The 72,089-nt window shown below is 39.8% G+C and overlaps 1 protein-coding gene and 1 long non-coding RNA gene across 5 annotated transcripts; one reads left to right on the top strand and one right to left on the bottom strand.

The window, feature by feature from the left end:
- Window positions 1–2,165: 2,165 nt before the first annotated feature.
- Window positions 2,166–25,532, top strand: LOC121296892. The gene is made up of 4 exons (XR_005947111.1): window positions 2,166–2,181; window positions 15,344–15,350; window positions 24,366–24,369; window positions 25,461–25,532. It is a non-coding gene; the product is annotated as an uncharacterized LOC121296892 (long non-coding RNA).
- A 9,883-nt stretch (window positions 25,533–35,415) lies between these two features.
- On the bottom strand, window positions 35,416–67,533 carry ube2d2 (ubiquitin-conjugating enzyme E2D 2 (UBC4/5 homolog, yeast)). Of its 4 annotated transcripts, none has more exons than XM_041223180.1 (7): window positions 67,248–67,533; window positions 57,748–57,811; window positions 49,446–49,477; window positions 49,278–49,355; window positions 49,065–49,170; window positions 38,248–38,341; window positions 35,416–36,392 (listed from the first exon to the last, which is right to left on the bottom strand). In XM_041223180.1, the coding sequence occupies exons 1-7, from the start codon at window positions 67,269–67,271 to the stop codon at window positions 36,347–36,349; spliced, it is 444 nt and encodes a 147-aa protein (XP_041079114.1). In that variant the 5' UTR covers window positions 67,272–67,533; the 3' UTR covers window positions 35,416–36,346. The 4 variants fall into 4 exon arrangements, with proteins under 4 accessions (XP_041079114.1, XP_041079115.1, XP_041079113.1 ...); XM_041223181.1 differs by lacking the exon at window positions 67,248–67,533 and adding an exon at window positions 67,176–67,233; XM_041223179.1 differs by lacking the exon at window positions 67,248–67,533 and adding an exon at window positions 58,891–58,965.
- Between the last annotated feature and the right edge of the window lie 4,556 nt (window positions 67,534–72,089).

Raw genomic sequence — 72,089 nt, 5'->3', positions numbered from 1 at the left:
CCTTTCTGTAATCATGTAAACTTTCCACGGACCTCCTGAAGGGAGCCAGCGGACCACAGATTGAGAACCACTGATTTAGAATGTAAAGGACAGGGACTTCACATGAACAATCTGCTGTGCATAGGTAGGGTCCTGTGAAATTCAAAGGAGAATTAGAATGACATGTCTAATCTGAAATTCAGTCCAAAACCTCCAGATGTCTGTGTAACCAATCCAGCTAAACTGATCAAAAGAATAATTACATAACCAACCCACTTAATTCTGGCTAATTAGAAAACATCCACTAATTATGGGGGATAATTATTGCCATTCTAGAAATGTATGCTTTTAAAGAAAAGCTTATCTTGAAAAATAGATACACCAACAAACTCAAAAAATAATTTCCTTGAGAGATCGCATGCAGCACTATCCACCTGGTGTGCTGCACCCTGATGGGTAGAACTTATTTTGAAAACTGTAATGTTAGTATTCTTCAAATGTATAATAAAGTTGCAGACTTAATAAAAACTTATCGAGCACTGGCACAACAGTGTGTTGTTAAAACTTTCCCTGAAGTTTTTGAAAAACTGACAAGTTACTACAGCCCTGATTAATGCAGAATAAAACCACGTTGTATTTAACCAGGTCACAGTTTTCTGAAGGCAGTAACGATTTTAGACCCACAACGTGTTTATAGTTTGGATAAAGATCACCTCCTGTTAGATTGTATTCCAGGGTTTGATATTTACTATAAATCAGAACTGGAGGGATATCAGCTATATGCAAAAGAAAACAGTAAGGCTAAAATATATTTGTCAGTTGTTACCAATTCAGTGGATGCTGAAAAAAGTGTTTCTTCATATGGACGCATTTTCACAGAGCAACGTGAATCCATAAAATAAGATATAAGTAACACTTATGGGCTTCTTATGAACATCCTTTTTTTTACATTATATTCAAAGAACAAACAAAGAAAAATTAATAAGCACAGCTTACATATGTTACTGAATCTATCAAATGCCCAGATTACAATAAATGGTTATAATCGGGTTCACATGACTTGTATCATTAGTTTCTCACGGGGGTACCAGTAGAAATGGTTTGGTACTCACTAAAATTAAGGTTTGCATTGTGTAAGGGGCACTTCATTAGGACAGTGTTGAATAATCTAAAATTTCAAAATGATTTGCACCACTGTCAAGGACCTGGGTTCAGGATCAAAGGTTTTAGTGTCATCTCACACACATGAATATGCATCAGGACAGACTTAGGCTCAAAGGCTGGAATGATATTTGTTTTTTAAAATGTTAACATGTCAAAACCAATGGTCACAAACAGCACTGCTTAATGGCAGTGTCAGAGACAAGAACAATAGTGTCTGAATGTTTAAGTAGTAGTCCAGATTGGTTTAATAATTCTGAATGGACAGCTAAATCAAGATACCTGCTATCATTGGTTGTTTCAAGTGTCCATTAAAAGAAAACGATTGCTGTTATGAACTGTGATTCCACCTATCTCTCTCCATTTCATTTTGTTATAAATCCTTGAAGCCAGCTAGCAGGGATAGACTTTTTAGTGAGTTACAACCCACCAGCCTTAACTGCAATATGGGGACTGGTATTTAATTATTATCATTGATAATACTATTCTGCATACCAGTTATGTGAACTGGTTATAATATCTATAGTGTTCATGGATCAGTGCTAGAAATGGGAAATCAATTAAAAAAACAAGATTTCCATTACATGAGAGTAGATGTTAAAACTTCATGCTGATTTGAACTCGACTCTCGCCAAGATAAGCACCAACTAAGACATACACTACCGATCAAAAGTTTTAGAACACCTCCATTTTTCCAGTTTTTATTGAAATTTACACAGTTTAATGTCTCAATGTACTCTGAAATTAAAGCATAGAACAAATAAAAAAATGGAGATAAAAAAGAAATCATGGAATTGTTTTGTTTAACAAAATTTAATCTAAATTTTTGACTCAAAGTAGCCACCTGTCGTAGATATAACAGCCGAACACACTCGTGGCATTCTTTCTACAATGGAAATCAAATATTGTTCGGAAAGTTCTTCCCAACACTGTTGCAGAAGTTCCCACAAATGTGTTGCACTCGCAGGTTGCTTTGCTTTCACCCTTCTGTCCAGTTCATCCCAAACCAGCTCGATGGGTTTTAAGTCTGGAGATTGTGCTGTCCATTCCATGATTTGAAGCCTACCATTTTGTTCTTTTCTAATAAGGTAGTTCTGACATAGCCTGGAGGTATGTTTTGGGTCATTATCTTGCTGTAGGATGAACCCCTGACCAACTAGACGTATACCAGAGGGTATTGCATGGCGCTGCAAAATGCTGTGGTAGCCGTTTTGGTTCAGGGTGCCACTCACTCTGTGCATGTCGTCGACTCTGGATCCAGCAAAAGAGCCCCAGACCATCACGCTTCCTCCTCCATATTTTACAGTTGGTGTCACACACCGAGGAACGATCCTTTCGCCTACTCGACGGCGTACAAAATCCCTGCATGATGAACCAAAGATTTCAATTTTTGATTCGTTGGTCCATAAGACCATCTTCCAGTCTTTAGTAGTCCACTGGCGGTGCTTCATGGTCCAGGTAAGCCTCTTTTTCTTATTTTACCATCTTAGCAATGGCTTTCTTACTGCCATTCGACCTGTCAAACCTGCAGCTCGAAGTCTTCTCTTCACAGTTGAAACTAAGACTTCCTTACTTCAACCAGTGTTAAGCTGTCCTTGAAGCTGTTGTCCTGTGAGCCGCCTATCACGCAAGCTGTTGACTCTCAGAAACTTGTCTTCTGATTCTGTTGTCGCTTTGGGTCTGCCAGAACTCTTCCTGTCAGAGTTTCCTTCAGTTTCCAAGTGCCTTTTGATGGTGTAGGCAACTATACTCACTGACACCTTGGCTTTCTTTGCAATTTCTCTAAAGGAAAGACCTACACTTTTAAGGGTTATAATGGTCTGTCTGTCTTCCTTTGTTAATTGCCTTTTTCTATCCATTATGATAGCAAAATACTACTTCCTGCAGTACACTACTGTCCAAATAATGCTTAAGAGGGTGTAGTAACACAGTCTGTTCCAGTACTGCTTTTATACAGACAGAGGGTTTGTAAGTAATCAACAAAAGTTGGGACACCTGTAGAAAGTGTTAGCATCACATTTCATGGCTTAATTTACTTCCATTGCTGCAGAACAGCTGTAAGTTGTTAACCCATTACTTGTTCCCTGAAAAATGCCTTTTTGTATAACTCTGAAATGTACATTATTTTTCAGTTTTTGATAACCTAAACTTTTTTTTAACCTCTGGAAGTTTATCGCTTACCTTTGTACCATTTCAGGTTATTCACTGGACTTGAACTGCTTAACTTTCAATAAAAACTAGAAAAATGGGGGTGTTGTAAAACTTTTGACCGGTAGTGTAGCTTTAGAGTAAACTAATGTGATCCATCTGCATCTCCATCCATTCGCATTGTTTTCCATCTGATGATGTAGATATCCTTCTGTCTGGTGTTGATGGTTGAAGTGTAATGCTGGCTCCAGGGATCAGCTTATTTTCCCTCCCCACCACATCAGCACACACAACGGCTCTGATGCTGGTTCCAGGAATCAACCACAGTGCAGTCTGCCCAGCGCATCAGCATGACAACCATCTGGATTAAACTAAGTAGGGTACATCTCTGGGGTCTTCAGGGGGGCATATATTTTCTTTTGTTGATGAAATGTGTGCCCAGAGAGATCCAGATATCAAGAAAATAAATAAATAAATTACAAAATGTACTGGTAAATTAACACCTATAAATAATGTATACACTCATGAGTTCTCTGAAATAATATTGAAGAATTCTGTTAGACGTATTCACAGGGATGTAAGGGTTAAATAAATGTCAGTAGCCATCTAAAGCATTCTGTTTATTAATCTGCTAATAAGTACTTTGTAGCAATGGGATGAGCAATTCAAATGGTTAAAGTAAAGTAATGAAATGATTGCTTAATGATTGCTCATTAGGTGGCTTACTATACTGATGTTACTATAGACATCTTGTGGCTGAAGGACTAAATTACAAGTTGAAAGATAAGTCGTGTAAAACACAAGGTCCCACTCATAGGAGCCCACGGTTGAGCAATTAGAAACAACAGAGAGCCAAACGCCAGGGATTCCAGGCTGCAATAGCAGTGGAAAGTCATGGGTCCAGGGCAGGATCTTTAATGTCAAGCCTGTGGTACCCATAACCATGATATCATCTCCTCAAGAACTTTCATCACAGCTGGATTAGCGTGTCAGAGCTATGACAACACCTCCTCAAGAAATTTCATCACAGCTGGATCAGTGGGTCAGAGCCATGACAAGATCTCCTCAAGAACTTTCATCACAATAGAGTCAGCGGGTCGCATGGGAATATAGAAGCATGGTACAGTGCCTATAGGAAGTATTCACCCCCCTTGGACGTTTTCACAGTTTGTTGTGTTAAAATCTGAAATCTTGATGCATTTAAATTGGATTTTTTCCTTTGATTTACACAACCTACTCAACACTTTCAATGTGTTCAAAATGTAGGGGTGAAAAACAAAAATAATAATTAAAAATAAAAACCTCAAAGGTCTTCATTAGATAAGCATTCACCCCCTTTGCTATGACACTCCCAAATAAGCTCAGGTGCAACCAATTGCCGTCAAAATTCACACAATAAGGTAAATGGAGTCCACCTGTGTGCAATAATAGTTGTTCACATGATTTCATATTAAATACACCTGTATCTGTAAGGTTCCACAGTTGGGTAGTGCATTCAGAGCAAAGATACTACCATGAAGACCAAGGAGCTTTCAAAACAACTCTGGGATAAAGTTGTGGAAAGGCACAGATCAGGGGAGGGGTATAAAAAGATTTCAAAGGCATTGAATATCCCTTGGAGCACAGTCAAGCTGATCATTAAGAAGTGGAAGGTATACGGCACCACCCAGAATCTGCTTAGAGCAGGCCGTCCACCCAAACTGAGCAGCTGGGTAAGAAGGGCATTGATCAGAGAAGCCACCAAGAGGCCAAGGACAACTTTGAATGACCTACAGTGTTACATGGCTGAGATGGGAAAAACTGTCCATGTCTCAACAATAGCTGAGGTACTCCACAAATCTGGCCTGTATGGAAAAGTGACAAGCCATGTCTGAACAAAATCCCATGTAAAATCCTGCTTGGAATTTGCAAAAGGGCATGTGGGAGACTCTGAAAAGATACGGCAAAAGATTCTGTGGTCAGATGAAACAAAAATTGAACTATTTGGCCTAAATGCAAAGTGTTATGTCTGGCACAAACCCAACACAGCACATCACCCAGGTAACACCATCCCTAATGTGAAGCATGGTGGTGGCAGCATCATGCTATGGGGATGCTTTTCATCGGTAGAGTCTGAGAAGCTTGTCAAGGTAGAGGACAAAATGGAATCAGCTAAATACAGGCAAATCCTTGATGAAAACCTGTTTCATTCTGCAAAAGACCTAAGACTGGGACAGAGATTCACCTTTCAGCAGGACAATGACCCCAAGCACACAGCCAAAGCAACACTGGAGTGGCTTAAAAACAAGACAGTGAATATCCTAGAGTGGCCCAGTCAAAGCAAGGACTAGACTTGAAGATTGCTGTCCACCAACGGTCCCCATCCAACTTGACAGAGCTTGAATAATTTTGCTAAGAAGAATGGGCGAATATTGCATGATCCAGATGTGCAAACCCGGTAGATACTTACCTCAAAAGACTCACAGCTGTAATTGATGCCAAGACATTTCAGTTTTTTTTTTTATTTTTCATTAACTGTTGTGTGGCAGGAAATGGCTGAGTGGTGACATCAAGCCAGAAGGCGGAACAAACACAAACAGGCAGGTACTGCAATTCAAAGGCGCAGCGTGCGCCATTTTATTTAGAACAACAAAAATAAATAAAAGGTTTTAACAAAAACAAACTCTTGCTCACAGAGCACAAAAATATAATAATAAACAAAACAAGTCAATAAACACTAAGGTCAGGCTGGCCAATCACCTTCACTGATCCTTTACGCTTCTTTTAAATATCTCCTCCTCGCTCCTCGCTCACTCTCGTACTCTCCTCTGTACACCCACCCGGAGTGCAGAGAGCTGCAGGTATTTATACAGGTGAACATCTCCCGATTAGCAACAAATTAATCACTTAATTAATTCAGGAGAGGGCCACCTTCTGCACAAGTTTTATTAACGTGGATGGGAAAAGCCCATCCACGCTGCAAAAACAAATCATACACAAAATAAGACAGGCGGAGCAGGAAATCTTGTTCTGCAACCCATACATGGCCCCAACGGCCACCTCCCCCCCTTAGTCTCAAAGTCCCGGAAGAGGTGGAGCAAGGTGTCGATGGGGGCAGCCATGGCGGGAAGTCCTTCTCCCCCCACCTCTTCGTGGCTGGCGGCTCCCTCTTCCGGGGCATAAGCTATTGTTTCTCCTACCGCAACAGTGCGGCTGGGGGAGCTGGTCTCCTGACCTCCCCCCTACTTCATGGCCGGCAGCTCCCCTTTGTGGGGCTCTGTGACAAAGTTCCCCACCCCTGTGTGTATTTTGTGTTGTATGTTGTGTGTTAATGTTGGTGTTTAGACATTGGTACACGGGATATAAACGGGCGGTGTAACACAAATGTTTAAAATGTATATTTGTATTTAAGCACGAGGATTGCACAGCACTTCAAGTGCAAGTAAAATTTAATAATATGTGAGCACAGGGAATTGCAATTTATTAATTCATGTGCAGCTGTATCGTGACTCCAATTGAATGATTGATTGGCAATTGAGTCATAATAATAATAGTTAACAGTTAAAATATCAGCTCACCGTGTTTGTCTGTGTAGTCCATTTTGTTTGTCTCTTTAATTTGGCGAAAGTGCCATGTCTTGTGTCTTTGTTTGTTACAACCTTTTTGTTTATTGTTCTGTTCATTCATTAAATGCTGAGTGAAACCAATCGCTCAGCTCCACCCAACTCCACCTCTCTGTTGTTTATTTCCTGGTTCCTGTTTCTGGTCTGACGTCAACCACTACAGCCATCTTTGTGACACGTGGTGTCATCATGGTATTACCAGCGCCTCCTAGACGCAGACCAGAGCAGGAACCATAGTTTCTTGTTTAAAAAAAAAACCCAAAAACTAAAAAAAACAAAAACAAAAAAATGTCAGAAGACGCCATCAGGCTGAGGGACTGGATCCAGGACAATGCTGGGCTGGAGGCTCAGTCCATGCCCATAGCCATTCAGGTCTTGTGGCTGATGGACAGGGAGCGATGGGAGGCGAATGATAGGGAACAGACCCCAAACTCCCTGGAGGAAGGTGTGGAGTTTGTCCTCTGCTACTTGGAGGCAACTTTAAGCAGAACAGCAGCCCAGGTAGCAGGGTTTCCAGCACCCAGGTGGTGGGACGTGAGAGTCCAGCGCCCAGACGGGGGGACCGCAGGAATCCAAACCCCGAGAGGGAGGTGTTCCCACTTCCACAAGGAGAGGAAGAATGCCTGCTGACCCCATCTCCACCAGCAGAGAAAGAATGCCTGCTGTCCCCATCTCCACCAGCAGAGGGTGAGTGCCTGCTGGTATCACCTCCCCGACCTTCACCACCTGGAGGAGAGGAGCAGGTGCTTCCTCTGCCTCCATCACCTTCCCCTGCCAGTGAGGGAGAGCCGCACCAGTCCCCTGCCAGTGAGGGAGAGCTGCACCAGTCCCCTGTAATAAGGGAAGACTACACGTTGCTCCCACCTCCGTCAGGAGACTTCACGCCGCTCCCACCTCCGCCGCCAGGAAACTACATGCCGCTCCCACCTCTGTCACCAGAAGACTACACTCCTCTGCCACCTCCATCGGCAGGAGCAGAGCAGCAGGAACTCTCTCTGCCTCCGCCACCTCCACCGCCAGGAGAGGAGCAGCAGGAGCTGGTATCACTTCCACCACCAGCAGAGGATGAATGCCTGCTGGTATTACTTCCCCCACCATTACGAGGAGCTGGAGCTGCCTCTGCCTCCCTCACCATCAGGGGGAGAGGAGCAGGAGCTGCCTCTCCCTTCACCAGAAGGACCAGGACTAGATGCTGGCAGTCCTCAGCAGCCCGTGAATAGGCTGCTGAGGGAAGCACTGGGAAGAACCACCTGGCTGCAGTGGTCGAGAAGTAGGCTAAAACCCGCACCCCACCTTGTACTGACTTCCCACACATCTTTGCCCAAGGATGCCTGCCTCGCTTCACCCAAGGATGCCTGTCTGGCATCGCCTGGAGTTACCAGTTGCTCCGCATCTTCTGGGGTTGCCAGTTGCTCTGCATTGCCTGGGGTTGCCTGTTGCTTCGCATAGCCTGGGGTTGCCAGCCGATCCTCATTGCCTGGGGTTGCCAGCCGCTCCGCATCTCCTGGGGTAGCTGGAAATGCTTCGCCAGTGGTTGCCGTCAGCTCTGCTTGACCGCAGGGGTCAGTGTGGCTGGAGCCCCACCAGAGGGAGCTGCCAGCGATGAAAAAGGGGGTAGAGGTCAGGAGACCACCTTCCCCCACAGACGTTTCGCTGCCGGACATCTTGGGGGAGGTCTGGAGAGCATCAACCCCAGCAGCTTTTCCGCTGCTGGACTTGCCCCGGCTGAAGGAGTCAGTCTGGGAGCTGTCAGCACATCTGCTGACAGCAGCACCATTGGCAGCATTTCTGCTGCCAGTGGTACAGCGGGAGAAGAGATTTGACCCACTGTCAGTACGTCTGCTGACAGCATAGCCAGTAGCAGCCTGGCTACTGGCAACACTGCCGCCCATCAACCCCTTAAAGTCCCTGTTCTTGGCCCAGAACTTTGAGCGAGACTTTTGGGATTTTAAGGGGGGAGGTGGCCATTGAGGCCATGTGTTCTTTGCACAAAGGGTGGTATATGTGGCAAAGTGCCCGCCTCTCTGGTATTTTGTTTTATATGTTGTATGTTAATGTTGGTGTATAGTCATTGGTACACGGGTGTGGCAGAGCACAGCTCTGCTCTTTAGAAATTGGCAGGGATGGGGTTAAATTCCCCTACCTTCCTGGGTTCATTGTGTTCAGGTGGCTGGGGTTGATTAGATGATTAGTTTAATTAATGATCAATCAGCGCCCAACCACCTGACATAAAAGGAGGCCTCTGCTTCTCATTTGGAGGAGGGAGCTGAGGAAGCAGGTTGGTGTTTTGGTTGTTTGGAAAGTTTGAATCCAGTGAAGGCATTGCCCAGCCTGGAAATTGTTATTTTTGTAAGTTTTGCTTTTTGTCTTTCTTTTTATGTTTAAATTGCTTTGTTTTGGCCCTTGTGCCCTTTCATTTTTGTGTTTATTTATAATAAAATAGTTATTTTTTTGAACTTCAGACTGTCTCTGGGCCTCTATCCACTCACCAGCCTGCCACATTTGGTGTCAGAAGTGGGATAGCGCCACCTAGAGGCTCAGAGCAGTATTTTTTATTTTTATTTTGGAATTTTTTTTGGAATTTTGGGGATCTTTTTTTTTTTTTAACATGGGAAAGAAGAGCAGACAGCGGCAAAGTCAGGACAAGCAGCAGCTGAAGAAATGTAAGCTGCTGCAGCCACCGCTGGAAGACCCGGCCAGCCTCTTCCCCTGGTGTTCCTGGTGTGGGAAGGAGGACCATCGTTGGCAGTCCTGCCCAGATGTGCCACCGGCAAACTGGTGTGGCCGGTGTGAGGAGGATGGCCACAACTGGGCAGACATGGGAGATGCCCCGGTCACTCCAATAAAGAGGGGTGAGCCGTCGCTCCCAGAGCCAGAGAGGGAGGAGAAGCTGCCGTCGTCCTGAGATCCAGAGAGGGAGGAGGAGCTGCCGTCGTCCCCAGAGCCAGAGAGCCAGAGAGGAGGAGGAGCTGCCGTCGTCCCCAGAGCCAGAGAGGGGTGAGGAGCCGCCGTCGTCCCCAGAGCCAGAGAGGGAGGAGGAGCTGCCGTCGCTCCCAGAGCCAGAGAGGGGGAGGAGGAGCTGCCGTCGCTCCCAGAGCCAGAGAGGGAGGAGGAGCTGCCGTCGCCCCCAGAGCCAGAGAGGGAGGAGGAGCTGCCGTCGTCCCCAGAGCCAGAGAGGGAGGAGGAGCTGCCGTCGTCCCCAGAGCCAGAGAGGGAGGATCTGCCGTCGTCCCCAGAGCCCGAGAGAGGAGGAGGAGGAGCTGCCGCTCCCAGAGCCAGAGAGGGGAGCCGCCGTCGTCCAGGAGCTGAGGAGGAGGAGCCGTCCCCAGAGCCAGAGAGGGAGGAGCCGCCACTCCCAGAGCCAGAGGGTGTGGCAGAGCACAGCTCTGCTCTTTAGAAATTGGCAGGGATGGGGTTAAATTCTCCTACCTGCCTGGGTTCATTGTGTTCAGGTGGCTGGGGTTGATTAGATGATTAGTTTAATTAACGATCAATCAGCGCCCAGCCAACTGACATAAAAGGAGGCCTCTGCTTCTCATTGAGGATGAGGGAATTGAGGAAGCAGGTTGTTGTTTTGAGTTTGAAAGCTTGAATCCGTCATTTCTCAGCCAGAAATTGTTATTTTTGTAAGCTTTTTGTCTTTCTTTTTGTGTTTAAATTGCTTTGGGCCCTTGTGCCCTTTCATGTTTGTGTTTAGGAGCTGCTCTGGGCCTCGCCTGCCCAACGCATTGTGCATAACATGCCACAGAGTGAACACAATTAGAGTGTTTAAAATGTATATTTGTATTTTAGGCAGGAGGATTGCACAGCACTTCCCGTGCAGCCAAAATAATAATATGTGAGCACAGGGAATTGCACTTTATTAATTCACGTGCAGTTGTACCGTCGCTCCAATTGAATGATTGATTAGCAATCGAGTAGGTACAGGAGGCAGCTGCCGGGTTGTCCCCCAGTGGAGAATGGGATTGTAGGTGGAGGTTTTAATTAATAGTTAATAGTTAAAATATCCATGAGAGGGAGGAGGAGCCTTTTTATTTTCTGTTCTGTTTCTCATTAAATGCTGAGCGAAACCATCAAGCTCAGCTCCACCAAACTCCACCTCTCTGTTGTTTATTTCCTGGTTCCTGTTTCTGGTCTGACATCACCCACTGCTGGGGAGGTGGTCTCCTGACCTCCCCCCCTTCTTGGTAGCTGGCAGCCCCCTTTTCTGAGGCTCCGGCCCCAGTGCTTCCTGCGGTCCTGCAGGACTAGTAGCCAGAGAGCCAGGAGGTCCACCCAGACGTTAGGTGCTTCCATGCAGGTTTTACGTTTAAAAAAAATAAAAAAAATAAAAAAATAATAAAAAATAAAAATGCAGTGGCCATAGGTGGAGCAAGCCAAGCAGCGGCCCCAGGCGAAGCAGAGAGTGGTGCCGGGGTTGGCCCTCTTTGCAGCCGTCGTTTTTCCCCCAGAGCCAGGAACCTATGCAGGGGCTGCTGAGGAGCAGCATCCGTCCTGGTCCTTCTATGGGTGTAGGGAGAGGCAGCTCCTGCTTCTCTCCCTCTAGTGGGGTTGGAGACAGAGGCAGCTCTTGCTCGTTCTCCAGGTGGCACATACCACACCACTCCGTCGTCAGGCGTCACCGTTCACGACGTCTGGAGAGCGAGGGAAGCCTGGCTCACTTCCACCCCACGATGCCGTGCCTCCCCTTCTAGCAGCCAAGAGCAGGGAGGCGGCGAAGGCATCAGGGGCTCGTCCCTGGCTACAGAGGGGAAACCGGTCCTGTACGGGCGAGAACACACCCACCTCTCGAGACGGATCGCAGTACGCTCCCTGCCACCCGGAGGGGAACAGTTAGCTCCTGCTCCCTTGGTTGCGTCAACAAGAGGGAAAGTCGACCCCCACCCACCCTCAGGATTCAGAGGGCAGTGGTGTCGCCATGCTCCTGGCTCCTCCTCCCCTACTCCGGGGCGAAGACTGGCAGGGGGCTCCTGCCGAGGTCTGGTGCGTGTGAGGAGGAAAAGGGCAGGATACCACTAGCTGGTGGAGTGACTTGCCTCCACCTCCCAGTGTGTCAGGTGGGGGGCTCCACCAGGTGGAACCAGCAGGTATTCTCCCTCTGCTAGTGGAGCCCTGGGCTGTGGACTTTAGACCTTCCCCTCGGGCTGTGGACGCACCGTCTCCCCCCTCTTGGGCTTTGGATGTTCGGGCACCTCCCACTCAGGCGCAGAACGTTCATGCTCCCCCCAATCAGGCCAGGACGTTCGGGCTCCTCCCATTCAGGTGCAGGACGTTCGGGCTCCTCCTTCTTGGGCGGTAGTGGGGGTGGGCACAGCAGGCACTGCTCTGGTGGGAGGGGGCAGTTTGCTGCGAAATGCCCCCACTCCCCACAGATGCAGCAGCAATAATGCACTACCATGCTGCGGAGGAGGGCTTCCCAGCCAACCTCCTACTCTTCCTGAGGTGGAGAGTGGTAGCGGTCAGGCAACACGTGGCTCTTATGCACCGACTGTGGAGCAGTTGAAATTTTGTGATGAGGAGGGGGGAGTTACTCGTACAGTCCGTCTGAACGCCACCGACATACGACCGACGCATGAGGAGGTCGAGGAGGAAAAGGGAGAGAGAAGAAGGACGGTAGGAAGAGAAGGGAGAGTTTTTATATTTAGTTATTTTTTTTGCTTTGACGTCATGGGCACTGCAGTACCCTTCTTCTGGCCTGAGTCAGGAGGTGCTGATGATCCCACACTGTACACCACATGTGGCAGGAAATGGCTGAGCTGTGACATCAGGCCAGAAGGCGGAACAAACACAGACAGGCAGGTACTGCAATTCAAGGGTGTGGCATGTGCCGTTTTATTCAGAACAACAAAAATAAATAAAAGGTTTTAACAAAAACAAACTCTTGCTCACAGAGCACACAAATAAAATAATAAACAAAACAAGTCACAAACACAAATAAACACTAAGGTCAGGCTGGGCACTCACCTTCACTGATCCTTTAGGCAGAAGAAAATTTATAAAGAAGGGAACGAGGAGAGAGGTAGAACATGAGAGCATGCTGGTTAGCCCGATTAGCAATAAATTAATCACTTAATTAATTCGGGAGATGGCCACCTTCTGCACGAGTTTTAAGTAATGTGGATGGGCTTCCCATCCACTTTGCAAAAACAAACCATAAACAAAAAATAAGAGGAGCGGAGCGGGAAACGCTGTTCTAAAATAAACATAAAACTTTAAATAGCAGGGCTTTCCTACCAACCTGCTTCATGTTGTTTCATAATCAAAATTATCTTACATTTTCAAATTGTTGAGTCGGTTGTATAAATCAAGGAGAAAAACATCCCATTTAAATGCATCAAGATTTCAGGTTGTAACACAACAAACTGAAAAAGTCCAAGGGGGTGAATACTTTCTATAGGCATTGTATATGGAAAGCTGTATATGCAGGTGAGCCAACAACTCTCTTGAATAGGAAACCATTAGCTGATACCATGCACTGGGTTCTTTAATAGCACTGAATTCAGTTCAACTTGATATGAACCCTTCAAATTACATTTAAAACATGAGAACATAAACATGGGTTCTTTAATAACACTGAATTCAATTCAACTTGATACTAACCCAGATCATTCAAAATACATCTAAATACACAAGAAATGTTTGTTAAGTCAAGGGGACTAGACTATTTTTAAAGAAAAGGTGTTTCAATGGGGTATGCTTTTTATTGTATTTTTTGTCGAAGATTATTTGTCTCTTTTGCTTGGTGCTGCAGTTGGTGAAGAATGATGTACATCCTCAGAGACTATTTTTTAAAAGTTCCTAAAAACCACAAATTGTGGGTGTTGTCGAGTGATTTAACATGAGACTTTTTTTTTTAAAGTGGTCTTGGGGTGCTCAGGAGTCAAGTATAATCTTGACGAATATGCCATTTTGACGATACTACTGTGGTATTATGCCTTTTTTTTAATGCTCAGGATGTAAATATAACCTATGTGTCAAAATGTGTTAACTGTGTTTGCTGTGAAGTTTTAAAGATATCTAGGGCTTCTGTTTTTAGTTTTTTATTAATTGTATTTTTTGGTGCTTATTTTTAGCTCTTTTCAAGTTTTATGTAAATCGTTTTTTTTTTTTTTTTTTTCGTTTTTGATATACTGTATGAAATTAGTGTTTTCGGTTACTTTCCAAAATGCTTGAGCGTTTGTTTTTTTTTTTCCTGTCAAAATAGGTATAGTAACTCGACAGTACTTGCACACTTAAGTTGTACCTTCTTTCCTTTGCTGACTTCCACAACGAAATCCTTACGGTCACAGGCACATTCTTCTGGGGTTTTTGTGTGGAGGCATTTTTTTACATTTCGACACAATTCTGTTTTAAATCCTCTGTATCTTAACTGTAATACAGCTTTAAATTCCGCTAACAAGCCTCCATCCTGATTGTAATCTTGTTTTAAATCTTGCAAGCGGATTCTCCAATAGAAATGTAGGAATGTGCTGTCACTCAGTAGTGGGGGCGAGTTTAAAGTATTCAGAACGAATCAATGATAGATACAAGTCAGGAAGGCGGGACATTGCCCAGCAACACCGGGAAATGTATTTATTATTAGTTTTGTAATTATATTTTAATGGGAAAAGGGTAAAGTCAACATGAATTGATTAACCATTTCCACAGTTTTTTCCATTCCCAGTGTTTATTGGCTGTACACCAATTTCATTTTTTTTGTATCAGTTAAAACAGAAAATCAGAAGTCCTGAAGATATGAAATAAATACTATTGCTTTTATTGAGAAATCTGTGTGGACATGGACTTGACTTTAACGGGAGATGCTGTCTTTTTTCTCCCTTCGCTGTGGCTCTCCACTGGAGGAGATTGTTGTATGCAGTTGGTCCAAGATGAAGCACCCAGTGCTTGAAAAGTTTTTTCACTCGCTAAGTTTACATGGCAGGAAGTAATCGGATTTCGCTGTAATCAGATTCCATGGATTCAGATTTTGCAATAGGAAAAATATAGAGGAAATTGGATAAGCCAATGTGATAGTTATCTCGGTATACATGGCGTTGATGTAATCAGATTTCCTTACTTATAAATTGCCAAATTTAGAGATATGTCATCTTGTTGTTATATTTGTTTATATACATAAATTTATTTATTTAAAAAAAAAAAATACAATTTAAAAAAATGGTATTTTCTTGATTCATTTTTTTGCCTGATAGGGGTTAAATGCTACCGATGACATTTTGTAGAAATTGCAGGCACAGAGTCACCAGTCAAGCCACCGCAGATAGGCTCCCGAGGCGATAGCTATTCTCCTCTCTATATTACTCAACCACTTTCCAGTCAGGATGCCGATCAATTACACATTTTTCGTAATGTGCATTTCAGCATTGATAATGCTGATTTAGTTAAACATTAATACGAATCTTGGAATGCTCATGCTTCTTTGTTGTCAGAGTTTAGCTCTAGAGCAGGCCAAACAGGGCCATGGTGACGATTGCACCTCAATTTTGTTACGTACAGCTGTTGCTTTCAGTGAGCCCAGTCGTACTGTATGGGTCAAAGAAAGAGTTAGGGATTGGTGGTACATAACTGTACTTATGAAATTTACAGATGCAGATTGGAGAGAGAATTTCCGTATGACACAAGTGTCATTTGAAAAGTTTCCATCTTGTTTTCACTTGGTCGACTGTTCTGTGGTACCCAGCAGGTGCCATTTTTTCCACCACTCTTTTGAAGAGGTTGTTGTTTCGGTGTGTTCTCGTCACTCAGTAGTAAGCTGCTTCCTTCTAATGAGACATCATGCCAAACACACACAACTGCTCATACACAGGACTGCTCTTGGATCCTAGTACACATGCGCACAGCCAAAATAGTATTGTAATCTGATCACCACGTTTACAAGCAGCAAGATCAGTTTTCCACAAATCTGATTACCTGGAATCAGATTACTGAGAGAAATCCGATTCCCAAATCTGATTGCAGAGTTTGAGTTATAATATTTACCATTAATCTCATAATTTTTGTTTTGAATGTTATTTTTGGCTTGAATGTTTTTCTGTTTTATTTGTGTAAATAAATGTGTAAATAAAGCTAATTGTAAATAGAGAGAAGTTGAAATGTGGTTATTGTTGTAGTTTTGTATTATTATTTTGAACAGAATTCCTAATTCCTTATGCCAGGTAAGATATCAGTAACTATGTATCAATTGTTAACTGTGTAACAATATTTTCAAATTGTGTCTGCTGAACTGCAATGTTCAAATGGCTTTAAACAAAAAGTAGAATTCACTTTATCCATTTCTATTAAGTTATATCAAATGAAAGCCTTTATTTGAGACAAAATTATACTGAAAACACAACTTTCATTAGCTGATTTATTCTATGAAGCAATTTTGCTTCAATAAAATTGAGTCCTTGTCCTACAGTTGCTTGCAAAAGTTGCCTGAAACTTGCAGCTTGCACATCACTTTCTACAAAAAAAAAGTATCCCTTTCTACAGTTTTCTATCAACATGCAGATTAGTGTCCCCTCGGCTTAAAGCTTACTAAAAAATACATCTAAAAACATGAGAAAAAAATACCCCATTTGTTTGTACATGACAGAGGTTTATTTTCAAAGAAATCCAGACAAGAAGGTTTTGTACATTGGTGGAAATGCATTTGATCTTCCTATTGTAGAATAGACCAGTTCTGCCCTCTGCTGGCAGCTTTAAGAACAACCCTACAGGGCAGGCTGCAATAGCTATAGCTGCAGCACACCTGGTCATGTAAACATTAAAATGACAGCCAGAGTTTTAGAATAGTGTTTACATGTTTCTGAAGCTTAGCTGGAGTCTGAAGACAATTCTTGTAAAACAATAACAGCATAAAAGCACCTTTAATCCTATAGGGGCCAGTTTATATCCATAACAGTTAAAACACATTTGCTAATGCTATAGGGGCTATGGTGAAGTGGTTATCAGTGTGGAGGTGATCAATAAACAGACAGACAATGATAATCCAGGTGCAATGGTGTTTTATTTTATAATCCAATTGCCCGATGGCTAAACAGCAGTAAATAATAACAATGATAAGCAATACAGAGGCGTGTATCGCTGTACTGTAATCCACGGGTTGGCCCTGACATAATAAACAGTCCCAATCTTTTACACCCATACATAACACAAACACAAGTCCACAGCGCGTGCTCTAGTGCTCGTAGAGCAAATACAGTTCATGGTGCAACAAGGTGAAGTGTTGTCCAGGTTTGTGCTGGCCTTAAGCAATCTTGTTTAGTCGTCTAACAAATCACAAACACGCACGGTATTAGACTCGACAAAACAAACAAACACTCACGGTATCACCATACAATTCTCCTGTCAGTTCTGTCTTTACGGAGGTGAGACTGAACCGATCGACATCCAAGGCTGGGAGCATCGATGCTGACACCAAGGGGAATCTAGAGTGACAGACTGATAGACTGTTAGGATAGATTTGGCCAGGGGTCCCCTCTGGCTCTCGGAGAACCTTCCCGGCTGAGGACGAAGCAACACGGCTGGGCCTAAGGTTGGGAAGTGTCACTTGCTCCCAGAGGGAGACCATTGTACAGGCGGAGCAGCATGGTGGAAGAGGGGAGGATGGAATTGCCCCCAGAGGGAGACTGTTGCAGAGGTTGCGCTGCGTTTTGGAAGAGGAGAGGATGGAAGATCTACCAAGTGATGGTAATACATACTGGATTAGATTAGATCTGAATCACACACAGATATTCTCTTATGCACAGCCTACTAACATAGCGAGGGTTCCTGAATCACACACAGACATTCTCTTATGCACAGCCTACTAACACAGCAAGGATTCCTGAATCACACACAGGAATTCTCTTATGCACAGCAGTACTAACACAGCAAAGAACCCTGAATCACACACAGACGTTCTCTTATGCACAGCCTACTAACACAGCCAGGATTCATGAATCACATACAGGCATTCTCTTATGCACAGCAGTACTAAACAGCCAGGATTCCTGAAACACACACAGACATTCTCTTATGCACAGCATACTAACACAGCAAAGAACCCTGAATCACACACAGACATTCTCTTATGCACAGCCTACTAACACAGCCACAATTCATGAATCACATACAGGCATTCCCTTATGCACAGCAGTACTAAACAGCCAGGATTCCTGAATCACACACAGACATTCTCTTATGCACAGCAGTACTAACACAGCTAGGATTCCTGAATCACACACAGACATTCTCTTCACAACTTTCTCACAAATCTTACCACAGTTTGGGTTTCCACACTTTATATAGGGCTACTGATTTTCCGCGATTGCGGAATGGCAGATGGAACGGCAGAATTAGGCATTTTGCAGTGTTGTCATTTTCACTTGTATCTTCAGTTTTCAATTTCTTTTTTTGCCCTACACCCAGCCAAGATGAGTTCATTCATCATGTGACTTCACTCACATGTCTCTGCTGAAACTCAACATGGCGGCTGCACCAACGGAGAAAGAAAAAAGCCATGTTTCAGCAAAAGACAGCTAAAACAATTTTTGATTGTCTATATGAGGATGGTGGGATACTATTCTGCAAGTTTTGTACAAGTCAATATCATTTAAAGATCATACTGCCAGTTGTAAACACGTAAACAAGAAAGCAATAAAAATGGCAAAGTGCTGCATTCTTCTATGCTGAAAAACCTAGCCCTGCTGTACTGCACTCGAGCGGGGCATTGCTGAAGTAAGATAAATTATTTGCATACTTAATTATTGTTTAGTTGCTTTCTTTCCACTACATGCATTTAATAGAGATATAATTAGCAATGTTAAACTATGACCATTTCTTAATTAAATGATATTATCTGACAATGAAGAAATAAGCTTTGTAGTCTGTGTCGGCGACAGTTTCCTTCAAGCCCATTATCAGAATACAGTACAATCAGTTTACAGTTCAGACGTTCCTCAGACACTTTGCCCTAAGCTGCCAAGACCATTGTTTGGTATGAAGTTTGTTGGCAGCAGGAGCACGTTGATAGTGATTGACAGCAAGGTAGAAGTAGCTGCAGTGTTCCAGTGTGAGCAGCGTTCCCTCTAAGCTTTTTAGACACTGAGTTGTTTTGACTGAGAAAGGGTAAATTATCAGTGAGAAACCTTTGACCACGCATTAACCCTTTTAATATATTTTTGTTGCATTATACAATTTTGAAAAAATATTCCAACAAAAGTATCTCAACAATTTTACAATCAACTTTAAATTTAAACAAGACATTTGTTGTGGTTCTGCCTGATTTTGAATCATCCTCTGATCCTATGCAGCTGTCAGTTGTCATGACAGATATAGACTGCATGCTTAACTGCTGGCCTGCATAAAATTGCTTTACACTACTGCATAAAACACTGGCACCTGCACTGCCTTGTAACCATCTCTAGGTCTATTAATTGTTCCATTCTTGGTGTAGCGTTAGAGGGGGGTCATCACATCATTCTGTGCATGAAAATAACAGGATTGGAATATACAGCGAGGAGTCTTAAACCATTCTCTGTGTCTTCTTGGTTTCTGGTCTCCAACTCCCCCACTGACAAATCTATGACTCTTTTTAAAAAGAGTCATAGATTAAATACCGGACACATGGCTTATCTCTACCTATCACTGAAAGAGGCATTTCAGCGCCAGTAGTATTTTGCTGATTGCAACTTCCAGACAATTCTGAATACCTTGACACTAAGACGATAAACAGTCCTTGTCGTAAATCCAGCCGACAGAGGGCGAAATAGCGTACCAATGGAGAACAAGGGACTGCGTCGGTACGAGAACAACCAATGAAAGACACTTCACATGGACAAATAACCAGACTAGCTAATCAAAGGGCTGAAGAGAGAATCACAAAACCTGCTGACTTTCAAAGTGGAGTGAGCTTCTGCTGCTTCTAGTCGAGCTGCTATGCCCAGACATGTGTGCCGACCGCAAAGGAGGTGTGCACATGCGGTGTCTTCCCGCTAGAGTTGTCTTGAAGTTCGGAGGTACGAAATGGATGCTACACTGCTCTGAACAAAGCTGCAGAGGCATGGGAGCATACATGCTCGAATTCACAGAAGGCAAGGAAGAACCAATGTTCTGAATAATGGCTAGAACCATCTTCTGAGGAAGGGTCCTGCCGTCTGTCCTATGAGACTGGATCAGTGACGGGATTAATCGGAAAGCGGACCTTTGTTTCCACATATCTGCACGAAATGAACTAAAGCCATACAGAAGAATTGCCACAAGAGCACTTTTATAAACTATACAACTTTTCAATTGCAATGCATTAGCTGAACAGTTACGTCTGATCAACTGAACTATTCCTAGTGGAAAACAAAGATAATGTTGCAAGCCTTGGAGATCAACAAGCTGATCTCCATTTGAAAATGAACTATTGGTTATTGCGAGCCTACGCAATACAATGCGTACAGCAAAGTCCTGTCTACATTGGAACTGTGGATCTGGAGACCTGCAGTATTCATCGACACAGACTGACGTCTGTATATGGAAATGTCTAATATTATATACTTTATGACTCAAGAAAGTAACTGAAGCAAATGCAATCAAGGTAAATGGAAACTGTTCTAGAAATAGAATATAACTTCCTGTTTTAGAGTGTGTAAGAAATGTATGTTTGTTTGAAATGTGCAAATCAAAAGTGTTGCCTAGTAAATGCAGAGAATTTCATCATTGCCCCATTTGAGTTAATTTGAATATATAAGCAACTGAAATTGATAACATATTATTAGTTTGATACATCACGTCTAAACTAAATTAACATGGTAAAACTAATTTGCTAAATTAGGTACTGGAATGTTGGATTCCATTTTGAATGGGAAGTTGAATTAATTCTCATGCATATTGACATGATCAATTACAACGAGAAACGGGTATTTAAAATATTAATGCAAAGTAGACACTTTGTGTGATGACATATTCAGTATTAGTATATTAACCATATATGCTAATGATGTTATGGTCATTGTAATTGTTTGACTATGGAATCAATGAACTGCATATTACTATTCATGCATATCTCTAACCAATAGACTTTCCTTTCTGTAATATTAGATTAGTTGTGCACCCCTTTTTCCCTTAAATAAACAATTGTTTTATATTTCTGACAAGTTGTGTGGATGTGTGATGGTGTGGTGGGTGTGGAGATGGAACAGATGTCACAGAGTCACTGGTCCAGGTGCAAATAACCCTAATACCAGCAATGGTAGAGGGTGTGTTTTAATTACAGGAATGCAGTCCAAAGCAGCAGAACAATACAAATCATATGTCCCAATACAGCGAGTCCCTCTCAGCTATATTGTGCACTTGCAAGGTGGTGGACAGTGCAGGTGCTCAGGTGCTGACGTGTCCAGTTCAGTTGTGCGGGGTGTGTGGTGTCCAAGGTGAAAGTGCTGGCAGTAGTGCGGCAGCTCCTTATAGTGACGACTCACTCCGACCCCGGTCCTGACAATAAACAAATCAAAAACACGTAGCAAACAAACAAATGGCTCAGCAACCCAGGTTCCATGTTACCTCCAAAAGCCCTGCACTTGCAAAACGACAGCCCTTATATATCAGGAAACTCCACCCCATGATCAGCGCAACTCAGCACACCTGCCAATTGTCTAATGCAGCACAGCTGATCACACTAATCTTGTCCCCTAATATGGTCATTCCGCCCTGCACCAAGCTGGCCGACTTCCTTTTCCGCCCCTCTCTCCAAGTCGGCCCATCTCAGTACAGGCATGCAAGTACCTCTGCTTAGCACCCTCTTGAGTCATGAGGGAGATTTACAGCTCAGATCCTCTCGCTCTCTGTCACATATCCTTTTCCTCAGAGTGCAGCCGAAGGCACACTCGGCCAACACTACCTTCCCCAATTGGCCCCCCTCCCTAGAAAAAAAATCTGCATTTGAGTGCTCCTGACCCACACGATGTTTCATCTGAAAGTTGAAAGATTGCAACGCCAGATACCACTGAGTTATCCGAGCGTTGTTATCCTTCATAGTGTCTAACCACTTCAACGGAGCGTGATCTGTGACAAGGACGAAACGACGCCCCAGAAGTTAATACCACAGGGAATGCACAGCCCATTTAATGGCCAGACATTAATTCTCGATGATCGAATAGTTACGCTCCCGAGGAAGCATCTTCTACTGATGTACAAGACGGGGTGTTCTACTCCGTCAATCTCCTGGGACAAGACTGCCCCCAGACCTAGGTCAGACACATCAGTCGGGAGGATGAATTCTTTGCTGAAATCAGGAGATATTAGTGCAGGTGCTTGACTCTTTATCACATCAAAAGCCCCCTGACACTCAGCTGACCACTTTACCAACTTTGGAGCCTGTTTCTTAGTGAGAACCATTAACGGGGTAGCGATAGTGGAGAATTCGGGGATGAATCTACAGTAATAACCTGCTAACCCGAGAAGGGATCTCATCTGAGTGTCCATCAAAGCCTGGACTTTAGAGGCCATCAGCTTCACGTGACCATTTTCCATAATATAACCCAAATATTGTGTTTCTAGTTTGGCAAACGCACATTTCCTCAGGGTGGCTGTTAGCGCTGCTTCCCTTAGAGACTGAAGGACGGCTGCAAGTCTAAGAAGATGCTCTTTCCAGGAAGAGCTAAACACTACCACATCGTCAATATACGCGGCCGCATATTTCTGATGTGGAGCTAGCACGTGATCCATCAGTCTCTGAATGGTTGCTGGAGCCCCACGCAGCCCGAACGGCATGGTCATAAAATGGAACAAGCCTTCCGGAGTCGAAAATGCGGTTTTCTTGCAAGAGCTTAGAGTTAAGAAAATTTGCCAGTATTCCTTCGTCAGATCGAGGGTGGAGATAAACCGCGCCCCTCCTATCCGGTCCAAGAGCTCATCCACTCGAGGCATAGGGTATGTGTCGAACTTGGAGACCGCATTCACTTTGTGGAAATCCACACAAAAACGATTGGTGCCAACCAAGACAATCGGGCTGCACCACTCGCTCCGTGAAGGCTCTATGACTCCAACCTCTAACATATCCGCTACCTCTTGGCTCACCGTCCCCTTTCAGGGATGCGGTACGGTCTCTCCCACACCCTCACACCTGGGGAAGTAACAACAACATGTTCGATTATATTCGTTCTACCTGGCAACTCAGAAAAAACATCTCTGAACTTCCCAATTAACCCCTGTATCTCTTGGTGTTGACTGGGAACTAATTCATCGCCCACCACAACCTTCCCTTGCTAGGGGGTTGAACGTCAGGACCAAATTTGTCCTCGACATTATCTCCCGCAATGAACAGGGCCTCCCTTTCCCTCCAGGGTTTCAACAAATTAATGTGGTAAATTTCAGTTTTAGTACGGCGGTTGAGCTGCCAAATCTCACAATTTACTTGTCCCATCGCCTGTACCACCTCATATGGGCCCTGCCATTTAGCAAACAGCTTCGATTCACTTGAGGGCAGGAGCAACATCACCATATCCCCAGGCCGAAAGGTCCGAATCCATGCATTTTTGTTATAATGTCACTCCTGATGATGCTGAGCCTGTTTTAAGTTATCATGCGCTAATTTGCCAATTATTTCTAGGATGTCATTTGTTGTCAAGGGAATCCGAGCTCTACATGATATCACATAACTATTGTGGTATGTCTCAACTACTAACATTTGGCCTTTCTTAAACAGTGCGCCTTGAGACTAATTGATATATAAATAAATTGTATACCGAAGTCACTACATTGGGAATACCAAATTCCGCTTTTCAAACATGGCCAATTCCATTTGTTCCCACTTTTTATCAATGTATTAATAATTAAATGTGGCATTTGAAAAGAAATATAATGTTGCTAGTTAAAATAAGTAAATTTAATAAATATTACCACAACTTTTTTTTTTTTCAATCAGACTTGTTGCTGTAATAGTAAGTAAAGCACCTGAAGACAATTCAAACTTGTCATAATGTTTATACTGTTGTCATTAAAATAAGCAGGAAAACCTAAGAATTATATTACAACAGTTCAGAAAACCAAATGTCCAGCACAGTTGTGAGAATCACATTTACAGTCTTCCACTAACACTGTAGTTTAGTCTACAAATAAAGGTGTTTTGAAAAGACCTGTTTAGCTTATTGCTGGCATTTACAATAACAATAAACAATATGAAACAACTTAGTAACAGTTCAGCAATGTCAAGTGAGAGTAATCCTACCTAAAGTACTCCACTTAAGTTTAATGTAAATGCATAATTAATCCTCAAATTTGTTTCTTTCCTAATTCTGCAGTGTTATTTGCAAGATTTAAAAAGAGGTGTGTTGCTCCAGACAGAATTTCTTAATAAACCAACGGTGTGTAGTGTAGTGACTACATCCTTCACACAGTAAAGTGATCAATTTCCTTTAAGGATTGTACAGTTAGAAAAATAGTTCTGAGCTTATTTCTTTGTCGTCAGAAAATATAATTCAATTAAGAAACCACCATGGTTTAAAATTGCTAATTATAGCTTCATTAAAGGCAGGTAGTGTGGAAAGAAACAAACACTAAACAATAATGAATACGCAATTAATTTAGCTTACTTACTTCGGGAAAGCTCCGCCTTGAGCGCAGTACCTTAGTTCTTAATTTTTCACCATAGAATGCAGTGTTTTGCCATTGTTGTCGTCTTATTTGCTTTCTTATTTTTTACATGTTTATGACTGGCATTATTATATTTAATGGTATTGACATGATCACATGAATTACATCAAAACTTTAAGAATATCTGTGACAGATACTCTTGTGAGCCTTAACTAAATGGCACGAAAATTTATTCCATGGGGTAGGTGGAAGTCGGTCATTTAGGAAGGGAGCTGAGCTACAGAATTGGACAGGGGATGGCATGGCCTCCGAGCAAAAAAAAAAAATAGACATGGTAGGTCGTTTTCAATTACTGTACACTTAAATGTGTATTTCCAACTAATGTGATGATTACATTTTTACCAATTTCAAAACGCTCGCGATGAGTTATGAAATGGTCGTTTTTTAAAAGGATAATAAAACAAAAAATATCAAAGCGTGAGTGTTGTGATTTTTATTTGTTTATATAAGCATTTATACTTCTAAATAATGCAGTTAGATTGTGCTTCACTGATTTTAGTATTCAATTATACGACGAGTTAAAAACTGCAAAGTTCATGAGCAACACTATAGAGGCAAAATCACCAGACGCCTGCTTTGCCCACCCTGTACCAGTAGATTCGGTGGAGCCTGAGCGAGGTCAGCACTAATGTGAAGTGCATTTTACACATGGAAATCAGGGAATGCTGAGTGTGAGGCTTGGGAAGAAAGCTCAGCAGTACCGAGTCTTGTTTTGTACAAGACATTAAAATCAAAAGGTGCTTGTGGCAGGGCTCATGCCTGCCTCTGTAAATAGTGTATAGTGTGGAGGTGGCTTATAAATAAAATGGCTTTAATTTTGTAACATTTAAAAGGATTTCTAAAATCAAAGTGTAACTAGATATGGCAGGGTTGGGAGGTTGATGTAATATATAATAGTTTTGTCATTTAGTAAATTATGTGGATTTTATTATTTAAATGTACCAAACTGCCCCTTCAAGTCACTCCACAAAGGGTCTTGATCTGGTCGTCCTCCATCCACACCTTGATTGACCTGGCTGTGTGGCATGGAGCATTGTCCTGCTGGAAAAAAAACAATCCTTAGAGTTAGGGCACATTGTCAGAGCAGAAGGAAGCAAGTTTTCTTCCAGGACAACCTTGTACTTTGCTTGATTCATGCCAAAGCTGCCCGATTCCAGCCTTGCTGAAGCACCCCCAGATCATCACCGATCCTCCACCACATTTCACAGTGGGTGCGAGACACTGTGGCTTGTAGGCCTCTCCAGGTCTCCGTCTAATCATTAGACGACCAGGCGTTGGGCAAAGCTGAAAATTTGACTCATCTGGGGTTGCTTCAGCAAGGCTGGAATCAGGCAGATTTGTAGTTGTGAAGGACGCATGAATCAAGCCAAGTACAAGGTTGTACACACTCTGCACAGTTTGGTGTGAAGTGTGAACAACAAAGTCTCCTTGGGGAAACGAACCGTACAGAGTCCATCGAAAGAGGTCAGCTTGGCTAACTCAGAGTCTGGTTCACTTGCTAAACCTCAATGTGAACAACAGCTAGACTCTGTCCTTCTGAACATGGGAAACAAACTATACAAGGTAACCTGACTCAGAGGTAGGCAAACAGTATCTCCGGTAACTGCATTAGGGTTACCAGACATCCTGGGAAAATTGAGGTTGTCAGTTTTCAGTCTTTATTTTTTGTCCTGATCGGAAACAGTGTTAATCGTTCCAGCTTGCTGTTGTATTTATTTATTTTTTTAAATACAAAACTGTATCAGCGTGCTCAGATTATTGATTATTTGTTTAATCATTCTGATTATGTGTATAGCATAAAAGTTCAGTTCATAAAATTCAACTGCCTATCCTCCTCCTCCGAAGTAAACTGTTGTGGATGAAAGGACTCCAGTTACACAGATTGATTCATGTGGAATGCTGTAACCACCTTGGGGAGGAAAGCAGGGTTTGCAAGCAGTGACATTCTGCTACCATCATCCAAAATATGCATGCAGGCTCAAATGGGGCCTGCATGAGAGCCTACAGTAGAGCCTCAAGGCTCCATTCGGGGAGAGTAGCCCTCCTAGGAGGGCGCAACTGCCGAGCACCTTGGAGAAACCGGGTAGCCAAAAAATGCGCGCCTGAGGACATTAAGTCCACGGGGGCATGACAAACAGAAAACACAGCTAGGTATACCTTCAGTGTGGAAAGTGATCTAACAGCCTCCAGCAGATCTTGCAGAAACTGCAAGATCACAGGCATGGGACAAGAGATTGGATCATGACCGTTAGTATGGCACCAATCCTGGAAATATTTCCACTTACAGGCATAGAGTGACAAAGTGTCAGCCAACTCTTGGCATTGTTGATGGTGAGGCCCAGCCTCACCAGATGCTCCTTCCTGCGACTGGGAACAGATCAATCAGTCGTCAAGGTAGTTCATCACTCTGATCCCTTGTAGCCGCAAAGGGGTGAGGATAGCATCTATGCATTTTGAGAATGTATGGGGAGCCAGGGAGCAGCCAAACTGCAGCATGGAAAACTTAAACGCTGCCTTGAAAGGCGAAGCGGAGATATTTCCTGTGTTCTGGACGAATGGGGATGTGAAAATATGCATCCCGCAAGTACACAGTGGTAAACCAGTCGTCTGGCCAGACAGACTGGAGTACATAAATACCTCTTATACACAATGAGATATAAGTCGTCAAACTAAGTTGTTCTTCCGTTTACTTTTTTAAGAGTGTGTAGTGACTATTGAAACAGAAAAGCTAAATAACTGGACATCCACCAATCATGTGATTCCACATGTTGGTCAACGTCAAAATAAACCAGGGAACGTAAGCAGTTTGATATCCATACCATTTATATTAAACAATTGAATATTTATCTTTTGTTTTAACAAAAAAAAATAAATTATGTATATATTTAGCATGTTATTAGCAATGTTGTTGAAATTTGTTAATTTTTTTTAAGCTTACATCCATGCCTGACCAGCTTTTGCTGAAAACCTGAAGGTTTGTGCTTGATTCTAGAAATGCTCTATTTCCTGTTTGAAAATATCTTGTTTCCTGTTTGGTAGAATGTAGTTCCTCGTTTAATTAAAAATAAACAAAGGAATAATTTATTTGGTAGAAATTAAACAAATGCATAGAGAAATAAACACATTTAGAAATAAATATTTTTAAATAAATAAATGTAGAAATGAATGCATGTTTTATTATAAATGTATAAATAAATTAATAGCAAGCTAGAAAAATACAAGTCATATTAATTGATTTGGATAATGCGTCCACAGCAATTGACATTAATATACAGTGGCTCTCTAAATTATTCACCCCCCCCTTGGACTTTTCCACATTTTATTGTGTTACAACATGGAATCAAAATGGATTTAATTAGGAGTTTTTGCCAATGACCAATGCAAAAAAGCTCATAAGGTCAAAGTGAATAATAAAATTGACAAATTGTTCTAAATTAATTATAGATACAAAACAGAAAATAATTGATTGCATAAGTATTCACCCCCTTGAGTCAATATTTGGTAGAGGCACCATTTGCAGCAATTACAGCCATGAGTCTATTTGGATAAGTCTCTACCAGCTTTGCACATCAGGACACTGCAATTTTTGCCCAGTCTTCTTTGCAAAATTGCAATCAAGCTCCATCAAGTTGGATGGGGAACTTTGGTGAACAGCAATTTTCAACTCTTTCCACATATTCTCAATTGGATTGAGGTCCGGGCTTTGACTGGGCCTCCCCAGGAAATTGACCTTTCTGTTTTTAAGCCACTCCAGTGTGGCTTTGGCTGTATGTTTGGGGTCATTTTCCTGATGGGTCATGAATCTTCTCCCAAGTCCCAGGTCTCTTGCACACTTCAGCAGGTTTTTCTCCAAGATTTCTCTGTACTTTGCTGCATCCATTTTGCGTTCTATATTCATGAGCTTTCCAGGCCCTGACGCAGAGAAGCATCCCCATAGCATGATGCTGCCACCATCATGCTTCATGGTAGGGATGGTGTTCTCAGGATGATGTGTGGTGTTAGGCTTGTGCCAAACACAGCGCTTAGCACTGAGGCCAAAAAGCTCTATTTTGGTCTCATCAGACGATAGAATCTTCTTCCACTTGGTGTCAGCGTCTCTCACATGCCTGCCGAGATTTGATGTGAGGTTTTTTATCAAAAATCTTTTTGCCACTCTCTCGTACAGGTCAGTGAAGCACCCGGGCTATTGCTGCCGTATGCACAGTGTCTCCCAGCTTAGCCGTGGAAGACGGTAACTCCTTTAGAATTGCCATAGGCCTCTTGGTGGCCTCCCTGACTAGTGCCCTTCTCACCCAGATATTAGGTTTTTGAGGACGGTCTGTTCTAGACAGATTCACAGTTGTGCCACGTTCTCTCCATTTCTTAATAATGGACTTTACTGTGCTCCTGGAGATATTCAATGCCTTGGAAATGTTCTTATATCCTACCCTTTTGGTGCTTTTGAAGAACCTTATTCCGGATTTGCTTTGAATGTTCCTTCGTCTTCATGGTGTAGTTTTTGTTAGGAAATGTACTAACCAACTGTGGGACCTCCCAGAGACAGGTGTATTTAACCTAAAATCATGTGAAACACCTTAATTGGACACAGGTGGACTCCATTCAACTAATTATGTGACTTCTAAAGACAATTGGTTGCACCAGAGCTTATCTAGGTGTGTCATAGCAAAGGATCAATAATTAAAGCAATCAATTATTTTCTGTTTTATATTTGTAATTCGTTTAGAACCATTTGTAAATTTTATTTTTCACTTTGACATTATGAACTTTTTTTGTGTTGATCAGTGGCAAAAATTCCTAATGAAATCCATTTTGATTCCATGTTGTAACACAATAAAACGTGGAAAAGTCCAAGGGAGGTGAATACTTCTGAGAGCCACTGTAGTAGTAATAAAACATTTGCTTACATTCCAGTAGCTGTGACAGGGTCAGTTTCTGCTCACAGTTTCTGCTTGCAGGTATCAGGCTTTCTTTAAAAGTCTGATACCTGCAGAAACTTCCATCTTGTTAGCTGGGCTCCTATCTCCACATTCCCATTCCCATCGTCAGTGGGCAAACACATTTTAACTGAACCTGGGTCCCTCAAAGAACAGCACACCCTTGCAACCAAGGCCTTCCATGCAAAAGGATCTAATGACTTATAGCACTAACGGCATGTGCCAGAACCATCTGTGACAGTGTACACTGCAGTGGTGAATACTGCTCTAGTCTAGAATTCTGTACTTATACCCGGCACTATGTACACTGCACTGGTGCATACTGGTCTAGTCTAGAATCCTGTATTAATAGCCTGCACAGTGTACACTGCACTGGTGCATACTGGTCTAGTCTACACTCCTGTATTAATACCCTGCACAGTGTACACTGCACTGGTGCATACTGGTCTAGTCTAGAATCCTGTATTAATACCCTGCACAGTCTGCACTTGTGGTAAATATAGGTTAACCGGTAAATGTGTCGATTTACCTGCTCAGCAGTCAATCTATAACATAAATTGGTATGGTATGCTGTTTTTAAATTTAATTTATCATATTTTTCCACCATTAAGAAAATAGTATGCAAAAATTTATCATCAAAAGTAGTGTCCATCATCGCTTATGAAGACCCTGAGAATAAACGTGCATTATGTCATTGCAATCACGCAGGTGAAACAATGTCTTGTAATTTGCTCAAACATCAATTATATATATTATATATATATATATATATATATATATATATATATATATATTTTTTTTTTTTTTTTTTTTTTTTTTTTTTCAACTAAACTTTCAGTAAGTATTGTAATGTCTGTCAAGTCATAGAATAACATTTTTTATTCATGTATCTCTAAGCAGAATACATAATAAAAAATACAAACAGAAAGTTTGCATGGTTTCTTGAGTACTATTTAATGTTCCCAGGAGTGTTCTGAAAACAAAGTACACTATAAAACATGGATGGTCCTTGGGGAGCAACCCACGGAAAAATGCTTGGTCCTGAAAGGGTTAAATAAACATGTACCACTTATGCACAACAGCAAAACACTCATTAGAAACTCATTAGTGAATAACCCATCAGATCGCAAGTGATTACACATGTACCAAAATCTGACAAAGTACCACTTTTTGACATTACACAGGTCATATTTTGGTGCATGTACCACTTTCTAACACTACACCAGTATATGTGTAGATTTACCAGCTCTGAGGTTAATGTATAAAATAACTAAGGAGATGGTAGTTAATGTTACAATATGTGAGGTGAATTCAGACAGAAAATAACGTCGGAGCTGAATGGCAAAAAAATAAAAGATTTCTGTAAGATCTGCTGGGTAAATTAATTTATTATTTGTGTTTTTGTACTTCTTTGATTAATATTCTTAAACTTCACTGCATCCCTTCTTGCAATATTCCCTTCTTCTAAATATTCTTAATATTTGATAATATAATAATAATAATAATAATAATAAATAATAATAATAATAATAAAATATTTTAATAATAATAATAAATGTATTTAGCAGAAATAATGTGTTAATATTTTGTCCTATATACAGACATGATTAGAGACAGATTTCTGGTTTTATTTCTTAAGATTTTATCACCCTTTTTTCGCTTTATGTAAAAAACACTTTCCCAATTTTATTTTAAAATTGAGCATTTGATATGGTAACAATGACATCCCTTCAGCAAAACTCATGCCTCTACTATTTAGTGTTATTAAAATAAGCTCATTTAGAAAAAAGGCATAACCTACAGGTTTTTAAATAACTTTAGCATAACCGAGGCAGAAGTGTTAAAGGGACTAGGAGCTCTTAAAATAAACAAATCCCCTTGGCAGGGGATGAGATCCTCCCAATAGTATTCAACGAAATGAAAGAAGTTATTTACAAACCGCCAATCAAGATCATGCAACAGTCTCTTGACACAGGGGTGGTACCAACAGACTGGAAAATTGCAAACATAATACCAATCCACAAAATTGAGACCAATACCGAACCTGCTAACTACAGACCAATAAGCCTGACTTCTATTATATGTAAACTTATGGTAACTAAGATCCAAAATGGAAAACTACCTGTATGGTAACAGTAACCTGGGAGACAGTAAGCATGGTTTTAGGAAAGGGAGATCGTGTCTAACTAACCTGCTTCATTTTTTTGAGGATGTAACATCAACAATGGATAATTGCCAAGCATATGACATGATTTATTTAGATTTCCAGAAAGCTTTTGACAAAGTCCTGTATAAAAGATTAATTCTCAAACTCAACGCAGTAGGGATTCAGAGAAACACATGTACATGGATTAGGGAGTGGTTAACATGTAGAAAACAGAAAGTACCGAGTAGAAACCTCAAAATGGTGTGAGGTAACCAGTGGATTACTACAGTATTAGGTCCTCTGCTATTCCTAATCTACAATAATCATTTAGATTCTGGGATATTAAGCAAACTTGTTAAATTTGCAGACGACACAAAAATAGGAGGAATGGCAAACTAGACAGCATTCAGAACTGGCCAGACACATGGCAAATTACATTTAATACAGAAAAGTGTAAGGTACTGCATGCAGGAAATAAAAATGTGCATTATAAATACCATATGGGAGAGACTGAAATTGAAGAAGGAATCTATGAAACAGATGAAACTGGAGTGTTGACTCAGAAATGTCTTCATATTCTAGGCAATGTGGGGAAGCTCTAAAAAAGGCCAACAAAATGCTCAGCTATATAGTGAAAAGTGTTAAATTTAAATCAAGGGAAGTAATGTTAAAACTTTACAATGCATTGGTAAAACCTCACCTATAATACTGTGTTCAGTTCTGGTCACCTTGCTCCAAAAAGGATATTGCTGCTCTGAAAGAGTGCAAAGAAGAGCGACCAGAATTATTCATGGTTTAAAAGGCATGTCATATGCAGACAGGCTAAAATAACTGAACCTATTCAGTCTTGAACAAAGAATGCTATGCGGCGATCTGATTCAAGCATTCAAAATTCTAAAATGTATTGACAATGTCGACCCAAGGGACTTTTTCGACCTGAAAAAAGAAACAAGGACCAGGGGTCACAAACGGAGATTAGATAAAGGGGCATTCAAAATAGAACATAGGAGGCACTTTTTTTCACAGAGAATCATGGGAATCTGGAACCAACTCCCCTGTAATGTTGTTGAAGCTGACACACTGGGATTCTTCAAGAAGCTGCTTGATGAGATTCTGGGATCAATAAGCTACTAACAACCAAACGAGCAAGATGGGCCAAATGGCCTCCTCTCATTTATAAACTAAGTGAACGCAGGTTTTTTCTTTTCAGTGAGAATCATACGTATTGTGAATTGTTGTTGCCAGACAGTAAAAGTAAGTTTACTACCATCTTCTTAGTTAATTTATACATTGACCACTGAGCTGGTAAATCTACACACATACCAGTTATTTTATACTCTGAAATACTTGCTTTTTAAAATGGATCTGTAATTGAACAGAATAAAATATATGATAAATGCCTGTTAGCAAACAGTTAAATAAGTTGATAATAAAGATGCAATAAACATTGCTTAAAATGCATCCACAGAATAAAATGCCCATTCTTCCTTTAATAGCGAGTTGCTAATTTTCCAAAAAGATATCATGAAAAGTATACGATTTCTTCACTGTAATATGGTGCCAGTAAAGGAATATAGTAAATTTAAATATTATTGAAACATGAAGAACCCATGTTCCTGACCAAATAATTACAACCAGACCCTCTTCACAGACTAAACTACACATCTACTGCTGCACTGAAGAAACGCAACACTCAGGTCTAATGGATTTAATCAAATATTTTCAAGATAGATATCAAGCAAAAATACAGCTCAAACAATCATGGTAAGTTGGCTGATCACTGTAGCCTCCTGTGGGTGACACTGGCAATTTGGTCACACAGATAGTCTATTGGACTCGGGTCAAGATAAAAAGCTGGCTACGGAAAGACCTTGACATTGTTTTCTTGAAGTTGTGCAATTGAAATCCTAGCACTGTGTGGTCTTGCACTGTCCTGCTGGGACAAACAACTGTTTTTTTGTAACAAAAAATAATTTTCTGAAGAAACACATTAGAAAGTAGACATTTGTCTGAAGAAAAAGAAAGCTTCTCCCATGTACCCCATAGTACATGTGTAATTTAGATTGTTTTCTGTTACATTGATGTGTAAAACCAGTTTTTTTTTTTTTTTTTTTTTTTTTTTTTAAAATAGGATTTTATAATATAAAAAGAGAAAATGAAGACATGATTTTGCTATTATAGAAAAAGTGCAAACTTAAGTTTCGCTGTTCCTGGTTTACTCAGTCCCTATACAAACACACACTATTAATAAAACAAAACAAAAAAACTAACAAAAAAAAAAACAGGATTAATGATGGGGTTAACAATCAATTAATTTATATATAGTGCTTTTCACTAAGACATCTCAAAGCGCTTCACATAACAATTAAATAAAAAAATACATCAGTGGTTTAAAAAAAACGAACAAAAAAGTTGTCTGATGACGTACGCTGAGATTTGCCTTACAATTTAAATCCAAACAAATTCAAATAACGAAATCGCACAAGGTAACTAAGAATTTCTAAAACAATACTTACAATATACATATTAAATGCTGAAGGTAAAAACGCATGCACCAATCAGCAGCTACACTGACATCACCTCACGGTCCCTGAAAAAAAAAAAAAATAGAAAAAAAAAATAAATCAAGGACTGGCTCAAAGAGGGGTGATGACTGAGGATATCCTAAATTGTATACTGTAGTGGTGAAACATTAATTTAGACAACAGAACCTCATCCACCAGCACCTGCAGATACACACTGAATACAGTATTTAAGAACGTACTAACAGCAAACATGTGGGTGTCATTTTTTTTTTTTTTAATGCTTAACCTAGAACTATCAATGGGGTCCAAAGAGACACCAATGTAACAAAGCTTAAAATTTCAAGCCTTGGGCAATAGCTTGAAACACACCCAGCCCTCTAGCAAATCAGTTCAGTTTTATGCAACCGATTTTCATTTCTTATCTTTCCAGAGCAGCTTCACGTCCTGGGTAGCAAGTATGAAGACTTCACCTGTGCTTTGCTGCACAGAACACCCCTACCTTCCTGGAGGAATTACACAAATGAAATGCACACACAATTAGGGCATGGACACAGATTCAGAGAACCACTGAAATATGCTTCCAATTCAACCTTTAATAACCGATTCTTATTTAGTATTTTGAAGATACCCAGACTAAGTTCCTAAATATTTTCAAAACATTTGTCAACAGCATTTAAATAACCTTAAAAACTTAAAGATGAACTCCCTCATAGGGCACGTCTTGACTGAAGCCACAGACATGTAAAGTCACGCAGTTGAATCAAGAGATTTTAAGGAGAAATGACTGAAATCAGTTTAGACACTTGACTCGGGTGACCTAAAATATTGTGGATTCCAGTAGTGTGAATATTTCCGAATGGTTTTATGTTCCAGTTAATTGCTACACTATAAAGGGAATGTGGCTATGCTCAAGACTTCCCAAGTTCCCAGCACTTGACTCTATATAAGAGTCAAGTTATTTAGGGTTATGAGGAGGTTGATGTTTAAATCATTAGTCAATAATAATCTGAACACGTAGTTTTGAATGCAGCAGTTCCGATTTTGAAGCAGGTGCAACGGCAAATTAGAATGACAAACACTGAACTGATCCCTTCCTCAGCCTCTGCCACACTATTGCAATTGTGTTTGATTTGCTTTGCTTCAAAATATGGTCTTTGTTCGTTTATAAAATCAGTTTAATTACTACTTAATACAGTGTATTCCAGATATGTACACATTCTTTATCTATTTCATTTTACATGAGACAGCTAAATATGTACTCATCTTGTTCACTTCATATTTTTCAGCCATTATCTTGTCAAGACAACTATTGAAAACATCACAACTTTAGTAATCAGTTTATTACACAGTTTAATCATACTGAAACACACAAGCTCAACGAGCTTTCAGGTCATGAAATATACACGCTTTTTTCTTTCATAGGAATCCATACCCTTACATCCAGAAAGAACAGAGCAGTTAAAAGGAGAATTAATAGCCATTAATACTAATGAACTGAAAGCAAAATGCAACCCCAAAAAGGTAGAGGAAAACCTATTGTTGAATTAATAGCTTGGTTATTTATAGAACTATTGACCACAACCTGCACTTTTATTGGATGTGGGTATAATGGGTATATTCCTGGTGATGACAGTTACGCAAAAATAGAGAAAGAATTCCTTCAGAATTTACCTGCAATACAAAAACAAACCGAAGACCATCTTTCTATTCATAACCTGCTATGAGTTTAAAAGGATTCCTGATAATTTATACAAAAATACATCTCCCTCCCACTGATTAGTAGTGAAAAATAGTGCCTGGAAGCACAGGAAAAGAAAAAAAAAAAACACATTTCAAAGTACCCCAATTTAAAATGGTAAAGAATGCTTTTAGATTCACAACTCTGTTATAACCGATTAACTGGCCCTTAACACACTACTGTGTTCGATGCCAAAATAGTAAGATACAGGGAGCACAGTATTTGCAAGTTTGCTGTTCCAAATATGTACAATACAGCACAGCCCTGCTGGGTCAAGTAAGCATGTGCAGAGGGCAAATATGTACAACACAGCACAGCACAGCTGGGTCAAATAAGCAGGTCCACGGGGCAAATATGTACAACACAGCACAGCCCTGCTGGGTCAGGTAAGCATGTGCACAGGGCAAGAGGAGGCGTGGGTTCATAGAGAGCAGTCAAATGGAAACCAAAACGATTTGTTTTCTTTCAAAGTCCCCTAGCCATCGTTGTAGAGGTGTATCCACTTTTCTCCAATACTACATTGCATACTTTTGTGTCCATTCCCGAGCTATTCTGTTGTACCTACAAAAGAAACAAAAGAACAACGTCAATGAAATCAACAGGAACATTTTTTCAGTTTGGAAATACAACAGTATAGGGAGTGCTCCAGATAAGCTGCATACCAGGAGTTTTACACATTGAAAACATACGAATTGTGCCTGATATTTAAATGTAATGTGCAGAGAATACGCAGAGCAATTTTGCTGCACAGCTTGAGTTTGCATGTTATCAGCCTTCTTGTACTTTGCTGGTTCCCGGCACCTCGATTGTGAATATATACTGCTTCCAGCATTCTCTAGACCGCGACAAAAAAAACATCCACTTACTTGCAATGTGTGTTTGTAACTGGTAAATATGTGAGTAGATTCTTGATCGTTAGGATTTCATGGTCTTAAGTCTACCTCAACCAAACCTACCAACTCACCTATCTGTGAAGCACATTTGTGAAAGGTAAACCTATATAATAAATCCTATTCTGTGTTTGGACAGTCAGATGCTTTACAGTGTTATAGCAAGGCAATCAGAAAGGAATACAACAATACTGTGCCGTATCGGTACAGCTTTGAAATATTAGGAGATAGGCCTTATATTATGTGCTTACAGCCTTTCAGTATATTACAACTGATGCGCTGAAATAAAACACACATGTTCTCTTTTAGTGTGTTCACTTACTTCACAACCATATTGTTTGTGGTCAATAAAGCAAATAATGTTTGTTTTTATTGCAAGACCACGTTTTGTACAGTGCTCCCTCGCTATAAGGCTCTCGGTTATAATGCTCCTACAGCATGTCCCCCGATTCCCTATACTAGTGATTCATGCAATATTTCTACAGTAAATTCAGTACCAGTGTTCAAACTGTAAACAACTTCTCAGTCTAACTTCGTTTACGTCTCTCCCTCTTGATACAGTATCTTGACTGAAGAAAAGCTGCACTGGCACTTAGACATCTTATTCAGCATTTGTTTTATAAAAAAAATAAATATCAGGCATATTACTTGGTTATCTTTCTGAATGTATTTACTTTTTTGCTGCGTGAGGAGCTGCGGCTTTCTCCGGGAGATGAGATGCTTCAGCCCAGTCTGGCTGCCGAATCTGGGGCGAGCCCATTCCCTCTTCCCCTCGCACTTAGTTTGCTTGTCTGTCATTTTGAGCAGAACTCCTGTTTAGCCAGGCTATTCATAGTTTAAAAACTGCTAATTAACATGATCCACGAGAGGGAATGTTGCCTTTTCTTTTTTTTGTAAATAACAGTGTTGATTACATGGTGCTTTATGCATTTTTGTAACTCCCACGTTATAGCGAGGGAGCACTGTAGTTAAATAACATTACAGTTAAAATGCAAGGCTGTAGTTACTGCATTCCCCTTAAGTTTGCATTAACGTATGCGCAGTACTTTTTGAAAGTACTATTAAGTGTTGTATTTTACTCACAGGGTCTACATTGGAGGGTAAACTACTGTATTCAATCTATATTAGCAGTTCTTGTGGTTAAGGTTATGTTGCCATAATTAGTTTGCATCTATATATTTTTTATTTTAAATATTTCACGTGTTATTATTGCTACGCTTCTTGTTTTTACTGATCTTTCTAACACAAAACTACTGTGTCGGCTGAGCCAACAGGAAAAAGTTATTAGACATTAAAAGTTTATGAAGTAGTATTTAATAAGACAAACTAAAAAAGGCAATATTTATTATACATACATAAATAATAACTGCAACACACAATGTGCAGCAATAAGTGTACAGTAGTTGATAGGCCTACCTTAGATGGAATTTTAAAACTCTAACACAATGTTTAATTAACACATTAGCTGCAGTGTTCCACATACAAACCAATTTTGCATTATAGTACAAACAGGAATTTTCACTTACTTCTCTCTGTCGGTTTTGTAGATGCGTGCAATCTCGGGCACTAAAGGATCATCTGGATTTGGATCACATAACAGTGAGCAGATGGACAAGAGAACTGCAAAATAAACTCAAATAACTTAAAAACTGGATAAAGTGGAAACAGACCAGTCCTATGTATACAGTTGCTCTCAAAAGTATTCACCCCCCCCCTTGGACTTTTCTACATTTCATTGTGTTACAACACAGAATCAAAATGGATTTCATTAGGAGTTTTTGCCACTGATCAACACAAAAGTCCATAATGTCAAAGTGAAATAAAATCTACAAATTGTTCTAAATTAATTACAAATATAAAACAAAAAATAATTGATTGCATAAGTATTCACCCCCTTTGCTATGACACACCTAGATAAGCTCTGGTGCAACCAATTGTCTTTAGAAGTCACATAATTAGTTGAATGGAGTCCACCTGTGTGCAATTAAGTTGTTTCACATGATTTCAGGACCTGTCTCTGGGAGGTCCCACAGTTGGTTAGTACATTTCCTAACAAAAACTATATCATGAAGACGAAGGAACATTCAAAGCAAATCCGGAATAAGGTTCTTCAAAAGCACCAAAAGGGTAGGATATAAGAACATTTCCAAGGCATTGAATATCCCCCGGAGCACAGTAAAGTCCATTATTAAGAAATGGAGAGAACATGGCACAACTGTGAATCTGTCTAGAACTGGCCGTCCTCAAAGAGTATCCAGGCGAGAAGGGCACTAGTCAGGGAGGCCAATAAGAAGCCTATGGCAACTCTAAAGGAGTTAGTCTTCCACGGCTGAACTGGGAGACAGTGTGCATACTGCAACAGCAGCCCGGGTGTGTTAAGAAAACTGGCCTTTACGGGAAAGTGGCAAAAAGAAAAAACTCACATCAAATCTCAGCTAGAAGGCATGTGGGAGACTAAGACCAAGTGGAAGAAGATTCTATCGTCTGACGAGACCAAAATAGAGCTTTTTAGCCTTAACGCTAAGCGCTATGTTTGGCTCAAGCCTAACACCGCACATCATCCTGATAACACCACCTCTACTGTGAAGCATGGTGGTGGCAGCATCATGCTATGGGGATGCTTCTCCGAGTCGGGGCCTGGAAAACTTGTGAAGATAGAGGGCAAAATGGATGCAGCAAAGTACTGAGAAATCTTGGAGGAAAACCTGCTGAAGTCTGCAAAAGACCTGGGACTTGGGATAAGATTCATCTTACACAGGACAATGACCCCAAACATACAGCCAAAGCCACACTGGAGTGGCTTAAAAACAAAAAGGTCAAAGCCCAGACCTCAATCCAATTGAGAATATGTGGAAAGAGTGGACAACTGCTGTTCACTAAAAGATCCCCATCCAATTTGACAGCGCTTGAGCAATTTTGCAAAGAAAAATGGGCAAAAATTGCGGTGTCCAGATGTGCAAAGCTGGTAGAGACTTATCCAAATAGACTCATGGCTGTAATTGCTGCCAAAGGTGCCTCTACCAAATACTGACTCAACGGGGTGGATACTTATGCAATCAATTATTTTCTGTTTTGTATTTGTAATTAATTTAGAACAATTTGTAGATTTTATTTTTCACTTTGACATTATGGACTTTTTGTGTTGATCAGTGGCAAAAACTCCTAATTAAATCCATTCTGATTCCATGTTGTAACACGATAAAATGTGGAAAAATCTAAGGGGGTTGAATACTTTTGAGAGCCAATGTATCTGTGCTACAGCCACAGAGACAAGACTGTTAGGATGTGAGCAATTGAAAAAACGAACCCATACAAAGAAACACGTGCAAGACATTGCAAACCACTTCAATAATCAAGAATACAGACTAGTCAATAATCCCTTTCATCTTGAATAACCCTGCAGCTGAAGTTGGTTTCTATATATCAATGCATAACAGTATCTATACTGCTCATCGAACAGACCCCAATTAGTACTAGGTAAGGCAGTCCAATCATGTCAGCCACTCACTTATTAGAATGGAACCACTGAAGGGGAAACTGATCTTGCATTAGCTGTAGTATGGCTGGGAATGGCCCTGCACATGGAAATGTGTAAATAGTGTGTGTTTGCAAGTGTGTCCTTTTTTAGCTTATAATTCTTTTTTGACATTTAAATTAAAAGTTTAAAATCAGAGCTTGTTAATCCTCCTATCGTGTTTCAGGTCTATTTGAACTGACGCTGGTTTCCACGGACTTAAATGATGTTTGTCTTTTGACTTTTCTTAGGCTGGGGTCACAAAGTTAATTGAAAATAAGAACTTTGAGGAAGTTTATCTGGTTTAGAACTGGTCTTGTACACAAACAATGCCTTGGGTCAATATGACCCTAGGTATTTACCATGTAGCTTTGTATGCATGAAATCAATTACTTTCACTTGGTTACCAAGCATCTCCACTGATGAATTCAGGTAGGCTGTCACATTCCTGTGTCATTACAATCGTTCCTGGACCTGCTGCATATACTGTTACTCGCATTCATGATACAGCACCAGCAATCCAATATAATACTGGAAATGCGCAACATGGAAGGCAGGCGTGTACGTGGTGAAGAACTCGATCATGACGATATGCATGCATACATTGGGTTACTTTTGTTAGCTGGAGTGTACAGAGAAGTAACTGCTAGTCTGTGGAAGACAGAAACTGGTGGGGCTATATTTCCAGCTACTATGTCGCTGGAAACATTTCACATCATTGCTAAAATGATTCGCTTTGATAATTGTGATAAAGGAGCCAATAGGCACAAGAAAAATTAGCTGCTATCAGGTAAGTGTGGGGTAAATGGGTAGAAATGCTGCCTTTGCTTTACAACCCAGGACCAAATGTTAGTGGATGAATGTCTTGTCCACTACAGAGGGCAGTCTGCCTGCAGCAACTAGCATTGGCACTAAACGTGCAAGATGCAACTTTTGCCCTTCAAGCAATGACAATAAGACAAACATTGCCTGTGTGAAATGAAGAAAGTATCTGTGCAAACATCACATGTTCATCCTCTGTACATTTAGAAAGTGTACAAATCATTCACCCTGGACAGGAGTGTTATTTATACAACATCCTGGACAGAAGACAAAGATGACCTGTAATATGGTTTCTTTGTATGATGATGATATACTCCCGAGTGAACTCCTGGTCTCCATGTTGCTTGGTCAGGAGGATACAAATTGCAAACTAGGTATCCAAGGTATGATGATAAATGTAAATAGAAGGAAGGTCGTGCACCGATTTTGGATGGATTGCACTCAAGGATAAATTAATTCCATTCACCTTTATGGACCTGAAGCCTAAAGGTTTCCCCCTTTTTTTCACCCTAGCAAGTAGTGTTGTACGTGTTCAGATAGCTCTTGCGCTTCACTCTTCAGGCAGCTAAAATCAACAGCAAAGGATTGTGGAAAACATCACCCTGTTGTGAACAGCAGAGCACTGCTCCACTGTCTGTGTAGGACCTTCGTCTCCAGTGAGGAGTCAAGAACAAGGCTGACTCTCTCTGTTTACTATTCAAATATTGTACTGTCATGGACGACTATGTCTATCAGAAAATGCAAGCGGCGACACAATTCCACTCAACTCTCAGAATATCCTCTGCTCTTCCTTTCATTCCGCTGTGATTCCCGATCCACTCCAGACAATAAGCACAATCCGCTCATATAGGAACAATAAACTAGATGTAATGCACATTCAGAAAGGGATGTGACTTAAATCATCCTTATTATAAATCACATACCATGACCAAAGATCAAATTAGCTTTATACTGGGCTTGTTTGTATCCAAATATCTCATAGGGAGCTCAAAGCAATTGGGCTGACTGACACCGTGTAGTGTATTAACTAACTATCTTGAGTGCAGAAAATATAAACCAGACTAGAAATAGAAAATAAACTGTACTGGGGCATAACCGTACAAGAACAATACAGGCTATGTAATAACCAACAACAAACTGATGAAGTTTCTCAAATGCAGCTCCACAAAATCAGGGGAATATAATTATGGAGGGAATGTGTATATATGTGTGTGTGTGTGTGTGTGTGTGTGTGTAAATTATATATATATATATATATATATATATATATATATATATACACACACACACACACACACAAAGTATATAAAATAAATAAAAACTTTTATAAATAAAATCACCCATACATATACACACAGTGCCTATAGAAAGTCTACACCCAGTTTTCAAAATTCACCTTTTTGTTGCCTATAGCCTGGAATTAAAATGCCTTCATATAATATATTATCCCCCCCATTATATACATGTCACACACACACCATTCCTAGAATTCATTGTGTCGGCTACCCGACAATTCAAAGTGAAAAAACATTCTGAAATTTACAGAAAATTAATTAAATAAAAACTGAAACAGCTTGGTTGGATAAGTCTCCACCTCGCTTTTAATAGCAATCCTAAATTAGCTCAGGTGTAACTTATCCACTTCAAAATCACACACCAAGTGGCCTCCACTTGTGTTAAATTGCAGTTAGTCACATGATTTCAGGATCAATTCAGCAGTTCCTGTAGGTTCCCTCTGCTAGTCATTTCAAAGTAAAGACTCAACCGTGAGCACAAGGGCACTTTCAAAAGAACTCCGGGACAAAGTTGTTGAAAGGCACATATCAGGGAACGGGTATAAAAAATTTGAAAGGCCTTGAATATCCTTTGCAGCACAGTCAAGACGATTATTAAGAAGTGCAAGGTGTATGGCACCACCAAGACCCTGCCTAGATCAGACTGTCCCTCCAAACTGGATGACCGAGGAAGGAGGAGACCAAGAGGCCAATGGCAACTTTGCAAGAGCTACACGCTTTTATGGCAAAGTCTGGTCATGTGACAACAATATCCCCAAGCACGCCACAAATCTGGCCTGTATGGTAGGGTGGCAAGAAGGAAATCATTTCTCAAGAAAGCCTACCTTGAATCCCATTTGAAGTATGCAAAAAACTGAGGAGATTCTGTAGCCATGTGGCAAAAAGTTTTGTGGTCTGACTAAACTAAAATGGAACTTTTTGGCCTAAATGCGAAGCATTGTTTGGCACAAACCCAACACAGCACATCACCCAAAGAACACCGTCCCTACTGTGAAGCATGGTGGTGGCAGTATCATGTTATGGGGATGTTTCTCATCGACAGGGACTGGGGCACTTGTCAGGACAGAAGGGAAAAATACAGAGAAGTCCTTGAGGAAAACCTGCTGCCCTCTACAAGAAAGCTGAAACTGGGACGGAAGTTCACCTTTCAGCATGACGACCCACAGCACACAGCCAAAGCTACATTAGAGTGGCTAAGGAACAAAAGGTAAATGTCCTTGAATAGCCCAGTCAGAGCCCCTACCTAAATCCAATCGAAAAATTCTGGCATGTCTTGAAGATTGCTGTCCATCAAAGCTCCCCTAGGAACTTGAAAGAGCTTGTACAGTTTTGTAAAGAGGAATTTCTATAAGCACTTTAATTTTTATATATAATAGAGACACCCCTATCTGTGTCACCTGTAGTTTTACATCTCTTACCAAGGGTTTTTTATTGCTGCTAGTGCCCACAAACTGTTGAAATAACTATGCTGTTGGCCTGACCCACATCTCAAAGAGGCTTGACAGCTGATGGTTTGTGACCATCCTCTCTCTATGCAAAATACACTTGAAGATACACTCTTCCTGCAAGTGTATGGAGTTGGGTTCCCAGAATCCTGCAAGTATGCTGTGGAGAGAGGTGATATTTCACTGTAGACAAATGAGCCTCTCTCCTTACTGTGCTCTACGGTTTACCCACCTTTTTCCTGAGAGACAGCGAGAGGAAGGGAACTTGCCCTCAAAAGTCGACTAATGATGCATGTCTGTGTCTTTTGCATGTTACTTCGTCTACACTTCGTGAATACTTCAGCTATAGAGTTCCCTAGGGCAAAAAGCTGCCATTGGCAGGTTCTGATGGAGAACAGAGGTATTGCTGCAGTCCTTATGTATGTGGAGATGTTAGTGGCTCTCCTACAGATCTATTGGAAACTGTCAGTCTCCTGCAAGACCTGCCTTGATGACGGTGCTGGTGGAGGAGCCCCAAACAAATGCATCATTCATACTACATACTACACATATCTGGAATGGACCCCTTCTGAAAGGATGAGAGCATGGATTGAGTCCCTTGTAAACCCTCTGTAGCATAACCAGTTCTCAATGTGCAGGTATGTCCGTCGCTGGTGTTACTGTTCTCACTGTTGACTATTTATCCTGTAGGGTAGCAGGTAGCAAATGTATATTTTGCCTGCTTGCTAGAAAGTGGGGTAGGAGGTAGGAATATCAGATAGCAAAGTTGCCTGTTTCCCTATTATGGCCATAGAAAGATCAGCACCCCTGGCCGAGCTGGACGTGGTTTCCCTTTCCAAAGGGTACTAGAATCACTGATGCCTGAAAGGCAACTGCTTGTTAAGAATCCCCCACTGGGGAACGCGCCTCTCAGCTGTGGAGCAGGATACAGCCACCTACATAACACCTCCTGCCGTGACGTTGGTGTCAAATGTATACCATGTAGCCTCTAGCTAAAATACTTGCACTCCGGTGTAAGGCTAGTATATACTAGTTGGTGTAGATGTCTGCTCAACCGCAGACAGCCTTCCTTCCAGTCTGTGTTGATATTAGGTGACCTAGCTTACAGTTAACATATCTGTTGCCTGTGGAGATGGTGCAGTCCTTCTCCAGATAGGGGTCAATACACCCTCAGGTAGTGGAGCCAGAAAGAACTTCAGTTTTGGCTGTTAACAAGTAAAATTTACCCCTTACGATGTTAAGGAAAACATCAATGTTTAGATCTGGTTACTGAAGTTGAGGATAAAATACCTCTTAAAACAGCATCAGCATACCTGTATGCAATGACTCACCAATATTTTATTATTACTTAATCTGGCAGATGTCTTCTACAAGGTGATTTACAGGAGTACAGGGCAAATACAAAGCCCATCTGGTCTCCAGACTGCCTTCTCTAATGTGTATTTATTTACTGGTACAGGAACCACACTCGGATCACATACTTGGATCTGGTACCTGTTTATGTTTGGGTCTTTACGTTGCGAGAAGTGAAACCTTCTCATCCCAGCATCAGCACACATGTATGCACGCGATTCCTCCATACAGGCCTTTGGGTTTGCAGATCACCTCACAGAAGGGGAACCCTTTAGAGGTTATCTTATCCTCTGCATTAGTAGATTCTACAAGAATCTGCCCATCAGGACTTGGTATTTGACGTTGGGGAGAGGGAGAAACCCTCCCACAGCGTCAGCATCGGTACATATACAACTGTGTATTTCAGCATGGCCTCGTTAGGAGAGGTGTCATTGATGTCATCTGGACTGGCCACTGCAGATAGTGTACCGCCGATGGCCTGTTACTGTGTTTGTCTTGGTGCCACCGTCGCCAAGTTACAGGCTACCATACCTGTGAACAGAAAAAACCTTCATACCATAACCCACTGGAAGCGTCTGATCAGGTGTAGCTGGACACTTTTTCCTTCTCCCGCTGTGCAGGGAAGCATACTAAACCACTCCCACAGGGAAACATGGCGATGCCTTTGTCAGAACATTGAAATAGTAAAAAATATTGTCATCTCGTCTTGTGCAGTTCTGATCCCAACATCTTGTTTAAGAAAGATGACCAGCTTTGTCTGGTCGTAGCTGGAATGGAGCCCTTGTCTTCTGCACTGGCGATCGATATCTAACACACTTAAAGCAGATCCCTGATACAGCTGCGCAGGAAACCACATTGTCCACCAGAGTTGAGAGGGGGCAGCTACACAAACAAAGCATAACTAACTGAAAGTAAGACTGGCACAATAAAAAAAAAAAAAAAAAAAAAACACCTTAAAACAAAAAATGAAAAAACCCAAAGCAAATGCAGGAGAAATCTAGGCTTTTATGGAGGAAGTAACAGGGGCTTTGGCGCCGACAAGGATTACATCAGTGATCTCTGGGTAAGATCTGTCCCTGCCAGCAATCACAGGTGTAGCCAATGAGGTAATTTAGGAGTGGCCACCTGTAGATAAGGAAGGAGAAATCCTCTGTGTTTAAGAGGGAATTAGACGAGTGTACCTGTGTGGAAATTTGTTTTTGGAGTGTAAATTTTACAGTAAAAGGCAAATGCCCAGCCTGTATTGTTTTGTATATGTGAACCTTTTAATTTTGGCCCTCGTGCCGCGTGTATTTTGTGCCTGTTTGTTTTTGTTAATTTAAGTGCTCTTTGCATGTAAAACTTCAGCTTTCTGTCTCTGGGTCTCTAGGGTGACCTTTACCACCGTGACAAGATCTTGTCACAGCCCATGATGTTACCAACAGGAACAAGACCCAGAGGCAGCAGTCGTGCTCCTAGCAGATGTTTTTGCTGCTAGTTTTGTGCTGCTTTACAAAACATGAAAATATTCTCTGCAGTATCCAGCAAAACATTTAAAACAAACGAGTAGAGAATATTTTTAACTAAACACGTCAATAAACAAGTCATATTATTGCTGTGTTACGTTTCACTTTTAAGCACTAATCATGTAGCCTACTATTTATTCAATGCCTTTTTGCAATTGTTAAGGTCTCTACACAGCGGACACGATGAGACAAGCGAATCTGTAGCACGATACACCGCACCATGACAAAATAACAAAACACGTATTTGATACGTGCCTTTCACACGTGCCTGTAGGAAAAATAGGATTGGTGTCTATTTTTGCAATTGTCGCGTGGCAGCTAGGGAACTGACCAATGAGGGACAGCTTCCCTTGTGTGCCTTTTTCAGTAAACAATGGCGGAAAAAAAGATCACTCTTGCAGTATTCAAAATACCCAGAGCTGTACAACAAAGGACATAATAAAGACACGGCAATGAGGGACAACCTCTGGTCATCCATTTCCAGGGAACTGGATATAGCTGGTGTGCAGGATTAGCTTACCTTTAAAGAAATGAGTATTCTGAAAAGCCATTACGTATTTTACTTTTTTATTAGCTGTATATCACACACGCCTGTCGCCACTGGTGTGAAAGGTAGTGGCACAGCAGAAGAACAGCTTTATCACATTGCATCCAGTGTGTAGAGGCCTCTACTGGAATATCAAGTGTTAAATCAACAAACATGGATCATTTGAAATGGTTTTATTGATGTGCTTTAATACTTCAGTTCCAATTGGGAACGTTTATGTACAGTTCAAGATAGATTAATGTTTTATTTAAGTGCGGGGGACAGAACTGAGATTCTACTATTGTTTATTATAGTTGTTGCAATTACTTCCAATGCTTGCCATATTTTAATAATTATTCTAAAAGTATTCAGTAACGGGATGTAAACAATGTTTCAGTCTGTAAATAAAACTATTAACAAAGTGCAAAACAGAATGAAAGAATAAAATGTGCTTTTGAGTGCCAACGATTCACCCTTAGCCGTCTATTTAATCAGTGCTTGTCAGGTCCAATTTATTTTCACAGGTGCCGTTTATTTTACATATGCTATTTACATTCCCCCAGACCCCCCCCCCTACGCCCCATTCCCGATTTAGGACTGCAAAGGGTTAACAGGGCTTGAAATAAACGCATTTCTAAGCATGTTCTCCTCTCCGCTCCGCCGCCCCCCCCAAATTGATTCGTCACTTCGACAGATAATTTCTTCTTGTTTTTCATGTTGAAAATACAACATACTAAACCTGTTCAGTGCCACATCCTAAACAATTATTTTTTATAGTAAATTCTAAAAAGTGCTTTATATTAACCATTTGCAGTCCTATGTCATTACAATTTTCCTTTTCCAGTCCGATATCAAAGAGAAGTAAAGCACAGGTCTCTAGTAGTTTTTTCTCCAGAAAAAAGTTGAGAAAACCATTCAATGGCCGAGTGAGACCGATAGGAGCTTAAACAAACAAATAACTAAATAAATGGGAGGGGCGGGGCATGTGAGGCAATAGAGCTAGCAGCTGCACCATAGAGATAAGATGGACACAAGTAAAGGAGATAGCTGCTTCCACATCCAGTTTTCAGATTGACCAGATTCATCAGTATGCAGGTCTATAAAGAGGTATGTGAAAGACACGCAAACAAGGGGAGGAGCTTGGCGTGTGTGAAAATAAACTGGACCAGACGTGCCTGAGCACTGAATAAATGGACGGCAAAGGGTTAAGGTACAATACAATTTAGGTTTCTGTGTAATAATTATCATGTTATGTTCTAACTATTATAACAAGAGGTTACATTAAAGTAATACTAAACATAAACAAGTAAAAGCTTTGCAAATAATAAATCAAGATGTTTTCAATTTGTTTTTGGGTCAATATACCCTAAACATAACCCGCTTCTCTACACTCTGAACCGAACAGGAGGGTTAAAAATAATTTGAAAGAGGAGATCTGCAACACACTGGGTCAGCCCATTCAAACTGACTGTCCATAGACATGAGACTGGACTGTATGATGTCCTGTAAATTACACACGTTTCACACCATTTCTTTTGCATGACTGATTTGTGTTGTTGGCAATTGCTGAAATATATCTACCAGATATAATGGTTATCTGGTAAAATAAAAGTCCATCTCAAACTAACTCCTTTAAAACAAACTTGCCCCAAGCCTACTGTGCCCCTTCGAGTGCGAGTTGAGACAGACAACTCCAAACATCCCCAGAATAGGATACTCTCCACACTCCCTCGCCAGGGCTCTGATCACTCAATTACAGCCATAAGCATTATTAAAGTGGATACAGTGACATACAAGCATACAGGAGCCCACACATTATTACTGAACAGCAAGCTCTCTGACTGTACTGTCAGCTGACCTACCCAACAGCCTGAGATGCATACCTTTTGAAATAGTGAGAGCCGGAGACCACTGAGAGCGCAGAATATCAAGACATATGCTGCCATTGCTGTTGATATTCGGGTGATAGATTCTTGTTGTAAATGCAACCTAAATTGGGGGACAAAATAAGTGCTTATATATTTACAGGTTAAATTGCTCAAGTTTTATTTAAAAAGGTGAAGTACATTATACACCAGAAAATCAAAAGAGCTCACCTTTGGTGGTTTGAAGGGATAGTCTGTGGGAAAGTGAATTGTCAAGAAAAACACTCCACCCTGGTAAGGACTGTCATTCTGGCAAATTAAAATATATTTAAAAAAACATCAATAAGTAAACTAGTTTTTTATTCTGAAATGGAGGAAATAATGAAGAAACATACTTACTGGTCCCATTATTGTGGCTTGCCAGTGGAACACTAAAAAGAACAGGAAAAAGAAAGCAAGTTAAAAGTGAAGACATTCCCAGTCTAGAATATTCTTGCCCTCTGACCGGTTATGTGTTGTATGTTTACTATAAAACACACACTACACGAGAAGTCTATTCTCAGTTTATCCAAAAAAATTCTCAGATTCTACAAAACCAATTACAATTACCCAAAGTTCAGTCCAACTTAAGCATGCAAAAACACTGAATTCAACCAAGAAAGTCCAAGGGGCAGTTCGTTTAACTGAACTCTGGTATTTCTAACAGGTTAAATAATGTATATTACTTAAACCAAATTGTTGTATTAAAATCCACTGCCAAACCGTTATACGTAGAAACTCTATATGGCGCCGTTGCCATGTGTGGAACAGTGGACAGAATCCAAAGCGCTTGGGGGGGGGTGTAAAGACAGCAGTGGTAGTGCTTCAAATTATATATATATATAGATATATATATATATATTTATTATTATTTTTTATTTTTTTTTAAATAAATATACAAGCCTGTTATCTCTACTGGACCTGGCAGCCAACAATTCCTTTGTTTTGTATATGGAATGCACCAGGGAAAATATCAGTTCATTTTGAAGCTAGCCAGTGCTTCAGCAGAAACATTTCGATCAAAACACTGGAAAGCAGCAGGCTGCAGCAGCTCAAACTGGATTCAGTGCTAGAGTGACATACGCAGAGAAAACATAACTTCCGTTTTAAATTATGTTTTGTATGTACACATAGTGCCGTGAAAGTATTTGCCCTGTCTCATTTTCTTCATTTTTCCACATTTTCCATATTAAATTTGATCAGATCTTTTTCTGGGTTGTAGTAGTATACAGAGGGATTCAGAGAAAAAATGACAAAGTTCGGTGCTTCTTTCCATGCCACCGAATCAGTCAGAGCCATATTGTCCAAATGGAGAAAGTTTGGGACAGTAGCGAATCTTCCCAGGAGTTGACGTCCTGCCAAAATCTCTCCAAGATCAAGGTGTAAAATCATCCAGGAAGTCACAAAGAACCCTAGAACAACATCCAGGGATCTGCAGGCCTCTCTCGCCTCGGCTAAGGTCAGTGTTCATGACTCCACCATCAGAAAGACAATGGGCAAAAATGGGATTCATGGCAGAGTAGCAAGGCGGAAACCACTGCTCACCAAGAAGAACATGAATGCTAGTCTCAAGTTTGCCAAAAAGCACCTGGATGATCCTCAAGAGTTCTTGAACAATGTTCTATGGACAGATGAGTCAAAAGTGGAACTTTCTGGCCAACATGTGCCCCGTTACGTCTGGCGAAAACCAAACACTGCACTAACAGTAAGAATCTCATACCAACGGTCAAGCATGGTGGTGGTAGTGTCATGATTTGAGGGTGCTTTGCTGCATCAGGACCTGGACGACTTGCCATCATTGAAGGAACCATGAATTCTGCTCTGTATCAGAGAATTCTACAGGAGAATGTCAGGCCATCTGTCCGCGAGCTAATGCTGAAGCGTAGCTGGGTTATGCAGCAAGACAATGATCCGAAACAAACATGCAAGTCTACATCAGAATGGTTGAAGAACAAAATATTTAAAGTTTTGGAATGGCCTAGTCAAAGTCCAGATCTAAACCTCATTGAGATGTTGTTGCAGGACCTGAAACGAGCAGTTTATACTCGAAAACCCACAAATGTCACAGAGTCTAAGCAGTTCTGCACGAAGGAGTGGGCCAAAATTCCACCACAGCGTTTAAGAGACTGATCAACAACTACAGAAGCGTTTGGTTGCAGTTATTGCTGCTAAAGGTGGCGTAACCAGTTATTGAGTCTAAGGGGTCTAAGGGATTACTTTTTCACACAGGGGCATTGAGTGTAGCATAATTCATTTATTTATTAAAGAAAGTTAAGTAACACAATGTTGTGTTATTTGTTCACTCAGTGTCCCTTTTATCTTATATTTGATTTTGGTTGAAAATCTGATAACAGTCAGTGTTAAATACGCAAAAATGCAGAAAATCAGACAGGGGGCAAATACTTTTTCATGGTACGGTACCCGTTTACACACTTGTTTCTTTTGAAATGTTTATTATAGTTTTTCATGTTTTGAAGTAATGCTTTATAGTGGTAAGTGAGAAAATAAACCCTTTATGTTTAATTGTTCATTTAAATACAGCATTTCGGCTGTGCAGACATTTGATATGATGTGTTTGAATAAAATTTGAGTTGCATCCGATAGTATCTTTCATTTTAATATTGATGATGTTTTAGGTGTATAACCACGGCAGTTCTAGTGTTAAAGGAACCTCTGATGCAGACGCATACATATTCTTTCCAGTTAAACTCAAGTCCTTGGTTTCAAGAAGTTTCAATAAGTAAATAATTAATAAAAGTTGTGCATTTTTGTTTAACTATTATGCAGAACAGTGTTTTTAGTTATTGGTCTTTAATGTTTGTTCTTTATTTTGAAAAATAAAATGTCAATACATCAAATATCGTTGATAAATGCCTATATGACACAATCGAATACAAAATATTAACAAATGTAGTGTTATCAAGTGGTACAAGATAATACAAAATTATCTTGCACCATTAGATAATTGTACATTTGTTAACATTTGCCAATATGTGAATCAAAATAGAAAGCATGCAGTTCACAGCTGCAATGAACAACCACAATCATCTTACAAGGTTTTCTAAATCATAGTTCAGCTTCTGTGCTTATGAAAGCTGTGTTGACTGTACGATTTGTTTACATTGTTCAGCAAGTTGCAGGGGCGTCACAAAGCCCCTTTAAAATGAGTGTGAGCAATAGCCCTAGCAGCTGCACCACACAGAGACAAGCAGACAAACAAGAGGTAGCTGCTTCCGCATCCAGTGCTCAAAGAATATATAGAGCATTTGCAGAGCTTTTTGAGATGCTGCAGTAATAAAATAATGACTTGGATCCAATTGAGGAGTTTAGTGATAAAACGAATGATCAGGAGGCGATTTACCAGTATGCACACTATGAAGAGGTATGTGATAAATACAGCGATAAAGGGGTGGGGCTGGAGATGCAGTACTGAGCGTGCTGTTGACATGCAGTGCCTTTAAATAAAATTACTTTTAAAACAGCACGTATAAAAATAAATTGGACCGGACGTGCCTGACAGGTGCTGAATAAATGGACCTCAAAGGGTTAATCTATTAGATCTGGGGCAGTTGGAGCTGCTAAAGACGATGCAGACAAAAAAAAAAATAATATTCGTGTTGGCTAAAAACTTAAAGCACTCTTCAAATTGACTGGCAAAAGATAATGTTGGTTTATTGGCGTTCAAAGAACACTTCTCAGCTTGATAAAGTAACCTTTTCACTTCCTTTTTTTTTATTCATTGAGCTTTTTGCTGCATTTCAGCCCTTCATTAATTATTTTATTTATATTTTCATTGCATTTTGTTCAGTTAAATTTTGTCGTTCCAAATGTCATTAAGCTACATTTTTACACAACAGTACTCACACGTTTGGTGCCAATAGCGCCCAACCCAAAAAACAGTCTGCAGCCCTGCTATAACAGCTGTGTAGTGAACACTCTTTCTGATGGCACACTGGTGTTTCTGTTCAAGTGGCAGGTTTGTAATCTGCATTAATGTCTTGGCATCTTCTCAAGTGGGTGGAAAGATTGGTTGCATTTCCAGCAGTTACTTTTATTGCAGCACACTTCACAAGCAATACCACTCTCTTATTTATATAAAAACCCAAATGATCCCACTCTTAGATGTCCTGTGTAGGGTTAGATTTGTTTTCGTCAGATGCATGTCCTCTAATCAAGTTGAGAATGTTTTTACACACCAAGCCATCAGCAATTTCAGGAGCTCACCGCACACACTGCTGCATGTAGACTGTTCATATTAATATCCCTTGATTTTAATATAGAAACATAAATCCAAAAAAAGTTGACAAGACCTAGTTGATTGACTCCGACAGCCCTCAGTATGGTTTGTTGATGGAAGGTGCAGGCATGCACACACACTCAACCTGCGCACCCACATTACGCATCTGAACGAGAAATGCTGAAGACGTTTGTTTTTTTAACCCAAGTTGAGTCTGTCGCATCTCTGAAATGCCTGTGTAGACCATATAAATGAAATGATTATGCTAAACTGACAAGCAGACAGTACTAAAATAAATCACATGTATTGAAATTTGTTTAGCTTGCCAGATTACTTTTTTGCTGCAGTCTATCGGCATATTGACTGAATTCAAGTTTAAAGAGGAGTCACAGAGGAGTCATATAGGGCCCTATGAAATCCGTGTTGAACGAGAACACGGACAGAATAAAAAGAATAACGCAGTATCCAGTGCTGCATGAAAAAAAAAAAAATATGCATTTGCAGCAGTGCATTAGGCTTGAAAAGGCATACCTGAAGTTAATCTTTTGAAATGTGCACGCAGCGTGTACAGTACAGAGCAGGCAGTCGTAGCTACCGTGCTGCGGGGCGGGCATTAACTATGCTGCTGGTCGTTGTTAAGTTATGCAGTAAAGAGCAGGTTTTTTTTAACTACACTACAGGCGAAGTTACCTCACTAGTAACAGCCTTTCACAGCGTCAAAAAGGCCTTTCACAACTGGAAAATCCTAGGCTAAAAATGTAGAAATTAAAAACGAACATCAAAGTTGCGAGCAAGTCAGTTCCCTAACTACTTCTGCGAATCAGGTGGTACGATGACATGCAAATGCTGTCAACATTCAACTGACTGGACCTGAAAAAATATCTGCAAAGATCATTTAATGTCAAAAACCCATCTAAAGAAGCTCATCAAGAATGATGAGAATCAACAAGGCTCCCAAGCACTACACAGCACGATACCAGACAGTATAGAATCTGCACACAGCATGGTGTTGATTTTGCTGTGGTGTGTGCAGAGGGTTGAACACAGGATTTTCATGTTTGGATATTCACTCAATTTAAATATTCATTCACTTTTCAAAAAGTAAGAAAATCCATTATATTGCTCTGAACGCAGGCATAGACAGCATAGCAGCAAGCGTGGCCGTGGTTTCTGTGTGTCTATTTTATAGCAAGACCTTAGAATATGTAACACATTAAAATAGAACAATATCCTAGGAGTGAAGAATAAGTTGTGTAGGACTTAACTACAAAACAAACTATGCCAATTAGCAGTTCATGTTAAACGTTGTTTTATTTATTCCAGAAATAAATAATACATAAAAGTTGACAATGCAATTTAATTTATTTTCATTCCTTGCCTTTGCCGTTTCTTCACAGTAGAAACAGTGGCCATCAACACGTTTTCATTAAGTAATAACACAAGGTTTACCTGTGCCTTCTTGTAGCTAAGCAAACAAAACCTGAAATTTAACTTTAAAACACTTGAAATAAAACAAAAACGTGGAAATGGCGTTGTAAAGTAAAGGGAAAAAACTCACCGTTGTAGTTCTCGTTTATTGCATTTCACATAAAGCCATAACAATTTTTTTTATTATATATACACACACACACTCTCCATATAAAAATCACTAGTCAACACTTTCAGGAAGTTTGGTATTGTTTCAGAATGAGATGCTTGCTTTTTTTCCTGACTCGCTCAAAATTTTTACCCCAGATGCCTCCAGAGATCACTGCGCGAGCACAATCTGGTTTGTTTACTTTTTGCCGTCTAAAATTTTTAAAAGAGAGGCTGGAGAGCTGCTGTGTTACACACATCTGTTTATTTATATATATATATATATATATATATATATATATATATATATATATATATATATATATATATATATATATATAGCTCTGGAAAAAATTGAGACCACTGCAAAATTATCAGTTTCTCTGGTTTTACTATTTATAGGTATGTGTTTGGGTAAAATGAACATTTTAGTTTTATTCTATAAACTACTGACAACATTTCTCCCAAATTCCAAATAAAAATATTGTCATTTAGAGCATTTATTTGCAGAAAATGACAACTGGTCAAAATAACAAAAAAGACGCATTGTTGTCAGACCTCGAATAATGCAAAGAAACTAAGTTCAGATTAATTTTTAAACATCACAATACTAATGTTTTAACTTAGGAAGAGTTCAGAAATCAATATTTGGTGGAATAACTCTGATTTTCAAGCACAGCTTTCATGCGTCTTGGCATGCTCTCCACCAGTCTTTCACATTGATGTTGGGTGACTTTTTGCCACTCCTGGCGCAAAAATTCAACAGCTCGGCTTTGTCTGATGGCTTGTGACTATCCATCTTCCTCTTGATCACATTCCAGAGGTATTCAAAGGGGTTCAGGTCTGGACAGTGGGCTGGCCATGACAGGGTCTTGATCTGGTGGTCCTCCATCCACACCTTGATTGACATGGCTGTGTGGCATAGAGCATTGTCCTGCTGGAAAAACCAATCCTCAGAGTTGGGGAACATTGTCAGAGCAGAAGGAAGCGAGTTTTCTTCCAGGACAACCTTGTACTTGGCTTGTAACAATATTTTTATTTGGAATTTGGGAGAAATGTTGTCAGTAGTTTATAGAATAAAACAAAAATGTTCATTTTACCCAAACGCATACCTATAAATAGTAAAACCAGAGAAACTGATAATTCTGCAGTGGTCTCTTAATTTTTTCCAGAGCTGTATATATAATCTCACATTACATGGATCTCTTTTTAATTTTTTTTTTTTTTTTTTTTTTTTTTTTTTTAAACTCTCGAAAATTCTGGTGAGATGATAAATAAGTGCAAGGTATTTATCATTTGTAGTGAATACTAGCATCTGATTTTTGTATCCGAATACATGTCAAAAAATATGTTTGAATATTTGTCCCAGCACTAATAAAGAAATTCATATTTGCAAAAAGTTAAGTTTTTTTATATTTTTATATTTTATAAAAATTCAAAATCAATACAATATAGCTGACAATTTAGTCTGGGCTTTGTAATAAAATTAAAGTCATTGTGAAAGGGCGTATTATATACTCCTGTCGAGTGCTGAAACACAAATGAAAGTCATTCTACACATTACATATTTATTTTCCTAGCAGTTGTCACAAAATATACACATTGAATCACAATAGTGTGTGATACACATATGCTACTAACTCTGAATAGAGTTAAAACCAACAGTTCAAGCCGTGCGAGCCCCACTACACTCCTCCAGCAGAATGACTGTGCCACCCTGTGTGTGTACAGGTGTAAAAAAATAAAATGTGCTTAATCTAAGTTCTCTGCACAAATCAGTGAACATCGGGACTAATGCTAAACGAAACCCAGAGACTGTTGCATTTTACAATGCAACGAAGTACGGTGTAGATATACTGGATCAAAGGGCACGGCTGTATTCTGTCAAAGGTGGTACCCGCAGGAGCTGTAGCTTTTTTTATAATGTTTTGGACCTGGCTTTTGTTTTATACAAGGAGTGCACCGGCAACACAATCACTCGGAGGGACTTCATTTTGCAGCTAGTCCTGGAGCTAGGGCAGAAACATTTTAATAAAGAGACACGAAAGCCGGCTGGCAAACGTCTCACAACCTTCAGCCAGCACTGCGCCCACTGGCACACGGAATAAGACAATGGCAGGTTGCTCAATGCAATAAAGAGAACTTTTGATGTCTGCGCCCGTTGTGAAAAGGCAGTCGGTGGCAAATGCACTGGTACAGTTGAAAAGCGTGTTTTCTGCATAGATTGTACTTGGAAAGCTGCAGTAGAACTCTGAGCCTTTGAACTCTGTTTCACTCAAAGCACTTTCACCTTGCAGAAGTTATATTTTAGTTTTATGCTACTTTTATAACTAGTTATTTATGTTTTATAATTTTATATGTGCATACAGCTTTCTACACCTGCGTAGTCTATTTTATTACAGGTTTTCATGTGTATGTATATGAGCTCTTTTTCAAATAAGTTTAATTTTCAATGTAAACACAGAGTTTCTGCACTGAAAATGTTATGAATGATGTTCATAAATAAAAACATTAAGTATCCGATTGTTTTTTATTTTCATATCGAAGCCATTTTAAAATGGAGCTGCACGTTTTGCGGGTGCGGCTGTTGTATGTAGTCAGAAATTTTGGCAGTTCTAATGTTAAGGATTAAACACCCCCCCCCCCCCCCCCCCCCCCCCCCCCCCCCCCCCCCTTTTTTAGTTCTTCAAAACTTTACTTATTAACCTGAAAGATCCATTGATTGGTGTATCGTAGATTCTTTGGATAAAGGATTGAACAAACCACTGCAACCCTTTTTAAAAATTCTAAGTTCAGCCTGAGAACAGAAAAAGTAAAAACCTGAAGCCCCAAATAAGACTAAATACTCACTGTCATCCCCAACAGGTCCAGCTGAACACTGCGCCGGTGGATCACGGGCCAAGTCGTTCAACTCCTGTGAAAAACAGCATCACACTATGAATTCATTCACATGAACTCAGAGCAGTGACATCACCAAGTCTGAAAAGCATTGTGATTCAAGCCTTAACCCCTTCCTTGCTATTGGGGTTTTACAATGTCAACCAATTGCAGCAAGCTTTCTCGCAGACATATTTCGAAACGCCCCAAAGCTTCAAAAGCATCGCCCCATGAAAACATCTTCTGGAAAGCAGGGTACATAGGAGAAAGCAGATACTATTGGAAACATGGTGCAGGATTTTTAAAAACTTAATTTTATATATATGCATATGCCCATTATAGATTCTCCAATGTCTATGACTTTTTTTTTTTTTTAATTCTTATTTTCCTGACATTTCAGTAGCCTCCAGCTAAGAGAACAACCCTCAGGAAGAAAGTTTCCTCTTAGCCAAAGTGTTCTTTAAAAGACAGAGTTGACCATCAGACACAATATGAAATCAACAAATAAATGCATATTACTTGTCATTGAACAGAAGAAAAAAGGCAATAGGCAAGTATATGTTAATGAAATAAAAGTAAAAGAAACTAAAGTGAATAAACTAACTGTCAAACTAAATTAACAGAGCACCCCTACACAGGTAAATAATGCAGTAGCAGTTCTAGATTAATTATGATTACCTGTACAGGAGCAACATTCAAGACATGCACAACACTTAACATAATGGTGAACTAGCCCACCAGAACAAGAAACACCAAATTGCTCAGTGACTTGTGTCTGATTCTGTTTTTTTTTCCCCAGGTGTTTGTTTTGTTGTTTGCATTATTATAATTATTATTATTATTGAAAAACCACCTGTAGCCACACGATACTCCAAATAAACCAAGCCCATTCAGAATGCACATATGAATTTCAAAACAGTTTGTGCAACATTTAGCAATGGAAAATTTAATAGCATTTAAATTTAATGGCATTTAAAACCACTGATCACTCAATGCTGTGACTCTTTTGGCTTGGTCATTATGGTTCTGTTGGTGGTAACTCTGCAGTATCATTACATGCAGGTACCTCATGGGACTATTTTAGATCCATCTTTATTTAGCATCTAGTCTACATACTTCATTTTGGTGATGTAGAGTACAAGTACTGCAGTGCATGACTTCATTTCTATGCTGATGACACACATATACCCAAACAGCGCAGGAATGTGCAACACATATCACACGACGCCCAGGACAAGATCTGTGTGAGACATAAGCAAGTCATACAAATGAACATATCAAAAAAAAAAAAAAAAACACCAAAGCAAAAATATATACAAAGCACACAAATACACACATCCTCTTAATTCACAAACCCTCAGTCACACAGAGTAACAAATGTATTTAAAATTAAATTAATGCAAAAATACCATTAGATTTCCTTTGCCTGCAGTAAAGTTTGACCGCCAGCTCTAGGAAGAATATTTAACAATTACAAAAATGGTTAATGTTTTTTTTTTTTTTTTTTTTTTTTTAAAAAGCTACTTTGGACAGCAGTAGGTTTGTAAAGCTATAGATTGACTTAATTATTTTTAATCCAAATTTGAAATGACTCCAGAGCATTCCACCTGTTTGAGGCCTGACTGGCATAACGTGACTTTCCACTTGTGTATCAGGACAAATATTCACCAAAAATATAGAGCATTATAACTTTCTAAAGAGGTGACAATCTGAAGATTAGAGAATAATGTTTTCACTGATGAAATATACCCTACGATTACCTAGTTTGAAAGTAAAAAATACGTTTTAAAAATGTGCTCAAAATCATTTATCTTCAGAAATGTCTCTAAGCGTAATTTAGTGATCTTAAGTCTGACAGTTTGAATCTTCAGTTTAATTATTTTTGTTTGTGTTATGCACAAAAATTAGATGGAGTAAGCTTTATTTGAACTAAACTATGTTATCTTTGATTTCTTGAAGAAATTAGACTTAACAAAGGACCGGCGATATACTCATACCTAGAAGCCCTGCAGCAGTCCGATTGCTGTATTCAAAACACTGTAAATAGTATAACTAAAGGAGAAACAGTCGGATGTGATAATAAAAAAAATAATAATAATTGAGTACGGCACAAACACCAGGTCATTAGATTGAGTTGTCCTTCACTTTCCTCCTTCGCCAGATAGTTCTTGCACAACTTTGAGGTGTTTCAGGTCATTATCTTGCTGAAGAATAAAAGGACTGCCCAACTAGCCATAATCCTGATGGAATGGCATGCCTCTGAAGTATGCTATGATAGCCATGCTGGTTGAGCTTTCCATGGACTTGGTAAAGATCACCAACTCTGTCACCAGCAAAGCAACCAGACCATGGCAATGCCTCCGCCATGCTTGACAGTGGGAACCACACATGCAGAACTCATGCACTCACCCTCTCTGCATCTTGCAAAAACTCAGCAGTCGGACCCAAATATTTCAAATTTTGACTAATCGGTCCATAAGACCGACTTCCACTCCTTGTGCCTATGTTACCTATATTTATAGTAAGGACCCTCACCTGTTAACAACAATTGGTGACAAAAGGTTAAAGTTAACATGCTAGTTAACTCAGAGAACATCTAACAAAGACATTTTTAAACTTAGGCCAGTGTTCTAACACTGTTATACACATTTCAGACTTTTAACTGACTTGAGCTTCAGACTGAAATCCCTTTGCTTTGGGTGACCACTTCATTGAAATTGACAAGATTGACATTTTAATTTAAAAATGTAATTTTTGAATGCAATTCACTTATGAATATCAGCTTATATAAGTACACATATCATATAATGAAATATTAAGTGTTTATAGACAAGTTTACACAGTTAAAAGCATAGATAATCATGAAAAACCTGGTTTCAAGCAGGTGTACTGAAACTTTTGACTGGTACTGTGTGTCATTATATATATATATATATATATATATATATATATATATATATATATATATATAAATCGTTAAATATACTTAATTTAGACAAGCTGATTTTCACCCACTCAAGGTCACAGCAGCCAGGAAGTGCACTCCTGGGACTGGTTGTACCAACGAGATAAAAACAAACATGATCGGATCCAGGCTCACTGGAAACGGATCCCGAAAAGGCATTGTCAGGGTTCGACATTAACCATGGCCCGGTACAGACTGCAGTTTGGCCGGTAGTTAAGAAGCGCCACAGACCCGACCGGAACAGTTACATTTAACTAGTATAATATACAGTGCCATGAAAAAGTACTTGCCCCATGTCTGATTTTCTGCATTTTTGCACATTGAATTTGGTCATATCTTTTTGTGGGTTGCTGTACTACATAAAGGGAGACAGAGAAAAAATGTCACCAGTTTGGTGCTGCTTTCATTTGTTTGGTGTGCAAGGTAATCAAACATGCAATCTTCAGGTGTGAATAAGTTATCCCCCCCCCCAGTTAATTCAACCCAATTAAAGGGACACTTGGGTCAGCTGTTTGACTACTTTGGTTAACAATCAGGCCTGATTTGGGCCAGGCCTGCCCAACACAAATCTGACTAACTTTGGCCCTTACCATCAGAGTGAAGTTGTCAGCACACAGGTTCTAGAGGCACACCATGCCACGATCAAAAGAAATTCCTGAAGACCTCCAGAAAACAGTTTGATGCCCATCAGTCTGGAAAGGGTTACAAAGCCATTTCTAAGGCTCTGGGCCTCCACCAAATCAGTCAGAGCCAGACTGTCCAAATGGAGAAAGTTTGGGACAGTAGCCAATCTTCCCAGGAGTCAACGTCCTGCCAAAATCTCTCCAAGAGCAAGGTGTAAAATCATCCATTTAGTCACAAAGAACCCTAGAACAACATCAAGGGATCTGCAGGTCTCTCTCGCCTCGACTAAGGTCAGTGTTCATGACTCCACCATCAGAAAGACACTGGGCTAAAATGGGATTCATGGCATATAGTGCACATTGCTTCCATTTCATGAATCCAGGAAAATGGGCCAGTGTGCCAAAAAGCTGAAAATTAATTTACAAACCACTTTTTAAAAACATAACTATGAACTAATCCTAATTTTCCCACCGCATGTCATATTTATTGTACAGTCAGAATCTGAGACTGCGAACCGAAGTGCTGTGTTAGTGGTACTTGTTCCCGCGACATGGCAATTCTTTTACAAAAATCAGGTTTTCTACAACTAAGCAACCAATAAGCCAAAAGGAAAGCGCTGAAATCAATAAATCATAAAGAAAGCAATTATGAAAAAAATAAATAGATGAAGATTTAGAGTGGAGGCTTCATCTGGCTTCGTTATGACAGTGAAAAAAAAGTAACGTTCTGCCTGGTTTGGAGTCAGTTCCCAGACCTGCAGATAAAACAGCAGCTTTACTTGAACTTTACTTTAGCTTGACTGTGAATTAAACATTTTGTTTACATCATAACCAGTCTCACAGTAAGATGTCCCGACGATACCCAGATATGCAATTCAAATTGTCTAACTTTTTGATTTGGGATCCGATGTGTTCAGGTCCAAAATGCCACTCACAGTCTTTCTAGGACTCGTTGGTATCACTCATTATTTTGTACTATGAATATTGTTTTAATAGTACTTATTATTAAGATTAGGGATGGGGATTTCAAATAGTTTCCCATTTGAATACACTGGGTGCAACAATTTTGTGCATTTGATTACAGGAACTCTGGTCCCTTATGCAACCATGAATATAAGATATGTTTGTAGTTATGTTTTTAATTTCCAGCTTTTTGACACACTGGCCCGTTTTCCTGGATTCATGAAATGGAAGCCATATGCACTATAAATTATACTAGTTAAATGTAACAGGCCCAGTCGGGTGCCACGGCTAATGTCGAACCCTGACAAGCATTGTACAATTAATTTGGGTCCTTACGTTTAATATGCAAATAGCAGGCTTAAGACTTTGTAACACGTGTTAAGCGTCAGCATTAAAAGAATAAAAGACGCATTTGCTTCTATAGTAGCTAATGTATAAAGCTTTTTTTATTTTCGTGTAATGGTGTATTTTACTACACTGACCCATCCCTAATTAGGATTATTATAATTCACTTTTAGAATTGCTGTGACCATATGGTAACAGCTTGGTTGCGGGTTTGCTTGTGGGGGAAAAAAAAAAAAAAAAAAAAAAAAATCACTTGTAAACTTTTTTTACATTTTCAAAACTTGAAAACAGTATTTTCATTTTTTGACAAGCACACAAATGTGTATATGTTAAATGGCTGAAGTAACATATATTGAAAGGCTTTGTTTAGTCACTTTATTTTGAGACGTGGACTCTCTTTGGTTACCATCGGCGTTCCCTCTAAGCTTTTTAACACTGAAAAACTTGCCGTTTTGACAGAGTGTAAATTATCAGTGAGAAAACTTCAGCCACACATTAACCCTCTTAATATATTTTAGTTGCATTATACAATTTTGAAACAATATTCCAACACAAGTATGTCAAATTTTACAATGTATTTTAAAATTTAAACAATACATTTATTGTGGCTCTGCCTCTGATCTTATTCTTATCCAGTGCTGTCGGTTGTTATCATAGACAGATTGCATGCTTAACTGGTGGCCTGCATAAAATTGCTTTATACTACTGCATAAAACACTGGCATCTGCACTGCCTTCAATTGTAACCATCTCTAGGGCTACTAATTGTTCCATTCTTGGGAATACCAAATTCTGTTTTTCAAAAATGGCCAATTCCATTTGTTCTCACTTTATCAATGTATTAATTAAATATGGCATTTGAACAAATAGTGTTGCTGGTTAAAATAAGTAAATGTAATAAATATTACCACAATTTTTTTTTTTTTTTTGCCCCAATCATACTCCTTGTTGCTGCAATAGGAAGTAAACCACCTGAAGACACTTCAAACCTGTCAATGTTTATAGACATAACTTGGCTTATTGCTGGATTTAAAATAAGCAGGAACACCTAAGAATGACATTGCAACAGAGCAGAACCAAATTTGCAGCACAGTTGTGAGAATCATATTTACAGTCTTCCACTAACACTGTAGTTCAGTTTTCAAATAAAGGTTTTGAAAATACCTGGTTAGCTTATTGCTGGCATTTACAATAAAAAATATGAAACAGTTTAGTAACAGTCCAGCAATGTCATGTGAGAGTAATCCTATGTACAGTACTCCACAAATTAAGTTTAGTGTTTTACTGGCATTATAATAACCAGGATAAAATATGAAACACTGATAAAGGCATAAAGAGGCGTGTCTCCAGACAGAATGTCTTTATGAAACCAACGGTGTGTAGTGTAGTGACTACATCCTTCACACAGTAAAGTGATCAATTTCCTTTAAGGATTGTACAATTAGAAAAAGTTGAGCTCATTTCTTTGTCGTCAGAAAATATAATTCAATTAAGAAACTGCCATGGTATAAAATGGCTAATTCCAGCCTCATTAAAAGGCAGGCAGTGTGGAAAGAAATAAACGAATGAATACGCACTTAATTTAGTTTACTTACTGCGCTCAAGACAAAGCTTTCTCAAAGTATCTTAGGTCTTAGTTTTTCAGCATAGAAGAACGCAGCACTTTGCCATTGTTGCCGTCTTATTCTCTACATGTTTAAGACTGGCATTATTATATTTAATGGTACTGACTCGTACATGATCACGCGAATTACAGAATAACTTTAATACTATTGCACCATCCTCATATAGATAATCAGATTTCTTTTAGCTCTGCCTTACTGAATCACTGCTTTTATTCTTCATTGGTGCAGCCATGTTGAGTTTCAGAAGATACATGGCGTTAAGTCACATGATGAATAAACTCGCAAAAAAATAAATGGACATGGTATGTCTTCAATTACTATACACTTAAATGTGTATTCGACTAATGTGCCAAGTACACTTTTACCAGTTGCAAAACGCTTGATTTCTGAAATGGTCATTTTTAAAAAGGGAAATAAAACAAAAACCGTCTAAGTGTGAATATTGTGATTTGTATTTATGTTTACCGGAGTATTTACATTTCTAAATAATGCAGCTAGTTTGTGCCTCACTGACTTTAGTATTCAATTATATGACGTGTTAAAAACTGTAGAGAGAGCAGCACTCTCTATAGAGGCAGAATCGCCAGACATCTGCTTCGCTCATCCTGTACTAGATTTGCTGGTGCCCGAGCGAGATCTGCACTAATAATGTGACATGCATTTTTGCACAGGGAAATCAGAGAATCAGCTGCAAGACTGCCACAAATATGATCAATGCTTTGTAAGAATGGTCTCAAAATAATGTTTACCTCGAGAGGCTGGAGTCTTGATTGAGGTTCATATTTATGATAATAACTTGCAAAAGTTATTAAACTGAGTGCGAAGGTTACTGCCAGTTACTGTGAAAAATGTGTGCATTTTAGCTTTAGAGGGAAGCTGTACAATATCCCATAGATTCTATTCAGATTCCTTGCATTGAATATAACCCTACGATATTCCATAGATTCTAAGCAGATTGCAGCATATTCAAAATGCAGCTGCCAGACTTCGCACTTCAAATTCTCTGATCAACCACATCTTAGTCACCAAATTAGTGCCATATAAAACAGAGTATGGATTTTCTAATATTTAATGTACATTAAGAGTGTGCGTCGGCACTGCCGCTATTTAACATCATGTGTAACCTTCTGCTATCTTCAGCTCTCTCAGGACCAGCTTAGGCTTCTTGGTCACTCCCCTTTCTTGCCATGTCCAGGGATCAGGCTTGTATCACTTCTCAGCCCAAGTTATGGAATTTGTTACCAAATCACATTATGGACTCAGTATCCCTTTGCATGGACTTACTGCTTTTTTTTTTTTACTCTGTTCAGCTCTTTCGGATGTCAATGTTCCAATTCTGGAAATATTCAGATCGTTTCACATTGAAAGGGATGATAGTCAATTCAGTATACATTTCTATATATAGCTGGTCACAAGGAGGAAGACATTGAATAAACAGATACTAGTGGTATGGTATGTTTTCCATCCGCTTGCCAGGCGATCTGAATCTTTAAGACACCAGTTTTATTTCTCCCCATTTGCAGCCATGCAATGCCATAGTATCTGGCAATCTCAAAGCTGCAAACTGGAATGATCACAGATACTACAATCAGTCAATACAGTCTTCATTTAGCACAAATTACACACTCATTTCAATTTGTTTCATACATTTTAATTATTTAATCTGTGGATTGAGCAAGTTATTTGTGAAAAGGAGAAACACCAACACATTTTCAGTAAGAAAATGTGCTTTAAATCAGAATTGTAGTGGTCTGTAAAAATAACAAAAACATTTCTTACAGCTTATATTAATAACACAATACACGTTTATATAGTTTTAAAACTAAATGTAACGTTTTAAAGTTTGTTTCTCTACACTGGTAATCAACACGATGCTCTCCTCTAACCTTTAGCTCAAGTGCAATAACACACAAGCACAGAAGGAAGCGAAGTTCGGTTGTGTTGGTCTCAATACGTTATGGGAATGTGTCTCTGTATTACAAACCTGGTTGCAAAATGCCCTACACACATCAACGCGTATGGTACTGTAACATTACTTAAATCGTACAAGATCGCAGGGTAACTGCAAGGCCCCACAACCACACCACCGTAAAGCTATTTCAGATCTTCCCACGACAGTTTTTAACTAAACTTTATCTTAACCGATATGGTGAGGACTGAACATATTTCTAGTGTTTCAATAGCACAAATACGTCTTCAGCCCGGGAGATGTCATAATATTTAAATACATGAGAAGAAAAAAAAAAAAAAGATCTGCAACCGGAATATCAATCTGTTTCTGGTTACAACAAACCGACTGGTACCACCGGTGCTCTACATCGTTATATTAGAAAACTGACCACGTGGATACATTTCATAACTGCAACCAGGCCATCTCTCATGGGTATTATTTTGTTAAAAAACATTTTTTCGCTTCTTTGACCAGCAGCGGTACCCCCCCCGCCCGGGTCTGGGATAACAGCACAGGCCCGTCTTCCTTCCTGTACTTAGCCGGAGCAACACACACATTTTCAAGTAGATCGATAACACCCCAGGCTTTATTCACCTTATTTATAATGTATTGATAAATGTAAGGAATATATAACAAATAAACTGTGTAACACTTACCAACTCACTGCACTTAGCTCCCTTCACCATCCAATCAGAAATAAAATACACGCGTTCAGACTATAAGGTGGATATCCTCGCCATAATAAAAATACAGTATTATTTCTTTATCAGGACATAACATACGGAGACGGTAAAAATTACAAAAATGTTTTTGCTTTTTTTGTATCTCAGAAAATTCTCCCTATTTTTTTAGATGAAAAAGAATCTCCAAATGCATCCTTGACGTTTAAAACCTTGATATATTCATGTCTGTTCGAGCTGTCTTCCTTACCTTGTGAATGCAATGCATCCTTGAAGTTTAAACCCTTGATATATTCATGTCTGTTCGAGCTGTCTTCCTTACCTTGTGAATTCTCTTCAGAGCCATGTTGTGCAGCTGCTGTCACTGAAAACGTGTTTTTTATTCGGTAAAATGGCGGTTATTTTCTCCACTGCAGGTTATCCCCCGAATGTAAACAATATGCTGGTTTAAAAAATGGGAGGTGCAGACATTTATCCGAGAGGCGGACTGGGGATTAGCTATTGTTTAAATAATATCAAAAAGACACAAATGTAAATCGTCCCTCCGCACACTCGCACAGCACTGATAATGCAACCTTCCGCCGCTTGACACATCCGCCAACGCGTCCTGTGCATCTGCGCTCTAGTGTGAATTAAGAAACTGCCGCCATTCTGGCTCTGTAGGAGTGTCAGCATCCTCCGCTTTTCGCTGCATTAGACGGAACCAACATGATACACGTGGACTGTATTTTCATAAATTCACCTGATTTTTAACTCGAAGGACCACGATACAAGCATGCACGGTTTGCGCGCCCACGCGTATATAATGCCAAGGTCAGAGCGGTCACCATTTATAAAATAATAATAACATGGAAGTTCATAAAGCTGGCGTCAAAATGGTTTCACAACGTCCAATATATGACCCTAAAGAGGTGAAGTATAATGGGAGCGGAGGGATACGCTGAAATAAAAATAGCAATCTGAGTGTGACTTCAGCGAGCGCACCAGTGAGGAATGAGATTACTGTTACGAAAGCGCTGAGTGGAAAGTGTTGCTTCTGAATATGAAAATACAGACCTCGAGATATGAGAATACAATAACTTTATAACTTTAGTCCAGAGGTTGGAATTATTATTATTATTATTATTATTATTATTATTATTATTATTATTATTATTATTATTATTATTATTATTATATGTCATTGATGGCAGTTAAACATAGGATGATAGCATTACCAGTCGGTTATTAATACTTGCTTTAAGTAGGCTACGTTTTCTAATGTTAAATTAACTAAATATAACAAATGCTATATTTGTACAGCCATTCAATCATACTTAAAAACGGTATACAAATAGTCATCAATTGTGAGGGTTATCCACGACCCTCATTCTAAATCCAAATATGTTCCAATTGCAAGCCTGGATACAGAAGCACTGGCCAACCAAGCACTTGTAAGATCTACTGTCTTGCACATTGTGACTGAAACTGACTTGTAACAAGGAGACGCAGTCTATTGAACACATGTCTGGGATTCGATTCCATTTACAGAACTATATTAAACAAATTAACCAGTCATTATATGAGGGATAGTAGATTTATATAACACGTTACTGATAAGTATGTGCTACAAATGGCAGGTGGTTACATTTTTTGCCCCGCCCCCATCCCTGGACATTATACAATAGTGACTAGTGCAAAGCTGTCACATAAAGGCCTGTGGGAATAATGGATACCCTGAAGGTGGAAGTAAGCTGAAAATAAGGCATGGTTTATAACCTGTCTCTGTATTCAATCGACAAGCATCACTGCAACAGGGGCCTTTCTATGTTTATAAATCAGCCATTGCCTCCACTTCGTCAACAGTCAAACTGTTGAATTTAAATCAAGGGAAGTAATGTTAAAACTGTACAATGCACTAGTAAGACCTCATCTTGAATATTGTGTTCAGTTCTGGTCACCTCGCTATAAAAAAGATATTGCTGCTCTAGAAAGAGTGCAAAGAAGAGCGACCAGAATTATTCCGGGCTTAAAAGGCATGTCATATGCAGACAGGCTAAAAGAATTGAATCTGTTCAGTCTTGAACAAAGAAGACTACGTGGCGACCTAATTCAAGCATTCAAAATTCTAAAAGGTATTGACAGTGTCAACCCAAGGGACTTTTTCAGCCTGAAAAAAGAAACAAGGACCAGGGGTCACAAATGGAGATTAGACAAAGGGGCATTCAGAACAGAAAATAGAAGGCACTTTTTTACACAGAGAATTGTGAGGGTCTGGAATCAACTCCCCAGTAATGTTGTTGAAGCTGACACCCTGGGATCCTTCAAGAAGCTGCTTGATGAGATTTTGAGATCAATAAGCTACTAACAACCAAACAAGCAAGATGGGCCGAATGACCTCCTCTCATTTGTAAATTTTCTTATGTTCTAACAGCTCCTGTATCATAAAGTGTTTGAGTTCATCTTTTCAGACAAATTGTAGCTGTACCCCTCACTTTGACATGTGAACAGGGTGATCATGTTCACCGGGCACTTCAGGTTATTTAACTCCCATCACAAAACACCTTCGCCTTTTCAAAGGTACCTTTCACTTGTCTCTTTTCTTTAGAAGAAACAGGACTACACTAACCAGAATGCATTGCGATGTGAGTTAAAAAGCCTGAACTGGCCCGGTGGTAAATGGAGCCACATGGCTCCCCTATCTGTGACCAGATGATAAAAACCAAACTGATAGCTTCATATTCAGTACACATTTTAATTCTTCTATAGTCCAGGTTAAATTTGATAATGCATGTCATACATGAACAATTAACTCTTTTGTGCAGTAATATTACAAAGCTGCTTGCACAGTCAGAAGAGTTATGTGAGGGAGTGATTTCATATTTGCAGGGTGTAGCAATTCACTATGAGTTGGGATACTTTCTTCACATGACATCTTGTATTGTAATAGAGGTGTGGATCGTGCACATCATGATACAAGACCACAAGCACAGCACAGCTCATTGTAGCTCACCATGTTTTTCTTGAACACAAGTGTGTTTCATAGCTGGTATGAATACATGGTCTACTAACTCATTTCATGTTTGTCTTTTAACAAAACAGTCCATCATTAAATTATCTTTTAATCTTATTATACACCATACAGGTATTCCATCAGGACTATCACATCTATCGTGACACATATCATATCATGATACGTATTGTATCGTGACATTAGAGTAGCATTGCACCCCTAATGCTGAATGTGCTGAGGACCTTGACTCCAACCAAACCTGACTGCAGTTTTGAGGTATAATGTAACTGTTTACGTTTCTTCTCTATAAAGAAGGTGAACTTTGAGTTATAGAAATATTTATTAAATCCTAAGAAAGGAATCATATTTGCAGGCTCACTAAGTGTGCTTAATGCTTTAAAAGGAGCAATGAGAGTTTTAGTAAAAAAAAAAAAAAAAAAAAAATCAGTATTAAAAGAATGGCAGAAGAGATGGGATAATCGTGTAAAAGGAAGGTTTTATTATAATATTCAGAAAGAGGTTGATAATAGCTGGATAATAAGGAATTGAGAAGAGAAGAGGAAATATCTTTGGATGGATTAAGGATTGGGCATATTACTATGAATGGTCATTTATTAAGATGAGATAAAGCAATGGTTTATGTGAGAAGCACAATTCCAGTTGGAGCATTATAGAGTGTGAGAAATCTGAAGAACAAAGAAAGAACTTGAAGAGGAAGTTGCTGAACATGGGGATATATGACCTAAGAATTAATAGCTTGTTGGGAAAAGGGAAAGTGGAAGGGAGACAAAAAAGAGAAGCGATAATAACTGAATATACTGTATTAGGGAAACAAGAAAAGCAGGCATTAAACAGATGATAAATTAAGAAAAAAATTAACTAATGACTACAATCATCTAAATGTATAGATGGAATGCTCTGCTAATTAAATAAATAAATAAAATAACACTGTTAAGGGCATTATGACATAGAGAGAATGAATCTGAGCTGGGAATCTCAGTACAGAGGGGACCCCACCAGAGCACTGTGCTTTTGTTTGTTTGTTTGTGTAACAGAGGACTTGCGGGTAGGGAGCTGGAGCCAGAGCCAGCATGGACCCCACAGAACGACTAGCACAACAGAGCACCACTGTACTACTACAGGTGTAATGTCAAAAAGTGGTACTTTGTCAAATTGTGGTACATGTGCAATCAATTGCGCTACTTAATGAGTGTTTTGCAGGTGGACATAAGTGTTACAGGTTTATTTAACCCTTTCAGGACCAAGCATTTTTCAGTGGGATGCTCCCCAAAGACCATCCATTTTTTACAGTAGCATCTTGGAAATGGTGTCCTTTGTTTTCAGAACACTCTGGGGAACATTATGAAGTACTCCAGAAACCATACAAACATTTTGCTATTTTTAAACACTATATATATATATATATATATATATATATATATATATATATATATATATATATATATATATATATATATATATATATAATTATTCTGCTTAGAGATACGTGGATTGTTCTATGTTATTCTATGACCAGACCAGGGTTTTACACTACCTCTTGAAAGTTTAGTTGAAAAATATTGATGTTTGAGCAAATTATAAGACACTCTTTAACCTCTGTGATTGCAATGACATAATGCACGTTTGTTGTTTTCTCAAAATAAATATTTATAAAATAAATAATAGTTATTCATTTCATCATTATCAGCAGTAAGAAAATGTACCTGATTGAAATAACTTACAAAAAATAGATGGTGAGTAAGTAGATTCAAGCAAATGCACAGAGTCCTTTTCTTCAATCAGTTGCCAGGTTTATTGAAATATGCAGGGAGTCTGGTCCCAGGTACAGGACAAACAACACTCAACATTACAATGTTTGCGTGACATTAAATACCCTTCTGTATAGATGGTCCACCTCCCCTTTCTCTGACATTAACCAATGGTCAAGGTAATTTAATTTATTGTGTGAGTGTTAATGTGTGTGTGTCTGTGTGTGTAGTCTAGTGTGACAACCTCTGAACTCAGTGCATTCTTCACACTCCTGGAGACAAAAGGTCCATACATCTGCCTTTTGTTATCTCCTTGCGACCCCCTTTGATCTCTTTTGATCTCTCTGAAGTCTAGAGCCTGTTCCCTTCTAGTCCACAGCATTGTTATCTCATTAGCTTGCAG

Source organism: Polyodon spathula, chromosome 22, assembly GCF_017654505.1.
Source record: "Polyodon spathula isolate WHYD16114869_AA chromosome 22, ASM1765450v1, whole genome shotgun sequence".
Taxonomy (NCBI): domain Eukaryota; kingdom Metazoa; phylum Chordata; class Actinopteri; order Acipenseriformes; family Polyodontidae; genus Polyodon; species Polyodon spathula.
This window is presented reverse-complemented; position numbering and strand designations above follow the sequence as displayed.

What these genes read in the sequence shown, in the direction of transcription:
- ube2d2 (XM_041223179.1), bottom strand. Translation starts at nt 58,929, where the DNA reads ATGCACTGCAGTACTTGTACTCTACATCACCAAAATGAA. An exon ending in AAGCCACAATAATGGGACCA is followed by an intron (nt 49,356 to 49,445) that starts GTAAGTATGTTT and finishes TTAATTTGCCAG; the next exon opens with AATGACAGTCCTTACCAGGG. An exon ending in ATCCCTTCAAACCACCAAAG is followed by an intron (nt 49,171 to 49,277) that starts GTGAGCTCTTTT and finishes CCCCCAATTTAG; the next exon opens with GTTGCATTTACAACAAGAAT.